Raw genomic sequence first — 72,089 nt, 5'->3', positions numbered from 1 at the left:
CATCGTTGTGTTGCGCCTGTATCCAGTTCTGGGTCGTTGTAGTTGTTGGTCCTGGCTGGAAACTTATCAACTTCAGTCATTTTGAATAAAATATTCTAACTATAAGAAAGAGGAATTTATAGAGAGAACCGTCAAAGAATAGGAAGATAAAGAAGGTGAAAAGCGTCTTTTGTAAATGAGAGAAAAACTAAAAGAACTCATAATAGGCCGGAATGAGATGAGAAAGACAGAATACTGGCCTACTAGCAGTTGCACACTAAGGGGCGGGGCTTAATTGCACCTTCCCGTCAGATTTCACATAGAGATAACTAAGCAAACCGTAATATGTGAAGAGGAATGACCCGGACAATAGACCGAGAGTGACAATCTGAATAGGAGTTGACATGTTCACATGGGACATCTGCTGTTGTTTGTTTGATCTACCGCAGTAGGAATCAATAATGGGGGTTAGGAAAGAAAAAATAGAGAAAGGGGGGAAACGAGCTTCAAACTATGATTATGATTGAAAAGAACTAAGATTATCGATTTGTTTTGAAATTTGATTTGTTCAAAAGTTGAGATCACAAAAGAAAGTTTTCATTTCTGACTGAGATGTGTTTAAAAAAAACGAGAAACAGATAGAAAACGTTTTGGAGAGTTTTTGACATATGTATTGGTTGAATTGATAAAGAAAAACCACCAATAGTTCCATTGGGTAATTATGGACATAATTAAGACGATAATAAGAACAAAAGTTTAAACTAAAAGAAATTTAGGATGCAGCTATAGCATACCTTTTTCAGTAGTTGTACTCTGGATCAACGACCAGATTTTCGGTTCCGGTGGAACCGACTCTTTAGGTACTGTGCTAAAAAATGGAATTGATTATTTGAGGACTACAGGTGATTAAGAAAATGGAGAAAGAAGAGAATTTTTAGGGATTTTTTCTTGAAGAATTCATTAATCACAAATAACTGACAAGGGAAGTCTTTGGAGACGCCACTTTCAAACGACATATAAATTTGGGCATAGGTACATTTGACTACGCATATCCCATTTCTGCAGTCAAAATCTGCTAAATGCCTCTGTGAGCCGAGTTATGAGCTCTCAAACTTTTCATATGGTTAAGGTTTTTCACACGGAACTCCAAATCGGCGAATAGTGAACGCAAACGTGTTCACCTTTTTTCAACGTACGAGTGGTTCAGTGTTAGTGGGTCGGTGCAGTGGGAAGTAAGGCCATGGTTCGGCCCCTACACTCTTTTTTCTTTTTTGCTTCTTTATTTTATCGCTTTTTTCTATTTGTATAAGAGTTTTACGACGAGAGTGATTACATCATTTTCAAAAAGTATAGAAAAACACATTATCAGCAAAAGATGCCAGTTTAATGTGTTTTTCAGGGATGACGAATATTATACGAAAATTCACCATATTATTCACCATACCATACCAAAATTCACCATACCATATTATTAGAAAAATCCTCACAAAGTTAACTGCAGTTATTTATGAAGTGAGAGAACGATAAAATAAAGAAGCAAAAAACGAAAAAAGAGTGTCGGGGCCGAACCATGGCCTTACTTCCCCCTACACTGACCCACTACCACTGACACAGGTCGTTCGCAAACGATCCGTTACGGATGCTTCGGACGATCGCGCACGGTCCATATCGGTACCGAAAAAAAAGACTCGTTATGGATCCATAACCGACCCGTTTGCGAACGTCCGTATATGGTCCGTGCGCGATCCGTTCATTTCTGGTTGCTCTCCCTGCCCTCCCCTTCCCATTTTTCTTGGTTTTCAAAGCAAAAAAGCTTTTTATAATGACTTATTTATTTCAGAAAAGAAATCATTTAAACCATTAAAAATTCAAGAAAGATAGAAAAAGCAATAAAAAACTAATATAGACTTTAGTTGAAATTCCTAATTTTTTGTCGATTTGTGTCGATTTTGTGTCAATATCCATAATTCTGTCTATTTTTGCAGCCAAAATCCTGTTGTAGTTGCCTCCTTCCGTTTCCGCCAAACCAACACTTGATGCTCTGAAAATTTATTTTTCTCATTTTTATCTGGAAATAAATCGCTCACGGAAAAACTGCTTGAAAGTAGATTGTTTCTGCATAATTTATCGAAAAATATTGAACTTCCGGCTCCATATTTCTTGATTTGAAAATCCGACAAGACTCTGAAAAATAGAAGTCATATACTGTATTTATAGGTCGCCGATAGACAAACCTCAACAAAATTGTTGTCCATTTTGTTCGAATTGGTCTCCAATAATTTTATCAGCCTGAAAAACCATGAAAAAGTAAATAAATCAAAGAAATTTGAGAAAAAATAGGAAAAAAATATTCGAAATAAAAATGAAAATTGAGCTGGCCGCGAGAGTAAAAGTTAGTCCAATCATCCATATACGATCCGTTTGCGAAAGCAATCAGAGTCGCTCAGTAGGACGTCGTAAACCATCCTCACGCGACCTCGTATCCGAGCAGTCGATAGAAAAATTGGGCATCCATAAACGGTCCGTGTGCGAATGAGAAATACGAGTCGCGCGCGAACGACCTATCGCGAGAAGCGTCGTTACGGATCCATAAAGACTCCGCACAAGATTCGCATCTGTAACGCGTCTACTCGCGAACGACCTGTGGAACCACTCGTACGTTGAAAAAAGGTGAACACGTTTGCGTTCACTATTCCCCGATTTGGAGTTCCGTGTGAAAAACCTTAACCATATGAAAAGTTTGAGAGCTCATAACTCGGCTCACAGAGGCATTTAGCAGATTTTGACTGCAGAAATGGAATATGCGTAATCGAATGTAAGTATGTCCAAATTTACAGGTCGTTTGAAAGTGGCGTCTCCAAAGACTTCCCTTGTGAGGTATAGAAGAAAATGAGGCCTTATTCCAGTTTAGATGTTCTTTGAAAAGTCGAACGTACCAAAAACTTTTAGACGTCCCTTAAAACACTTCGACGTCCTTTGAGGTTTCAAATATACTCAAAAATGTTTAGACGTCCCTTGAAGTCCCAAAATGCAGTTCTGAAGATTTAGACGTCCCAAAAAACATTGAAACGTTTAGACGTCCCTTTAACACTAAAAATCACTGAAAGTGTTCAAGGAACGTCTAAATATTTTTTGGGAGGTTTGAACGTTTTTGGGACATATAAACATTTTGAAGGACGTTTCAAAAAAAATAGTTTGAAAGGACGTTTAAGTGTTTCAAGGGACGTTCTAGTTTTTAAAGGACATCTAAACTGGAATAGAGTCGAAAATGACCACGTGAGTTGTCCCCGAATACAAATTCCTATAATCATTAATTTTCTGAAACATGAGATATTTTAGATACTTCTAACGGGAAAAAACAATTACTGCTCCAGAAGGTTCACAAGGGCACACAAAATCTAAAAATAGTCAGTTGTAACTTACAGGGTGGCGAATAAGTATACGACGCTCTTAATTCTTAGATATTTGGCGGGAAAACGCTTGAATCAACAAAAGAACATTATTAATAGTTGGAATGTTCAAAATAGATTTAGTATACAAAAGGAATTCAAAGTTGGATACTTTGGCTTTGATACATGCCATCAGACGTAAGACGCCAAAATCGCCTGTGCGCCGCGTATCGGGCGTGATCTGGACTTATGATAAACATTTTATTATTGAGCCTTTTTCCAACCGTCAAAAGCAGAAACGGTGACATCTTACGGTAGAACTTCATTAGTTTTTTTTTTAATGCGAAAATCAACTCGGGGTCTTCCAAAACTTGGTTTTGAAGGATGTTTTGTTCCTCTGTACAGCTCAACACTCTACTGGACTTTTTTTCATCTTTCGACAAGATTGGGCTACGTCCCACAGTTCCAAAACAACAAAATTCATCATCTCTCTCATTTTCCTGGCTGCTGGAACAACGACTTTAGGCCTTCCTCGTCGGCGGATCTCAATCCGATCGATTTTGTCGTATGGGAATATTTGAAGAGCAAGTTCTCAGGAATCTCCTTCAACACGACCGTTGCTCTCAAGACCGTCCTTCAGAAGATATGAGACGAAGTCAACGTCGACTACCTGCGGCGCACAGGCGATTTTGGCGTCTTATGTCTGAAGGCCTGTATCAAAGCCAAAGTATCCAACTTCGAATTCCTTTTGTATACTAAATCTATTTTGAACATTCCAACTATTAATAACGTTATTTTGTTGATTCAAGCGTTTTCCCGCCGAATATCCAAGAATTAAGAGCGTCGTATACTTATTCGCCACCCTGTAGTTCGTAACCCTATCTATTCAGTCAAATGTTTTATTCCAACACTCAGTTTTACAGTACAAATACAACGTCAAGTGGATTTGACCATACGGAGGGAAATTGCATTCTAGTTCATTCCAAAGTGAAGTAGGTTGAATTGATCTGGATTGAGGGGAGAGCGAAATCACGAACAGGAGAGAAAGACATGCTTTGGGAGGTGGGATAAGTCGGTAAATTGAAGAAATGACGGTTTCAAGGTGGAGTGAAAAAGGGAACGTGTTTTTGGAATTCATTCCTGCCCCACAAAAAACTACAGAAAGTAAATTAAACGATAAAAAAAAGGAAAAGTGTGGAAACGAGAAAACTCTAGGGATATACTGTAGAAACAATTCAGTTTTTAAACTATTTTCAGAACTTTTCAGTCTTAAAGTTACCACTGGAACAGTATATTTATGTCACATTTTTGCTTTGCAAACTTATGTTGCGTACTTAGACTAGCATCAGTGAATTATTGAGTGTTTGGTATTTTGAGATCCAGTATGAAATCAGTCCAAAACTAATGTTAATTCGTATAAATCAAGTTAAAGAAACAGCAAAGTTCTTAGTAAATGAATAGAAATCAACAAAGCAAAATGTGTATAATCCAGTGTAGAGAACATAGGAAACTCTAGAAGCTTGAAAACATTGTTATCTTTGACTCCGACTTACTATCAGTTACTTTCGGAAAAGAGATGGTAAATAGTGGGATTCACCCAAACTCCACAACTAGTATATTTAAATTGATTCTGTAGCTGTGGATCAGCAAAAAAAACCCTAATTTGGAAGCTCATGCTTGACGATTGGCAAACGTAACATTTTTCCACCATCGATTTCTAGAATACGAACAAGCTAATGTTGAATGTCTGAAACGATACGTTTTTTTCTAAATGGACACTGAGTTTTTGTTGCATACTAAAAAATGAGAGACTATTATTGGCAAAAAACCAGTGAGCTTGAGAAATCATGTCGAAACAGTGAAAAAATCGCAGAAAACTGAAAAGGAAAAAAGAGCGATTTTCTTTTCAAAAATTTTCAATTGAAATTTTCTAATTCAGGTTCAACTTCTCAGTTATGTTATAATATTAACCGAAAGGAGCATTGTTTTACAAACTAGACTTTTAAAACTTACCTATAAACCTAAACTGCAAAAACATCTTCAATTCAGACGAAAAATATCCAAATCCCGAGATTTTCAACAACAGTGTATTCCTTAGTTTGCTTAATTCTATAATGGTTTCATCACGATCCTCAAAACCGAATTAGGCTCAAAATATCAAAATAGAAGAATACAAAAATTTTGTGTTGGAAATTAAAGGAAATCAATAACGAATTATGCTTTTATTTATTTCACTTTCAATCCGAAAACAAATATCGTGAAATATTTGCTGTAGATAGGAATTAACTATGTAAGTCCAAACAGTTTGTTAAAACACAAAAAAGCATACATGCAAAATCAGAAATGACACCTTTTCTTCTAATTTGGTTCGATGGCAAGAGAAATTTGAATTACTGTGAAAGAAACTTGGGAGCTAGAAACCATGTCGAAACAGTTAAAATTCGGAAAAAGTGAGTTTTGTCCTCCAGAGTTTTCAAATAAAAGTATACAAAGTTTGGTATGGGAAAAGTTTCAACGACTACTCTTAGTAGACTCAAAATGTTTAGCTGGAAACTAAAACTGCGAAAATTCTACACTTTCAGACCGAACATTCCAAGATCCCATTTGTACCCTTTCTACTTAATTTGTAGCTCTTAGCGTCTATCCAATTACATTTAAAAAAATCGACCAAGGTGCAGAGATTCATCGAGAAAAAGAAAAAAGTGATAAAGATAAATAAAAAGAAACTGCCCGAGCGGAAAAAGAAGAGGGTGTTTTTTCTGTGGTTTTTGATGGATGAACCATGGGAGGAACCAATGAAAATAACAATAACAAATCTAAACAAATCTAATGATACCGACAAAAAGTAGAAAGTCACAGTTTCAACGAGTTAATTCCATGTTTTTAGGAAGTTGGTTTATTGGAACTGGAAAACTAGTGAGTCTCGCTGGATACTGAAGGAGCAGTGAATTGGTGAAAATTCTACAAAAAATAATGGTGGCACAAACAGATATTCGCCTACTTTTTCAGTTCAACTAGGTTCTTTCAGTTGGTATTTTAGTGACGTTGTTTGCGGCTCATCATTGTTCACTAATAGTAACATTGTCACATGGTAATTTGATCATGCTTCTCATTTTAGAGGGGGGATCCCTTTTCTCTCTCTCCCTCTCTTTCACACGGGGTTGCCGACATCCGATGGTCAGTAATAGCGGATTTCTTGGTCCCAAAATAGCCAACCGTCTTGCGGTCTAATAATCAATCTCCATGCATCCTTTTTTGAGACGGAACGAAAGATGGTAAACCTATAATTCTTACTCAACTGAAATAAACTTCTACCCGGGTGTCTGAAGAATAATATTCTGAGGTTTTAGGTAACTTACCAATAATGGAAGCATCTCTTGACTGATGGGCAGATTCCGAAGTCTGAAACGCTTCTCATCGTTGCATCTTGTTTGCTGTCCTTGTCACTGAATCCAATCATTGATGATGATTCGATCATCCGTCGTTGCACTGGTCGACTTTATGAAATCAAGCAAAGTTGTTTAGGGGTTAAACAAACGAAACACTACGTTTTCCTGATATTTTTAATTGAAATTTCTGATATTCTCTAGATCGGGAGGATTCAATCCCGCGTCTACCGTGAGTAAGTCCACAGCCCGGATAAGTATAGACCTCACGCAGCATAACTGACCGTGTCTAACCGGAACCGACACAGATAAGAATGGTGGGGGAAGTCAGAAGAATAGAAAGATAGTATACTGTTTTTGATATTTTTGATCCCAATTTTTGTGTTTTCTAGATTGGGAAGATTTCACTCACGTTATTTCCGTCTTCTTTTTTGTGGATCCATCGTTGTGTTGCGGCTGTATCCAATTCTGGGTCGTTGTAGTGGTTTATCCTTTTTCTTCGAATTTGGTACTGAAATTGAGTTTTCCTAGTATATTATTGTGAAAAAAAGTTGGAAGCTTGAAAAATCATGTCGAAACAGTGGAAAATATATCATTTCGTTTTGAATTTCTCTGGCTTAAAGTTACAATCGAAACAGTATGTATCAGTCAAGTGTTTTTCTGATCCTCGAGATTTTAAAAAGTGAGGTTCAATTACGCTTGGAAAAAAACCGTTATTATTGACGAAAAACCTCTGACTTTGAAAAATCATGTCAAAACAAAAAAAAATTTGAAAAAATTGAGTTTTTTCTAAAGAATTCTCAATAAAAGTATACAAATTTCGGACACACTTTCTTACTGAATGTTTCTAGATCACACTCGTACCTTTCCACTTCATACGAACCTAATATAGTTTTTAATAGATGGTCAACGTCTGGGAATGAAGAGAGCAACTGACGAAAATGATGAAATGATGAAATCCTCGTCACTGAATCCAATCATTGATGATTCGTTCATCCGTCGTTGCACTGGTCGATTTTTATGAAATCAAGTAAAGTCGGTTAGGGGCCGAAAACAAAGAAACAATACGTCTTCCTGATATTTTTGATTGAAGTTTTCGCGTATTCTAGATCGGGAGGATTCAAACCCGCGTCTACCGTGAGCAAACCCACAGCCCGGATGAGTATAGACCTCTCGCAGCATAACTGACCGTGTCTAACCGGAACCGACACAGATAAGAATGGTGGGGGAAGTTAGACGAATAGAAAGATAGTATACTGTTTTTGATATTTTTGATCACAATTTTCGTGTATTCTAGATCGGGAAGGTTTCACTCACGTTATTTCCGTCTTCTTCTCTTTTTTGTATCCATCGGTGTGTGGCGGCTTTTTCCAGTTCTGTATCGTTGTAGTGATTGGTCGTGGCTGGAAACTTATCAGCTTTAACCATTTCGAACAAAAAGAGTCGAGGAAAGATGAATTTATAAAGAAAACAGTCAAAAAATAGGAAAATTAAGAGAGGGGAAAATGTATTTTGCAATTGAGAGAAAAACTAAGAGGACCACATAGTAGACCACGACGGGAGGAGAATGACAGAATACTGGCCAACTAGCAGTTGTGCACAAAGGGGCAGGAGCTAATGGCACCTTCCTGTCAGATTTCACATAACTTTGATTTTGATGAGTCCTGACTATGAGTATTATCGTGAAAGAAACTTGGAAGCTTGAGAGAGAAATTTTCGAAGCAGTGAAAAATTGAAAAAAAAATTTCGAACGACTACTCTTAGTAGACCTCAAAATCTTTAGCAAGAAACTAAAACTGCAAAAAAATCTACATTTTCAGACCGAATATTCTAAAATCTCGTACCGTTTTTACTTTGCTTATTGTTTATATTTCCTCTCCAATCATCAAAAACCTTCGAAAGCTCCGCAAGAAAAAGAGAAACAGAAAGAAACTGGCAGATAGGAAAGAAGAGAGTGTTCTTTCTATGGTTTTTAATGAATGGTCAACATCTGGGAATAAAGAGAGCAACTGACGAAAATGGTCATAAGGAAGCTAAAAGAATCTAATAAAACAGACAAAAGTAGGAAATCTAGAAAAATCCACAGTTTCAACTAGGTTATTTGAGTTGATTCACATTTTTAGGAAGTTAAAGTGAATCATTTTTCACTAATAGCAAAATGCTCTCAATGGGTGTGACACTCTTATCAGCACCTGTGCTTCATTGAAACTGGAAAACTAGTGAGACTCTCTGGATAGTGAAGAAGAAGTGAATTGCGGAAGATTTTACAAAAATGAGTCGTGGATGAAACAGATATTTGCCTACATTTTCAGTTTCACCTAGGTAATTTCAGTTGGTTCACACTTTTGGTGCAGTTTGATAAGGAAACAAAAAATATAAAACTTTCCCTATGGTAATTCGAACGTTCTTTCCCAACTGAAATAAACTTCTGACAGGGTGCCTAAAGAAAAGAAACTGTTTTCAAGATAACTTAACAATATTGGAATAATCTGTTGCCTGGGGGACAGATTCCGGTGTCTCTATCGATTCTCATCGTTGCACCTAGTTGGTTGTCGTCGAATCCAATCGTTAATTCTGTCATCCGTCGTTGCATGGGTTAATTTTTATGAAAACAAGTCGAATTGGTTAGAGTTAAAAAGAAAGAAAGAAAATATTTTACTGATCATTCTTATAAAAAATTTCACTTTTTCTAGATCGGGAGGATTCAAACCCGCGTCTACCGTGAATAAACACAGCCCATAGGTAAGACTACTCGCAGCGTAACTGACCGAGTCTTACAGGATCCGACACAAGAAAGAATGGTGGGGGAAGTTAATTGAAATGAAATAATCCTGGTTTTGGATACTTTTTATTGAATTTCTGATATATTCTAGATCGGGAGGATTCAAACCCGCGTCTACCGTAAGGAAACTCACAGCCCGGATGAGTATAGACCTCACGCAGCGTAACTGACCGTGTCTAACCGGAACCGACACAGATAAGAATGGTGGGGGAAGTCAGAAGAATAGAAAGATAGTATACTTTTTTTGATATTTTTGATCACAATTCTAGTTTATTTTAGATCGGGAAGATTTCACTCACGTTATTTCGGTCTTCTTCTCTTTCGTGGATCCATCGTTGTGCTCCGGCTGTGTCCAGTTCAGGGTCGTTGTAGTGCTTGGTCGCGGCTGGAAACTTATAAACTTCAATCATTTCGTATAAAAGAGTCGAGAAAAGAAGAATTTATAAAGAAACCCGTCAAAGAATAGGAAAATAAAGAAGGTGAAATGTGCCTTTCTAAAAAATGAGAGAAATACCAAAAGGTCCTCGTAGTATGCGGGGACGGGAGGAGAATGACAGAATACTGGCCTACTAGCAATTGCACACAAGGGGGCGGGGCTTAATTGCACCTTCTGGTCAGATTTCACATAGAGATAGGTAAGCAGGTGGTAATATGTGAAGAGGAATGACACGGACAATAGACTGAGAGTGACAATGTGAAGAGGAGTTGACATGGGACATCTGCTGTTTGTTTGATCTGCCGCAGTAGAAATCAATAATGGGGGTTAGGAAAAATAAAAAATAGAGAAAAGGGAGCGAACGTGTTTGAAACTATGATTATGATAGTATGATTATGTATGATTATGATAGAAGAGAACTAAGATTATTGATTTGTTTTGAAATTTGATTTGTTTAAAAGTTGAGATCACAAATGATAGGCTCCAGTTGTGATTATCGAAAAATTATCGAGATGTGTTTAAATAGAAACGAGAAGCAGTTGGAAAACTTCGTAGTTAATTGTAGAGTTCAGTGAGTTTCCGTGTAGTTCTGAAGGTTTTTCCCTTGACATTCAGTAACTTCATATCTACAAAAGTAACTACAAAAAGGAAAAGAGTGGTCACCTACCCGATAGGAACGAAAAGGAAAGACTGACAAAATCAGCTGAATGAGGAGGGGCTTTCTCCTGGAACGTAGCATTATTGTCCTCACTTATCCGATTTCCCATGGAAATAAGTGACAGGTAAGGCGAGAAGAACAAAAAGGACACAGGTCGACATCCTCACATTTTCCACTAATGATGACTCGTCTTCCATGTTTGCACCCGACTACATGAGAATTGTTTCTGCTCGATCGAAATAGAGATTTTGTTGATTTCTTAATGAGATAAGTGGATCAAATCAGCAATTCAAGGTAAAACTTCGAAATGTTCAGATTGCACGTGGAACGAAACATTTTCCAATGAAAAATGTTGCTTTGGCAGATTTGAGAAACACTTTTTTGAATAGGAGCTGAGATTGGTGTTGTCGAGTGTGATGGAAGCAAATAAACATTAAGCAAGAAAACGCCATTGTTACATATTTCTGTTGATAATGAAAAATAGTAAGAAAAAATCAAGTGTAAACCTCTGCGTATATAGTTTTGTATTCCGTTTTGCGGTGCTATAACGTGGTCTGATCCAATATTTCTCAGAAACTTTTTTAGTCGAATTCGGATCAAACAAATGAAAGCAAAAACAACATTGATTTATTTCGACCCTATGAAACATTAATTTTTTCAAACATTTTCTGATTCAGTGTGCTCATTTTCTCCAATGTTTTGTTTTTGGTACAATGTACAACGTGAGTGGCACCCCTCATCAGAGACACTGAAATCAGAACTACCAAACTAAGATGTATTGGCCTGAAATGAAGATTTCTATTCTCTCAGTAAGTTCAGATTCGTATAAGTTCGATTTGGGCGGTTCTGATGAAGGAGGATCATACTGGAACGGTTCTCAATAGGACTAGTGCCCAGATTCTAGCAAAAATAAACTATTTGCAGAAATGAAAAAACTTTTTTAAAAACAGAAAAAGTGATGTTTCAGGGGTTTGACATAAACAATGTCTCCATTTTCTTTCGTTTGATCTCGCTTAACGTTTTCGGATCGGTTCTGACTCGGGTTGTTTTCATTAAGGGGGAGAATCAGAATCTGCACAAGATACAGTACCCGATGTGTGATATTGATTTTTTCACACTGTTAAAGCTACAATTTACAATCTTACATATATTGATAACTGTTTATTTCCTGTCATAGTTATCACAACTCTTTGTTTTAGTACTTTCATTTTATAGTGGATTTTGTTATGGCCGATAGTTGTCTTCTTCCTGTGATACTCAACTTCATTCAACACGATTCTATACATTACAAATGGCTAACTTTTATTTAGAAAACAAAAATTGAAAATTACATTTCTGTTTCTCAGAATACAGAAATACTGGTATGGTAACATCAACTGTTTCATAGATCATTGGCATTGGCAAAATCAATGATTCATTGCATAGCCCAGATCGACCCCTCAAAATAGATTTACTGCTCTTCAGAGTGTTCGTAATCCATTTTTTCTTAGATTCCTGAATTCTCGACCTATATTAAGTGAGAGTTTCAAAGAAACTAAAATATAGGAAACATTTTACTTCAAAACTAGAAAAAAGTCATATTTCGTATTTTTCCACTGCTTCATTTTGCTCATTTCTACAATCCGTTAGGTCTGTTCGACAATTACTCACAGATCAGTATCGGCACAGACTTCCGAATATCACAAAATGTCCTTGTCACTGTTTCTGCCTGCTGATTTTACCCCAATTACTCTTACCTTTCTACTGATTGGACAGGACCAGTAGGACTTTCAAGATTGTCAGAAGGAACTTCATCGATTTTACAGTAAAGTGAACTTGCTACATTAATTTGGTTGAAAAAGTCTATCGTTTTGAAAACATGAAAACTCAATTTTTAAAAATTACTGTTGGAAAACATATTTTTCGGAGAATCCTTCAAAGCAAAGGAGGAGTTGCCTCAGACAAGTTTTTACTCAAAATACTCGTTGATCATAAAGAAATATACTTCGAAATCATTACAGCTCAACATCGATTTCTTATTTTTGCATAGATCCATTCAAAAAATTAATAGTAGACCATGAGAAGTACAATCAAGTCCTGAAATATTCTGGGAGCACTTTATACACTTTGTGATCAATTGGAAACAGAATAGTTTTCTCAAATTAAATTTTTCGATAAAAACTGAAAATTTTCTGTTTCGACTATGAAGTTTTTATTTTTCAAGATCATTTGAAATCGATTTGTCCCCTATTTCAAATGTATTCATTTCACAGCTCCTTATCCTTCAAACTCATCCGAATATCATTCAAAAAGTCACGAGACCAACTGTAAGCCGCAATGAATGTGGAGTTGCAGTCTTTGTAGTGTACACACGATCACCCTTCTTCACTACCTCCTGGAAACAAATACAAATAAATATTACATATGTAGGTAGGTTTACCTAGTGCTCACCAGCCGTATAGTAAAAATCAAATTTCGGTTAATAAACTTTTTTAAGAAAGAATGGGAAAAACGATTGACAGGAATAGGAATGCTAACAGAAAACTATTGTAAAAGTTATTTGATCGCGTGTGATATTGAATTTGTAGAAAATCCCATACCTTAACCACTTCCCAAAAACAGTAACTGTTTGTAGATTTGCAGGGATAATCACTTGGTTCAATTGTGCAAGTGTGCAAGAAACCAATAAAAATGTCCCATGAACTAAAGAACGCAGAGGAAAGAAGGCGTTTTTCTAGACAGCTACAGATAAACGCACTCGTAAAAGCAGAACGCACAATCCAAAGTAGTAAAAAATAAGGTCTAACACACCTTATCAAGATTAAAAGGTGTCACAACATATATTTGCCGCATGGAACAGAAAAAAAACATTGGAACCAATAATACCCTTTTTGATAGCTGGGGTTACTGAGCTTATGAAACTTCGTAAACACTGATTAATCGGTCCTCTGATTATCCTTCATAACTATGTTCAACGAATCTTCATGTTTTCTAAAAATATTATCACTAGTCTGAAACTGTATTAAAAAACATGAGTTGTGTTTCTAAAATACGTTGTATTCAATAGAGATCGACTTCGCAGTATAGTTTCCAATCTTCAAAACAATAGAAGGGATATTTCTCCAGGTGTAACTGCTTCGAATGCAGATGACGTGAAAATTTTCGAGAGTTCGTATTGTTTAGAAATACGTGCTCATCTGCTAATGTAGGCTTCGTTAGAGTGAGAATTGAATAAAATAAGCAAAATATCCAACAACGGACTCACAATTAGAGTAAATGTTATTGCATTCAGTCTAACAAACACATCTATCAAGTCCCCGTTTCGTGGATTTTTTGAAACCGTTTATAAACTTTTTTCCAATACTGCATCGATTCTTTTTTGTATGTTATGCTCAATCTACAAGTTTTTTTTTCAATTTTGTCACGAAATTCTAAATATGTTTCGAAAATCTCATAAAGAAACAGGGAGTGATTATAACGGTACTAAGTGCTTTGACTGTCGCCCGATTAAAAAAAAAAGATTTCAGTTTCCAAGTCACAATATGTTTTTCCGTACTCATAGTTTAGTTGATCAAAATTCGCAATTTGCTTTTCTCATCATCTTTTTTTCCACCATTCAAAATAAAATAACTCACTTTCTGCATCTGATGTACCCCATCATCATTCGTAAAGTGTTCGTATTCCTCCTCCGGTGGGTTATCGTAGTGTGATTCGTAGGAGTATGAGTATGATGATCCTCGGGCACTATGATGATCCTCGGGCACTTGTCTAATTAGTTTTAAAATTTGCAATGAACTGAAAATTTTACCGTTCCAGAGACGTGATAGATAAAATGAGATCGTACAGTCACAGTTGATGAATTACTAGGATGGATTTTTTGATTAGTTTTTTTTAGTTTTTTAGATTAGTTTGAGTAGTTTTTTTCAACTGTTACAAATCTATAACTTTCAGAAATTTCAAATAAACTGAGTTATTGATCATCCCGTCTGGTGAAATTTACGAATTCAAAAATCTAAAAAATTGGCTTCGTCTATTCATTGACGGTGTGATTGACTTCAAAAACGTTTTCTATCAAAACTATTGTCGAAATATACTTTCTTGACATTAAGTGTTTGCGCATTCTCATTACTGAAAACGTGGACGACCTAGGAAAAATCTAGAGCTCAAATGGAGAATCTCAAAATTATGAGGTCTATCTTCCAAAATAGCAACTTCTCGTTGGAGTACCGTAAAACTTTTAAAAGACCGTCGTCGAAATGCGGATCATTTCGTTCAGAACTTCTCTGTCTTACACTTACCATTGGGACAGTATATTTATGTCACTGTCAGTCTGTGCTTTGCAAACATATGTTGCGTATTTAGACTAGCATCAGTGAATTGTTGAGTATTTGGTATTTTTAGATACTTCCAGTATGAAATAAGTCCAAAACTGATGTAAATTCAAAAAAATCAAATTAGAGGAGGAACAGCAAAATTCTAGGTAAGAAGATACAAATCAACAAGATCAAAATGTGTATTATTCAGTTGAAAGTATAGAAAACAGAGGAAACTTTAGAAATGCTAGCTTGAAAGTGGTAATCGCTTCGACTTTGACCTACTATCAATTACTTTCGGAAAAGTGTACGGTAAATTGTTGGATATACAGACTGGACAATTCCGAAACTAATTTGATTAAGTGCTTTAAATTGATTCTGAAGTTTTGAATCAGTAAAAAATGAAGGGGGAATCTCCCGCAAAGTTATCATCTCCAGAAACCCTTTATTTGGTAATCTCATGCTTGACAATTGGCAACCGTGACAATTGAGCACATATGCGTTTGTCATTGGTTTCTAGAATACGAACAAGCAAATGTTGAATGTCTGAAACGGTACGTTTTCTTCAAAAGTGTTACTGAATTTTACCTGAGATTACTTTCGGAAAAAAAACTTCTGAGCTTGAGAAATCATGTCGAAGCAGTGAAAACATTGCAGAAAATCCAAAACAAGAGAGAACGCGAGCTATTTTCAAGGATTTTCTATTAAAATATGCTAATTCAGGTTCAAACTCCGAACTTAAATTGTCTTAACAACTCGACCTTTAAAACTTTACCTAAAAGCTGAAACTGCTAAAAAGTTCTACAATTTCAGACTAAGAATATCCAAATCATTCTTGCACCTTTTCTATTTCGGAGAATTTATTTTTCCGTACTAATTACACAAAAATTCCACCTATAGCAGTCTTTCCATTCAATTCCAACCTAATAAAATCAAAAAGCAACTTCAAGTACATAATAAGCCCAATATCAATTACCGACTGCTATCATTTCGTTCTGAACTTTTTTAGCTTAATGTTACAAGTGAAACCGAAGAAAAGAAGAAAGTATCATTCGCATCTTTTTCTGATCCTCGAGATTTTCGAAAGGTACTTGAATTAAATAGCATTAGTGATTTTCTAAATTTTCTTTATTTTGAAGTGATTAACGAAACCAAATTAAACTCAAAATATCAAATTAGAGGAACACAAATGTTTTTTCTAAGAAACTATAAGGAGTCAAGAGCAAATTGAGTACGAATTGTGTATGAGTACTTTCAACTACTCTTCTACTTTTTAATGATTTAAGCTGATACCGTAGTCTTGAACCAGAAGAAAACACTGCGGTAAAAGTAATATTTGAAACGAGTTTTTCTGTTATAAACAATTTCTAAAATACAAAAAAGTACACATGCTAAGAAACTTGGAAGCTTGAAGAACTCACGACAACTTTAACTGAATAATAGACCTAAAACATGTTACCAAGAAACTAAAATGCAAAAAAAAATTGTACGCTTTCAGACAGAGCATTTCGAGATCCCAATCGTTCCCTTTCTACTTCATAAGAACCGTACATGGTATTTGATGAATAGTTAATATGTTAAAATAGCAATAGGACCGCTGAAAATGGTGATAACAAAACTAAACAAACCTAATAAAACAGAAAATTTTTTTTAAGTTAGAAAGTTACAAGATTCCACAGTTTCAACTAGGTACTTTCCGTTGATTCAAATTTTTAGGAAGTTAAAATTGTGCTTTATTTCACTAATGCATAATAAAGCGTTCTCATTGGGTAAAAGGAACTCTTATCAACACCTGTGCTTTATTGAAACTAGAAAAATAGTGAGATTGGTTGGATACTGGAAAAGCAGTGAATTGGGAAAGATTTCTCAAAAATGAATGCTGGATGAAATATATATTTGCCTACTTTTTCAGTTTCAGCTAGGTAATTTCAGTTGGTTCCCACTTTCGGTGCAGTTTAATAAGGAAACAAAAAAATAATATTTTCCCTATGGTACTCCGAACGTTCTCTCATTTGAGAGAGGACATCGCTTTACTTTCTTTCTTTCTCGGATTGTAGACATCTGGATGGTCGGAGACGAAGTGAAAATCTTCAAGAGTTCAGATCGTTTAGAAATGCGTGCTCATCAGCGAGAGTAGCTTTCATTGGAGTGTGAATTGAAGTGACTAGAATATTCAAAAATGGACTTACAATTAGAGTTACTATTAGTTTATTTTTTATTTTTATTGTTTTCCCTCGAATCAGTTACTGAAAAAAATGGCGTAAAACGGAAAAAAAAGTATTTTTTCGGTTAAAGAATCGAGGTAAAATACTTTTGTGTTCCTTATCACTCAAGTTTACAAAACTCCCGTTTCATGGATTTTTTGAAACCGTTCAAAAACAATTTTTAATTTTCTTTCCAGTTTTTTTTCTGTCTATCTATCTACGAGTTTTTCAAAATTTCCTTACGAAATTCAGAATGTGTTTCAAAAATTTCATAAAGAGACAGGGAGTGATAGTAATGGTACTAGAAGCTCAGGAAATGTCGGTTGATTAAAACAAGATTTCAGTTTCTAAGTCACGGTATATTTTATCGTTAAATTTTGCAATTTGCTTTTTTCATCATGTTGTTTGCAACATTCAACATTCAAAATAACTCACTTTCTGCATCTGATGTACCCCATCATCATTCGTAAAGTGTTCGTATTCCTCCTCCGGTGGGTTATCGTAGTGTGATTCGTAGGAGTATGAGTATGATGATCCTCGGGCACTTGTTGGTCCTGTAAAAGACTCCGTCAGGTATGAGGTTGCCATTCTGCAAAAAAATGAAGGATTAAGATAATGCGGGAAGAGAAAGTGAAATAGATTATTATTGGTGTGAAACAGTAAGAACGTTGAATCAGTGAAGCAGCAAATTAGTATCAAAATTTGCAATGAACTAAAAATTTTACCGTTCCAGAGATGTGATAGATAAAATGAGATCGTACAGTGACTGTTAATGAGTAATTTGACTTAAATTTTATTAAATTTTTTAACTGTTACAAATCGATAGCTTTGAGAAATTTCAAATAAACTGAGTTATTGATCATCCCTGGTGATATTTACAGATTCAAAAACCTGTCTTTGTCTAGTGATTGATGGTAACGTCTTTCTAGGCGAAAGAAAGTTTTGGTGTTAAAATGTGTTTTGTTTCCGTATTTTCATTACTGAAAACGTGGACGACCTATGTAGGTATAATCCAGAGTTCAAATGGAGAATCTCAAAATTATGAGGTCTATCTTCCTAAATAATTCCGTTGGAGTATCCACGCCCACTTTCAGTACTACTCGAAACCGTACATTTATATCCATTTATAAGTACGCATTCGTATTATACTCATTGTGTCCCAATTAACATGTACTTTTAATTAGGAAAAAAGTGGACAGAAAAGTCACAATATCCGTCGGGATTGAAGTCGACTCGAAACAAATTGTCGTATTTTTTTCCAACTTAAAATTTTTTTTTCCGTTTCAAATTCAATGTTTTTCGAGCTGAATTGGGACACTTTGCTACGACCTGACTTTCGGCTACTACGGAACCGCCTCTTTTGGTACTGTGCTGAAATAAAATGGAATTTGAAGATTACGGGTGATGAAGAGAATGGAGAGGCGGGAGAATGTTTCGAGGTTTTTATTTTGAAGAGTCCATCAATTACAAATCACAGAGGTTCAAAAGAATGACCACCTATTTTACCCGAATACAAACTCCTGTAGTCATTAATTTTCAGAAACATGAAATATTTTGGATACTTCTAATAGGTTTTCCATCCGGACGGATTTTTTTTTCTGCGGGCAGCCGTCGCCCGCCCGGGCGGCGACATGCCCGCCCTATGGTAGACTGGCGTGACAAAAGTTGTCTTCGTAATTTATTTTTTGCACAGTTTCATATTATCTAATCTAATTTAGTCCACAAAAATCTATCGCACTCTCTTCCCAATTAAAAAAAAGAAAACAAAAAAAAAATTTGCATCAAAAAAGTTCGAACTCGGGAGGAGCAAATTCAAAAAGAAGGACCACTAGGCCAAACCTTCGCTTGATGGAATTATAATATAGTCAGTGGCATATGCGTTTTTGGAAAAAAACTTTACACTGTCTTCGAAACTGTAGTCAAAGCTGTTCAAAACAGGGTCGTCCGTTTAGGTAGGTCGTCAAAAAAATCCAGCATGTCTTCTCAAAAAATGAATTCAGCCGTCTAGAAACCCCCTGGCCAGGCATGTAATTTTGACTCTGCAAATACCCTAAACAAAAACCCGCGGACAGCTGTTGAACACGCTTAAACTGTAGGAAGCATTAAAAATTGTTCCGACACTAGAAAAAAACGTATAAACATTTCGAGAAGCGTAAACTACTTATTTGATATTTCTAAAACCGAGAAAAAATACTGTTTCTTCAGGATGAAATTAATTTGTCAAAAATGTGATATCTTGACCGTTTTCGTTAATCAATATTTTTGCCAATCAAAAAAAATCCTTATATAACCTCAACATCAAGACACTCCCACTAATGTGTGTGTATGTGTTTAATTAGGCACAGTTGAGGAGCGAATTTGGAGGAATCAATCGAGGAGCATTGGAAGATAATTGTTTTGAGAGAAAAATAGTACTTCTGAAACAGAATTTTACGAGGGAGAGGGAACCCACAAACAGCAGAGAAAGGAAAGCTTTGGGAGGTGTGATAAGTAGGTAAATTATAGAAACGACGGTAACTTGGAGGAGGAAGAATGGAAGGGTTTTTGAAATTCCTTCTTTCTACTCCAGAAATTAAAGGCTAAACGGTTCCGCAACTAGAAACTTGGAGCTATACATAAAAAAAGGGATCTGCTGAAAGGGGAAAACTCTAGGGGTATACTGTAGAAACAATTCAGTTTTTAAACTAAATTCTGCCCTAAAGATGTGATTAGTTATCGACTGCATCTGATGTATCTGCATCAAGGTACATATCATTTCGTTCAGAACTTTTCAGTCTTAAAGTTACCATTGGAACAGTATATTTATGTCACATTTTTGCATGGCAAACTTATGTTGCGTATTTCGACTAGCATCAGTGAATTATTGAGTTTTTGGTATTTTAAGATACTTCCAGTATGAAAAAAGTCCAAAACTGATGTAAATACAAAAAAATAAAATTAGAGGAACTGCAAAATTTTAGGTAAGAGAATGGACGACAACAAGAAGGAAAAATGAGGATAATTCAGTGGAGAGTGTTGAGAATAGAGGAATCTCTAAAAAATGCTAGCTTGAAAACAGTAAAAACTTGGACTCTGACTTTCTTTTTTCAGTTACTTTCGGAAAAAGATACAGAAAAATGTTGGATTAACACAAACTCCAAACTAATATATTTAGGTACTTTTAGTTGATACTGTAGTGTTGGATCAGGAAAAAATGAACGGTGAGGGGGGATCTGCCGCAACGTTTTGATATCCAGAAACCCTCGTTTTGTAATCTCATTCTTAACAATTGGCAAACGTACATTAGGATGATGTCATCGGTTTCTAGAATACGAACAAGCAAATGGTTAATGTCTGAAACGGTACGTTTTTTTCTAAATTGGAACGGAAATTTCGTTAGATGATGGAAAAAGCATAGGAATAATTTTTGGCGAAAGTCCTGTGAACTTGAGAAATCATGTCGAAAAAGTGAAAAATCGAAAACTAGAAAAAGGGAGAAAGCTAGAGAATTTCCTATTAAAATATTCTAACTCAAGTTCAAACTTCTAATTTTTGGTAGAAATAACCCGCACACTCCAATTGTCTTAAACTTGAACTGTAAAATCTTACCTATAAACTGAAACTGCTAAAATTTCTCCAACTTCAGACGAAAAAAATTATAATCCCTGTTGCAACTTTTCTACTTCGGAGAATTTATTTTTTCCGTACCAATTACACAAACACAAAAATTCCAGTTATTGTAGTCTTTCCATTCAGTTCCAACGTAATAAAAGCAACTTCCAGTACACAATAAGCTCAACAGATCGCCCTCTACTATCATTTCGTTCTGAACTTTTCTGGCATAAAGTTACAATCGAAACAGTATGTATCAGTCACATGTTATTTATCTGATTCTCGAAATTTTCAAGAGTGAGGTACTTGAATTACACAGCATTAGTCGAATGGTCGATTTATTTTATTCGAAAATGATTTGAACACGAGCATCAAAACCGAATTAATCTCAAAATATAAAATTAAAGGCACGCGAAAGTTTTGGGTAGGAAAGTAAAAGAAATCCATAACAAACTAAGTACGAATTGTGTATGAGCACTTTCAATTAATCTCGGAAAACAATTCTGTGAATTATTTGATGTACATAGGGTTTTATTCAAATACTCTAAGCTTGTACCGTAGTTTTGAACCAGAAGAAAACACTGAGGTGAAAGGAAAGTTTGCAACGAATTTTTTCAGGAAAAAATTATGTACATCTTATTATGTAATTTATATAACTAACGATCTCTAAAATAAAATTTAAATTTGGTAGTGAACTCCTGAAGCTCTACGAATTATTATTATTAAAGAAACTTGGAAGTTTCTGAAATCAATTTGAAGCAGTGAAATAATGGAGCACAAAAAGTTCGACGACTACCTTATCTAGTAGACCTTAAAAATGTTGCCTAGAAACTAGAACTGTAAAACAATTCTACACTTTCAGACCGAACATTTCAAGATCCCACTCGTTCTTTGCTCTTTCTACTTCTGTTAAACTCACTCATCCTAATTAATTACACAAAAAAAACTATCTACCGTAAAAACTGTAATAGAAGCGCATGCGCCTCTATTTTTCAACCCTTGTTCACAGATGCGCCTTTATTACAGGGCGCAAGTTGAAAAATAGAGGGTGCGCCTCTATTTTTCAACTTGTTCGTTCGTCTATTTTTTCAACTTCTAAGTGATCAATTTTCAACCAAACTCACATTTTCTCGGACAAAATTACACGAAAACCTCAAATTTGCACTACTTTGAAATACTGAAACAAATATATTTAAGTACTTTAAGTTGATACTGTAGTGTTGAATCAGAAAAAAAATGGACGGTGAAGGGGAATCTGCCGCAACGTTTTGATATCCAGAAACCCTAACAACACGAATGATGTCATCGGTTTCTAGAATACGAACAAGCAAATGTTTAGTGTCTGAATCGGTACGTTTTCTTCTAAATTGGTACGAAAATTTCGTTGGATGATGGAAAAAGCATAGGAATAATTTTTGGCAAAAAACTTGTGAACTTGAGAAACCATGTCAAAGATGCCAATTGTCTTAAACTTGAACTGTAAAACCTTACCTATAAACTGAAACTGCAAAAATTTCTACAACTTCAGACGAAAAAATTATAGTCCCTGTTGCACCTTTTCTACTTCGGATAATTTATTTTTTCATACCAATGACACGAACGCAAAAATTCCAGTTATTGCAGTCTTTCCATTCAATTCCTACGTAATAAAAGTAACTTCCAGTACACAATAAGCTCAACAAATCGTCCTCTACTATCATTTCGCTCTGAACTTTTCTGGCATAAAGTTACAATCGAAACAGTATGTATCAGTTACATGTTTTTTTATGATTCTCGAAATTTTTCAAAAGTGAGGTAATTGAAGTAGATAGCATTAGCGTATTATTTAATTTGGTTTATTGTAATAATGATTTGAACACAAACTTCAAAACCGAATTAATCTCAAAATATGAAATTCAAGGAACAGACAAGATTTGGGTTGGAAAATGAAAGAAATCGAGAGAAAATTGAATACGAATTGTAACTCTCGGAAACAAACAAAATCGTGAATTATTTGATGTAGAAACAAACACAATACTAACACTAATTTAATCAAACACTTTAAGCTGATAGCGTATTCTTGAACCAGAAGAAAACTAGGGCAAAAGGAAAATTTGCTGCAATTTGTTCTAGGAATCTCACTATGATCGATTTCTAAAATACAAAAACACATATATACAAAGTCTGAAACTGCAACTTTTCTTCAAATTTGGTATTAAACTTTGGTTGCTCTGGGGATTATTGTGGAAGAAACTTGGAAGCTTGAAAAACTATGTCGAAGCAGTGAAAAACTAGGAAAAAGTGAGTTTCCTTCTAAATTTTAAAAAAGTATATTAATTTTGGTTAGGACTTTCAAGTTTTATTCACTAAACGGTCGACTTCGATAATTACCTTAGTTAGCAGACTTTTAAAACCTTACAAATAAACTGAAACTGCAAAAATATTCTACGCTTACAGAACCAAATATTTCAAGATCCCGTTTTTCCACTTCATGTTTATGTCCTACATTCTATTCAATTACACAAACAAATCTACCTATGTGTAGAGGTTCATCAAAATTTTCGAAACCGCCCGCGAGAAAAAGAGAGTATTCTTTCTGTGGTTTTTAATGTATAGTCAATCAGAAAAGAAGGTGGAACCGATGAAAATAATGATATAAGCTAAAAGAACCTAATAAAACCGACAAAAATTAGAAAGTAACAATATTCCAGTTTCAACTAGGCAATTTCAGTTGGAACACTAGGAAATTAATGTTGAGAATGGACGCTGGAGAGTGGAGGAGCAGTGAATTGGGAAACAATTTACAAAAATTAATAGGGGATTGAAACAGATATTTGCCTACTTTTTCAGTTCAACTAGGTTCTTTCAGTTGGCACACAGTTTAAGTGAAATTTAGGTTTTCACCAATAACACAATTTTCACATGGTAATTCGAGAGTTCTCTCATTTGAGGGGCATTCCCTTCACTCTGTGATTCTTTCTCTCACGCGGGGGTTGCCGACATCCGATAATCAGTAGCAGCGGAGTGATAGGTCCCAAGGCACCAAACCGGGTTACGGTCAAATAAATAATCTCCATTTATCCTTTTTATAGTGTTATACGTTTATTCCCCTTTTGTTACTGGATGAAAAATTATAAACCTAAAATTTTTACTCAACTAAAATAAACTTCTGTCCGGGTGTCTGAAGGAATGAAAATATTCTGAGGTTTAAGATAACTTACCAATATTGGAATCATCTGTTGCCTGATGGACAGGATCCGAAGTCTGAAACGCTTCTCATCGTTGCATCTAGTCGGCTGTCCCTTCCAACGAATCCAATCATGGATGATCCGTCGTTGCACTATTTTTATGAAATCAAGTAAAGTTGGTTAGGTGTTGAACAAAAGAAACAATACGTTTTCCTGATATTTGTGATTAAAGTTTTCGCGTATTCTAGATCGGGAGGATTCAAACCCGCGTCTACCGTGAGTAAACCCACAGCCCGGATATGTATAGACCTCACGCAGCGTAACTGACCGTGTCTAACCGGAACCGACACAGATAAGAATGGTGGTGGAAGTCAGAAGAATAGAAAGATAGTATGCTGTTTTTGGTATTTTTGATCGCAATTTTTGTTTATTTTAGATCGGGAAGATTTCACTCACGTTAATTCCGTCTTCTTCTCTTTTGTGGATTCATCGCTGTGTTGCGGCTGTATCCAGTTCTGTGTCGTTGTAGTGGTTGGTCGTGGCTGGAAACTTATCAACTTCAATCATTTCGAATAAAAGAGTCTAAGAAAGAGGAATTTATAAAGAAAACCGTCAAAGAATAAGAAGATAAAGAAGGAAAAAATTTTCAGCAATTGTCTTAACAACTAGGTATTTAAAACCTTACCTATAAACTGAAACTGCGAAAAAATTCCCAAATCGCTCTAGCACCTTCTCTACTTCGGATATTTTGTTTTTTCCTATCCACTTACTGAATAATTCTACTTATTGAAGTCCTTCCATTCAATTTCAACATAATAGAAGCAAATTTCCAGAATAGAAAATATTTCAGCTCGATCTTCAAAACCGCACCGAAAATATCAAATTGAAAGAATACAAGTTTTGAGTAGGAAAATAATAGGAATCAAGAGCAAATTGAGTATGAATTGTGTAAAAACCCTATCAATTATTCTCGGAAAAAACTCGTGAATTAGTTGATGTAGATTAGAACTAAATGCGAATGTTATTTTATTCAAATACTCTTAGCTGATACCGTAGACTTGAACCAGAAGAAAACTGGGGTGAACGTAAAATTCGCTGCAATTTGTTCTAGGAATCTCACTATGATCGATTTCTAAAATAAATTTAAAAAAACATAAATGCAAAATCTGAAACGAATTTGGTACTGAACTTTGGTTAGATGCCGAAAGACCTTTTGCGATTACTATGAACGAAAATTGGAAGCTTGAGAAACTACGCCGAAGAAGTGAAAAATCGGAAAAAGTAAGTTTTACTCTAATGACTTTTTAAAATGCAAAGTATACATACTACCTTGATTAGTTTCCCTTTGAAACCTTACCTATAAACTGAAACTGTAAAAAATTCTACACATTCAAACTGAACATTTCAAAATCCTACTCGTTAAATTTTTAGTTCTGTTGAACTCATTCATCCTATTCAATTACACAAGAAGTCTACTTATATTCAGATAATTATCAACATTTCTGAACCCCCCGCGAGAAAAAAAAGTTCTTGGGTTTTGATGGATGGACAACATATCGCGAACGAGAGGAACATGGTGAAAACAAAACTAAACGAACCTTCTAAAACCGACAAAAATTAGAGAGTTACAAAATTCCACAGAATTTCAATTGATTCACAATTTAGGAAGTTATTGTCAAATCATTTTTTACTAATAACAAAATGTTCACAATAGGTTTGGCACTCTTATCGGCGCATGTGCTTTATTGGAACTGGAAGACTAGTGAGACTCACTGAATAGTGGAGAAGAAGTGAGTTTGGGAAAGATTTAACAAAAATAAATGGGGGATTGAAACAGATATTTCCCTCACTTTTTTAGTTTCAACTGGGTAGTTTCAATAGATAGACATTTTCAGTGAAGTTTTGGAAAATCACAATTGCTAAATAGTAATTCAAACGTTCTCTCATTTGAGGAGCGTTCCCTTTACTCTGTCTCACTCCCTCTCTCTCGCACGTGGAGTTGTAAACCTAGAATTCTCACAAAACTGAAATAATCCTCTGCCCGAGTGTCTGAAGGAATGACAACATTAAGAGGTTTAAGATAACTTACCGCTATTGGAATCATCTGTTGCCTAATGGACAGGTTTCGAAGTCTGAATCGCTTCTTATGGTTGCACCTAGTTGGTTGTCCTTGTCACTGAATCCAATCATTGATGATCCGTCGTTGCACTGGTCGATTTTTATGAAATCAAGTAAAGTTGGTTACGGGTTTAAAAAAATAAAGAAACAATACGTTTTCCTGTTATTTTTTATTGAAATTCTGATATATTCTAGATCGGGAGGATTCAAACCCGCGTCTACCGTGAGCAAACCCACAGCCCGGATAAGTATAGACCTCACGCAGCGTAACTGACCGTGTCTAACCGGAACCGACACAGATAAGAATGGTTGGGGAAGTCAGAAGAATAGAAAGATAGTATACTGTTTTTGATATTTTCGATAGCAATTTTAGTGTATTCTAGATCGGGAACATTTCACTCACGTTAATTCCGTCTTCTTCTCTTTTGTGGATCCATCGTTGTGTTGCGGCTGTATCCAGTTCTGGGTCGTTGTAGTGGTTGGTCGTGGCTGGAAACTTATTAACTTCAGTCATTTCGAATAAAAGGAATTTATAAAGAAACCCGTTAAAGAATAGGAAAATAAAGAAGGGTGTCTTTTGCAAATGAGAGAAAAACTAAAAGGACTTCATAGTAGGCCGGGACAGGAGGAGAATGACAGAATACTGGCCTACTAGCAATTGAACACAAGGGGGCGGGGCTTAATCGCACCTTCCGGTCAGATTTCACATAGAGATAGGTAAACAGGAGGTGATATGTGAAGAGGAATGAGACGGACAATAGACCGATACAATGTGGTGAGGAATTGACATGGGACATCTGCTGTTTTTTTGATCTGCCGAAGTAGGAATCAATATATGTTCGGGTAGGGAAGAAAAATAAAGAAAAGGGGGGACGAGTGTTTGAAACTGTGATTCTGACAGTAAGATAACAAAAAACATCTATTTTTTAAAGTATAATTTTGTTCGAAAATTGAGATCATATGGTTTAGTTTTTTCAATGAAAAAACGGAGTATTCAGTTCTCAGTATCTAAAGAAAAACGAAATGTGTTTTAAAAGAAAAGAAATGAAAAAGTTGGAAAACTTCGTAGTTAATTTGAGAGTGTTTTACCTATTGGCTGGATTTGGCATACAGAAACTTTATATCTATGGAAACTACAAAGTAAAAAAGAGAGGTCACCTACACGATAGGAATGAAAATGGAAGACTGGCAAAATCAACTGAACGAAACTGTAATTGAGGACGGGACCTAATTGTCCTCACTTATCCGATTTCCCATGGAGATAAGTGACAGGTAGGGCGAGAAGAACAAAAAGGACACAGGTTGGCATTTTCACATTTTCCACAAATGATGACTCGTCTTCCGTTTTTGCACCTGACTGCATGAGAATTGCTTTTGCTCGATCGACCTAGGGAACTTGTTGATTTCTTACTGAGATAAATGGAGAAATCAGCGAATCAAAGTATTGAAAATCTCGTAACATTTAAGTGTCATGAGTGAATAGTTAGAAAGTTTTACAGTAACTTAGCTCCTAAAGTAAGTTTACAAAAAAATATATAAACGGCTGATGTGAGCTCTACTTCATTTTGATTCAATATAATCTTTTGAATTCCTGACCTGAACTTTTTTCCTAAAGTAAGGTTATTCAGTGGAACGAAACACCTTCTAATAAAAACATACTGCTTTGGCAGATTTGGGAAACACTTTTTTTAATAGGAGCTGAGATTGTTGTTTTCCAGTGTGATAGATACGAATGATATGCTCAGTTGTCGGATTAAAACATGTTCTGACATTTTTCAACGACCCGTAACAGTCGCACCTATGATCTACGGGAACCTCCACTTGTTCTTTTTTTGCAACCTTAGGGCACAGTTTCAGTTGTAATTACACTGACTTCGCGGGTAATGTTTTTGAAAAATACCATTTTTTCTATCAAATTTGAGTTATTTTTCTTGACCCACTGCCCTTTTTGCGGTCCTCAAGTGGTCTGACCCAATATTTCAGAGAAACTTATTTAGTTGAATTTCGACACGAAATAAAACGAATGAAAGGAAATACAACATTGAATCATTTCGAACGCATGAAACATTAAACTTTTTCAAACATTTTCTGATTCAGTGTGCTTATTTTCTCCAGCATTTTGTTTTTGGTACAATTTGTGCTTGACCTTAACTATTTGTAGGAATCTGAAAAATGAATAAAAACACAAAATGTAATGTTTCGTGGGTTTGACTTGAACAACGTCTCTATTATATTTTACTTTTTTTTTTACTTTATAATACGATTAAATTTTATTTTATTGATTTCATGTGACGCTTTTCGAACCGGTTCTGACTCGGGTAGTTTTCATTAGGGGGTAGTATCTGAATACTACAGACGACGTGTTATCTTGATTTTTTTCACACTGTCTGAAAGAACTGCTCACAATACTACATAGATTGATAATTGGTTATTTCCTATTCTTGTTATCACTTCGCAGTCAAAGTATTCAAGTAACCCGACCTTAACTCACTGTGCGTTACTGCATAGTATGCAGAGTTTTCAACAAAAACAATCTGTTTTGAATGGTTATGTTTTGCAGTCTACTTTTTCAAAGTCAATAAAACAGTAAACATGATGCCGTAACACTAGTAATCCAAAATTTAACTAGTCTGCAGATTAATGATATTATTGATGATTTTTTAGTTGTTTCTTCAACTTTAACTAAATGGTAGCTGACATTGAAGGTATTGGTAATTCAGTGAATGAAGCCAGTGTCAGTGAAATTAGCATAGTCATAGTGGCGGCCCAGACTCCCAAATAATTACAAATGTCTTTTTGATTTATCACTGTTTCTGCCAGCTGATTTTACTCCAATTATTGAAGCCTTTTAACTCATGTAATCTACCATCACTGGTTGGAATCTCAATATTGTAGGAATGAACTTCATCGATTTTACAGTAAAGCGAACGTGTTTCATTTATTGAATTCAAACATGCAAAACATCCCAAGAACATAAAACCGAAATAAAATAATCAAAAATTTTTGAGTTGAAGCAGAGGAAAACATGAGTTTTCATCACTATGCAACATCACTGATTACTGTTAGAATTGTATTTCAAATGAATTGAACTTGAAACTGGTTATATCCGTATTTGAGTTTAAAGCTTATGGGATTGAGTAAAACGTGGAGGACCTTTTGCAATAGTGTCGGGCATAGAGTACAAAAACTGGGAAGCGATTTTTTTGGAACTGCAATTTGACAATTAAAAAAAAATAATTAAACAATTCCAATATTTACGCGATCAGTTTGTGCAACTAACTGAAAGTTGAGCTAAATGTGAAACAGAATCTATACGCATGTCTGAAAATAATTATTTGTGTTTTGAGTAACATCGATCTTTTTTGAGTAACATCGATCTTAATTCGAGCGAGGAATATTTTAGCTGAGAAGCTATAGAAATCACTGAATTGGCATTCTTTATTCAATTTTTAAGTTTAGAATGGAAAAAGAGACTTCTAGGAGCAAAACAAAAAAAATAGAAAAGGATGAAAAATGTATTCTGTATGAAACATGAGAACGGTGAGACTTTCAAATTTTTCTTAACTCAAAAAAAGTAGAATTTAGGTTTAGTGGCTAAAGTACATTCTAGATACAAATCTATGTAGGACTCAATTGAAAGAGTTTAATTCAAAAATAAATGCCTTTTCTGAAGAAACTAGTTTTCCTTTTCAAATATTTAGTGTTTCAAGCAGTTTAGGAATTTCTTACTCAGAGAGAATTTCGATTCTTACTCAGTTGAGCATTTATTTAACAATTGGATGACTAAAAAGACAATATTAAATTGCCACTTTGAAACAGGAATTGTTTTCAAAAAATTTCATTTTAATGGTGAGTCTTTTTAGAACTTTCCGATTTTCAGTGGTCTAAAAAGCAACAGTTTAGTGAATTTTCTTCAGAAATTGAAAAAGAAAGATACAAACACGAGATAAATCATTTTAATTCTAACAAACTTGAATTTTATAGAGGTATTGAAACAAGTAGTTGAAAATATATTCAGATCGGGACAGACTGAATTTAGAAACAAGACATGGAGAAAATGTCCTCTGAAACAGCAAATTTCAGAAAAATCTTGAGCTCGTTCTCGTGGTTAGCAACCGTACGCTGTGAAGTTTAATTTGAAAAGAATATATTTTTACTAAAAATCATCTAGTTGTCAGAGACTGTGAGTTTCTGGTAACCTTGTAACTGTAGCTCGCGTTTGTTAGTTTTAAAAGAACCCTTTGAAGGAAGATACCTAGCCTCAGACAAGTTTTTGCTCAAAGGGAAGTTGTGGAATTATTCTAGACGTATGTTAAACATCTTGTGATCAAGTGGAAACAGAAAGATTTTTCTAAAAATGTCTCAAATTTATTCATTTCAAAAAATGTAAGTGGAAAAAAAAAATGTAGTTGGTAAAAAAGTTGATTTTTGAAATGAATAAATTTGTAGTTGTTTGTTTTGAGAATCGGTATGATTTTATCAGCAGTTTCAATTATAATATTGAAGTCAAAACAATATTTATCGATCAATTTCAAACTGGCTTGGAAGTGGGCTTCTTCTCATGCGATATTAAAAATCTCCTAAAAATTTTGACAAATATACTTTGTTTTCCTATTTTTCTAATTCAACTTACCTTCTCCAGCTCTTGATACAGCCTTCTAAATACTATTACTCTAGAGAACTATTTTTCGAGGGTACAAAAACTGTAAAAGTCTACATATCTAGGGTACAATGTTTCTGTAATTCTAAGGTACAACTCGAATCAATTTGAGGAGTGCAAGAGAAAACAGATCAAAGATCGTAATCAAAGCAACCAAGGCCAGACTTCGGACAGATTTTGAAGAATACTTGCAACTGGATTAAAGGTGGAAGACAGTTGTGAGAAATACAAAAGAGGGACGGAAGACGGAAGGCTTCCATGCATTTCTGGTGTTGATATTAATCTCTGAATTTTATTTATTCACGAACTTCACATTGTTAAATAAAATATTTTCAGTTCCCAGAAATCCTAAAAATTCATAATGCTATCTGAAAATAATGATTCATCGAAAATCAGTGTAAGCTATGATTGTTGATCAAAAACATGCTTGATTTTTGTAGTTGACTAATTTCTTGAAGGTGTACTAAAGTCAACTCTGATATTTTCATAGAATAATGAATGAGTACATGTGAGTTCATTTTCATATCGAAAAAATTTTAAAATTCGGTCTGAAACCCACTGAAAGCGATTGCCGGTGAGTTTGGGCATTTCGGTGGCTGGTGAAATTGGCGTTATAGTTAGAGACCGCAACATTTTTTTCAAACTCGATTTTCAATAAAAATTTCCATCCTGGCCTGTTCTTCAGGTAAATGGAAGTACATTCCCAAATTTTTTTCCGAAAATATTCACACTCTCCGAAGTTACAGGACCTTTTGGTCAGCCATGGTTTCTACTGAATTCTCTTGGGGAATTCTTTCGTTTTCCTGACCACGCAAAAATATTTTCAGTTTTCACGTTCAATCCGTCAAATTTTGGCAAAAATTGGGAAAGTCCGAACCAGAAACCCATAGATTAAAAACCCCGCGTGTTATCCACTGAACTAAATGAGCACAAATGTGACGGGGATAATAGGAGAATATATTATTGACGTGATTTTTTTAAATTCAAGAGAATTTTTCGAAGGATTTTCAGCATATTTCGAGATAAAACATCAAATATCTAAAGTTCTACAATACGGATTTTTTAATTTCTAAATGGGTCTAGATCGAAATTTCGCGTAGAATCTGATTCCGTCAAGAAACGATGCGAGTCTGACTTGCATTAACCTGAACTGTCGGAAAAACTACTTTTCTTTTTGAATCTGTTGTCTTCCGACACCGAAAAAACCAGATTTTACGAATCAACGGCTTTCCAAATTTTGTCCCCAGGACCTGAAGAGATTTCCAAAAACAATATGTCAGAAAATATATAGGTAATCACTGTAAATTTTTTCATGTGACGCCTCGAAGTTCAGCTGGCTCCCAAAAAAATTCTACAACACGAAAATTGAATTTTCTTTCAAAACCTATTAGAGTACGTCAAGAACTACTAGAAACAGTAAAAAAACGATGCGAGTCTGACCTACATCGATCTCAACGTGACATTTTTCTGTTCGAAGCAAAACGTTTTTTCACTTTTCTGAGAAAACTAAAAATTTGGGTGAAACGAAAGTGTGTTCATTGAATTCTACGTACTCGATTACATAGGGTAAAGAAGTGTTCATTCTGTTTTAGCGTTCTGGGCTTTCAGGGCAGACCGTCAAACATTTCAATATCCTCCCCATGACGTCCCAAGAGAAGAAAATGAAAAACTCCGCCCACGTTCATTGCGGTCCCTAGTTATAGTCCAGAAATTTGACTTAGGCCGTATGTTAATTTCTTCATTTCCCTGAGTTCATTCTCATACCGAAAGAATTTTTAAATTAAGTCCAATCCCCGCTGAGAACGAGCGGCGAAACAGTTTGGAGCATTTGTGTGGCCGTGGAACATTCTAGAAATTTCCCTTCGAAAATGTTGATTTTTCAGGTTTTCGTCGTTTTTTCTACCATTTTTGTAGTGTTCCTATCAATATGGTCGAAAAAAAAGTTCAGTTTCACGTGTTAAATCTGAAGTTTAAAAAAAATCTTCGGAATTAATCAATTTTTTCTGCATCCAGCATAATTTTTTCTAGAGATAAAATCTCTAACAAGGAAACTTCAAGGGGGCGTAAGTTTGGAATCGTTCCAAATTGCTACAAGGTATTAAAGACAGCTTGAATAGGCATATCCCAAATTTTTGTTTTGTGCTTGTCACTTGCCGCTGAGAAAACCCGTCTCAAAGTTTCACCCCTTTATTCTTTGGTTAAGCACTGTCCTCAGTAAGAAAAAGCCTGCGTTAAAAAATTTTCCGTAGGTTCAGTTTCTTTTTCAGAAAAATGGACTTCAATCATCGACTTCTTGTAAAAGACAGATTGGTCTCGGTTCAACAGTGCAATTCAACATCAACTGCAAGTTTCTAGGTCCCATTGAGCATAATTGTGTTTTTTTAAATAAAAATAAAATAAATTTATAGCCTTCGAATTATTAGAATTCAAATAAAAGCAATACATACAGATGAACAATAATCTCAAAGTGTTAACATTCAGTGCTAATAATTTCTTCGAGTTTAGTGCTTTCCAGCTTTTCCTCGCTTGACGTTATCGATGAAATTGTCCTTTGCACGCTGACGATGGGTGACGCTCTCTGGTTCTGAAAATTCATAATGTTTTTCTTCTAAAAAACAATAAAGCTGTTTTTTACCTTCTGATTCAAATTCCGCGGACGTCCAACAATCAGAAGATGGAATCTGAAAAAAAGTATCATTAACCGGGGGGATTAATTTTCGGAACAATTTTACCGGGAATTCAGCAGCTTGGAGTTGTTGTCATGTTTCCTCGACGTCGGGGATGATTCATTTAACTGAAAGTACATAGTACGAATAACCCGATGGAAAGAATTTTTGGAACTCGGAATTTTTGCTTTTTTTAAGTCTCAAAAAAAGCTTGCGAAAAAACGAAAAACAACTACGGTTACAAAACTCCATTATGGGACATTCCGGAAAATCCACATCCAGTTTAATGATTTTTCTTGACAAGTGAACTGAATGAGATGATGGCAATGAAAAAAGTTTCCCTACACATTTCTAACTGACGATTCACCTCATCTTGTTTTTTTCTGCCGCTATATCAACTTTTTCAAACCGAAATTTTACAAATAATGGATTTCACTGTTGCAGGAAGGTTATTTTTTGTTTATCTTTTGAGCTGATAGTCTATCAGAAGGCTTTCAAGAAACTACAAATTTTGTATCATGCCTATGAATTCTTGGTAAAAGAGACGAAATTGAATTCTGAAAAAAGTGGTCCTGTTATAAAAACTTAATGAAACCGACTTGTTTCTTCCTTTTTGTATCTAATTCAAACTGAATCGAAGCACGATTCCCCATTAAAATAATCCCACCAAACAGAATAATTGCAGAATATATGTAAGTAGAAAAATTATTTCACGATCCTACAAAGTTCCGAGATATACAACTTACTAATAAGATCTTGATGAAACGGGATAAATTTTTTTTAAAGAATACAATTTTATTGATTCTAATCAAACCGATATCAGATCACCTTTTTGAGCAGTTTTCAGCTTACTGGTGAAAGTAGCTAAGCAGGTTGTGGTTTGGTGATTTGAAACATTTTTTTACAGTTTCTACTTGGGCAAATATCTTGAAAAAATGCAAATTCGATAGTGGTGACAGAGAACGTTTTCGTACACATTTCTATTAAACCACATATCAGAATTACAAAAATCGAATTCCAGCACTTTAGATGATATCAATAACTTCTAAGAAATTTAGCTCATTAATAAGATCTTGAAAGAACAGCACTGTTTTCTTTTACAAAATTCATGTTAATTATCAAAACCTAACCAATAGCAAATCCGCTTTTTGAACTGTTTTTTGCTGTGTGAGTTAGCATGTACAAAGCGATACAACTAACGAAATTTGATAAATGCTAGTTAACACTGTTCAGGAACAGGAACATAACAAGATTTTTAAAAAACGGTGAGATTTCAAGTTGCCTCAACTTTCTAATTATTTTGAAACTTGATATTCCAAAAGTTAGATTTAAAGTTGTTCTGTTTTATGAAAAATGTAAAAATAGGAAAATTTGTTTAACTGCGATTAATCGTAAGATTAGAATGTGCACATCTTAAATTTTCCTTTTCTTTTTATTGTTTGAGCGGAACAAAAGAAAATTCTGGAAACTGAATAAGTTTAAAAAAAACTTCACTGTTCCAGAACATAAATATTAAGTGCAAAATATTAAAATCACACTGTTATCGCTCTTTCAACTACATTAAACTAAAAAAGTCCTTCAAACGGAAAAGATCTCTTGCCATTTTAGGTAAGAACACAAGTAGTAAAGTGACCGAAAAAGGAGGAGAAAAGGATGTTCTTGATTTCTCACAGCGGGAGTTCCGATTGAAAACATTAGGCAGGTGGGCATGAGGAGGGAACAAAATAAATGAATGGGAGGAAAGAGAAGGTCAAACTTTAGACAAGAAAGTGTGAGAGAATCGGATTTACTTCTTATGTAATACATAGGAGGTAATTTTGGTATCTATTCTTAGTTGTAGGTTTTCATACTCTAATTGCTGCGACAGCATCATATTTTATCAGCTTAGGTTCCAAATGAAGAGGTGGTAAAACGGTGTCCTTTTTAAAAAAAATAGTGCAGATTTGATTTAGGGCATTTAATGACCATTACATTGTTTATAGAGCTTAAAAGTTTGTTGGAACGTATATATTTGATATTAATGTTATACAGGCGGCTTTATAATCATTATTCGGTGAAACCGAAACTATTGATAAGAAAACATCGTGCCTAAGGTGGATAAAAATTTAAAATTCATTGGAACAACGAAAGTAAGATTCTAGTATGATAATGTATGAAGAATCGTTTGCGGAGAGGCATTTTTTAAAGACGACAGGAAAATTATTCACTAGCTGAATCACTATTAAAGCATTGCACTGGCTTCATAATCACTACTCGCTGAAACTGAAACTCTTCATAAGAAAACAGTGGTATCTAATCAGTGTGTGTCTTCGAGAGCATCTCGAGAGATCTCTCGAGAAATCTCTCAAAAGATCTCTCGAAAATATCTCGAGAAATTTTCGAAAGATTTCTCTCGAGATTTTCTCGAGAGATTCTCGAAAGATCTTTCGAGAGATTTCTCGAGAGATTTCTCTCGAGAGATCTCTCGAGAATCTGTCGAGAGATCTCTCGAGAAAATCTCGAGAGAAATAAATCTTTTGACAGACTATTTCCTAGTTTTCGAAACCTGACATTTCGAAACCGGTGAAAAATGAATAAACTTTTTATTTTCCGCAGTGGGGATCAAACTATGGTCTTCAGATTGGTACCAAAAAGCTGAAAACGAAAAAAATTTTTTTACCATTGGCGGTCGAACCCGTTGGTTGTCAGATTTGTACCAAAAAGCCAAAAACAGAATGCAAAAATGTTATACTATGGCCGGTGTCGAATCCCGGACCCTTGGAACCACATTAATACAGTTTTTTTCAAAAATAAAAGGTATTCATGTTTCACCGGTTTCGAAATGTCCGGTTTCGAACTGTCTGGTTTCGAAATGTCCATTTGCAATCTCAGACTTGTCACGGGCCGGGCCGGGCCGGGCCGGGCCGGGCCGGGCCAAAATCAGGAAAAATCTCGGCCCGGCCCGGCCCGGCCCGGCCCGGCCCGGCCCGGCCCGGCCCGCTCGGCCCGTTTTGAAACATTTTTTCAAAATTTTTTTTGTTTTTGAACTTTTTTTTGGAAATTTTTGGAAATTTTTTGAACTTTTTTTTAACTTTTTTGAAAAAGTATAGTTTTCGATAGGCTTTCCATCCGGGCGGCAAAATGCCCGCCCGACCCGCCCTAGGGCGGGCGGCGACCCGCCCTAAGGCGGCCCTGCCGCCCCATCATTCTTTGCGTGACACCCTCGTTTCTTCACGCTCTTCCCCCTCGCTTTCATCAAGCGAAGGTTTGGCCTAGTGGTTAATCAAAAAGTGAATATGTATGATAATTTAAGCATTTTTACTCTTTTTTTCGAAAAATTTCAACACAAAAATTGTTAAAAATGGGTACCCATTTTTGAATCCGGGCCGACCGGGCCGGGCCGGGCCAAGAGAAATTTCGGCCCGGCCCGGCCCGGTCAAGAAAAATCTCGGCCCGGGCCGGCCTGATTTTTGACAAGTCTGTGCAATCTCCCAGAGTCGAAATTCGCACTGTGCTTTTTTTTGGAGCAGTCTTTGAGTTATCTCTCGAAATCTCTCGAAATCTCTCGAAAATCTCTCGAGAGATCTCTCGAGAAATCTCTCGAGAGATCTCTCGAAATCCTGATCTCTCGAGAAAAAAATATCGAGAGCACACACTGTATCTAATTGATACATCTCAAGAAAAAATCCAGAGAATTCTACTAAATTATCTGTTCCGGACTACTTAGAATTGAGTGGAAAATGAGTTTTCGTTGGTGCGTCTGCAAATGAGAGGAAGATATTTCTTTTGAGGAGTGTATCAGTTTTTTGATCTTTTTTTTTCATTTTCGCAAACTCGAAATTATTTTGGAGAAAATCCGTTCTCGGAAAATTATCGGTTGAGTTTGAATTTGAATGCAGAATTAGATCAAGTATCATTAAAATCGTACATGCTTTATAACCACGACCCACTGAAACCGAAACTCTTCATGAGAACTCATTCCAAGATAATACATATCAAGAAGAAATCCCAAAAATTTTGCTATATTTTCTGTTTACTTTTAATTGTAATTGGGCAATTTAATTGGGCTAGAAAGGATTTTTTGAAAATAAATATAGGGAACAACAAAAAAACTAAATTTTACTTATTAGCTTTATTGACGAATTTGTTATTAATTTTCTATCGTTATTTCAGCTTCAGCCCAAAATGAGGAAATGATAAAACGATGTGTTTTCAAAAAATATTTCTAAACGGTAGTTAGTATTATAGCGTGAGTGGAAATTTAATATGTTTTGATCTAGTGAAAATGAGATTCAAGTCAAATTTCAGAGAAGAATTTTCAACGGAAAGTATTGTACTGGGCTCATAATCACGGCTAACTGAAACTGAAACTTTTGAAAAGAAAACAATGATATCTTGATCGTGCATTTCAGAAAAAAATCTCAAAAATTCTGCTAAAACTTTCTGTTCCAGATTGCTTAGAATCGGCTACAGAATTAGTCTTCCAATATTCATAAAGGGTCAACAAAGGAAAACACTAAATTTTAGTTATTAGATGTTTTGACGAATATATTTTGATCATATAAGAAAGGCAGAATTTGGAAAGTTTTAATTTTGATTAACAAAATACGAAAAAGCTAAAAATTTCTGTGGCTGCTCACAGGATAATTTCTTTTTTGCAAAAAATTGCATTTTTCCTGAAAATTCAATGTTTTTTCACAGAAAAAGTTGCGATCAGAGCAAATTAAGATAATTCTGTTGGGTAGTTCCAGTAAAATAACCACTATGGGTTGTTTCCAGTTCCACCTCATATAAAGCCTACGTTTTCCGAAACTTCACATCATTGATAAATACGTGAACTTTATTCGAATATCAGAAACAGAATCGGCAACGTCGCCAACTCTGTGAAATACAATTAAACTGGAGGAAAAATATAAAAACACGTGAACTACACAGGTAAAAAAAGAATTTCCAGAATCGGCAAAGTTGCCGATCCTGTTAATAAAAGATATTCCAAAACATTTAGAAACGTGAACTTGGTGGCAGTAGAGAGAGCACTTCGTGGATAGAATCGTTCTTCGAAATCGTGAAAACTGTCGATAAAATAAAGTATATGCCGACGATATATATTAGATGGGTGTCATACAAGTCTAAGTTGTCTGAAATAATAATGGTTTATAGAAAACTTTGTTTTCTGTTACTAACCTTTGTGAAGTTTTATTCCAATTGTATCAAAATTAAGTGAGTGATAAACCAACACTTCTAGTTATCTTTACTATTAACAAACACCAGATTCTGTATGTTTGTCTGTGGTTCGCCGATCCTACCGCCCTTCCTACTGAACCGATTTTCTTCAAATTTGGACCAAAAGATCAGAAATTTTCACCACTCGATGCCCGTATTTTTCTTTTTTCAAAATTCTCAAAATGACGCCTTCTGAGCCAAAAACACTGATAAAGCATAGGGGAATGAGAAACAGAAAAAGTGGCGTGAAACTGTCGGCCTAAGCGTCGTCATTTCTTTCCTTTCTTCGGCTTGCATTTTCCGTGGCCGCATGGTTTGCGTTGACGTGTCGGCGCGTCCGATCTGGCAAGTTATGCGGCGTTGACTACAGTTAGCTTTTAGTTCGATCCCGGGAGCGAAGAAAGATTTTTTAAACTTTTTTGTTGATAGATTCGGAAAAAAGAGGTTTCCGAACGTGTTTTTTTCCAGATTGATCAATATCATACAAATACGGGTAGTTTTCTGGAGACAGCTAAAAGGGGATTGTGGATATGAGTCCACATTTTTAAAAGTATTAATAGCAAATCTGGCTAGCATTTACCTTCTTCTTCTTACCACGGTTTTAGCTCCGCCTACTTTACCGTGTTAGAATACAGTGAAAAGCGGAAGTTGCGTGAAGTCCAGACATGGGGCCACGTAAATCACATTCTTCTGAACTGCTGATAACTATCATTTTCCTATTCCCTTCATGGAGTCACTGTCTCCAACAACTAATAATACTGTTCCTGCTGACAATTTAGTGGATGATTATGGTGCTGTTTCTCCTGTTTCCGGTGAAAGCGTGCTCCATCGCTCAGAATCAGATGGGAGATTGAAGCTCGAAGGAGTTGAAGGGATACAGGACATTCAACTCACGACACAGGAGTGGGTGAAGAAAAACGACAAAAAGAAGACGTCGGGCTGAATTTTTGCATATCGACTAATCTTTTGGCCCTCTACAAGGCCGCCTGAAGAAGCGAAATGGACGGGATTGAGGACGAGATGATGACACAGGAGTCAGTGTGGAAACGAGATAAGAAAAACGCATAACCTCGCTTTAGATAGAAAGAGAGATCAACTTTTACTGACTTCAGAAAAATAAAGCTGCTGATTCAAATTTCATGGTAGCCAAACGAAAAGCTGAGAGTCAGGATGAAACAAAATTGGGGTTGAAAATCATGGCAACTGATATAGCAGTCCGACGATCTTTACAGTCTGACACAGAGAAGCCGAACAGCAACAGAACCAACAGTAAAAATTGAAAACATTTCCCCGTTTTTTTTTCATTCATGGGAGGTCGGACGAACATTTGTTAGGAAGACGTAAGGAATCGAACGGGCAATTGACATGGTATTTGATGACGCGAGCTGGGACACGTTGATCAACGACTCTATCGATAAATTTGTGCAAGGGTTTGAGAAGGAATTTCGGGAGAACGCTGAGTACCGTAAGGAAGTTTTGCGATATGAAAGGTGGAGAGTGGCGAAGAAAAGAGAACAAATCAAAAGGAATGTAAGTGAGCAGAAGCAAGAATGGGATGAAAAGCAGGCTTACGCCATACTTCAAAGAAAGCGGGAGCTGAAAAAACTCAAGAAACGCAGGAAAGATCAGAAGAGGAAGAAGGTGATGAAAATCAGACGCCGAACATGGATAGCTTTTCGAATCTTCGTTATGATCTTTCGTAGTGACATCGTGACTTTGGACACACTGGGGATCGAGTTTAAGAACTATAAGCATGCTAATCCATCTCCAATCTCCCTCGAAAAAACGTTCGTTCCAAGAAATAAGAAAAAGAAAAAGTTGCATTTGTGCTACGAATACAGGAAATTGGAATACGGCTAAATTGAACTGATACATATTTTTGTCTATCACGTACCCTTGCGGACGTAAATAAAATAAATAAATAAATAAATAAAACATCAGTGAACAAGAGTCCGAAGATAATCTAGACGGGCTTCTGTAGCTTCCCGGGCAGCTGTCATACGATCAGAAAAGCCCGATGATGTAACGGCGAGAAGAAAGGAGCTCTCACTATATCAGAAAGATGGATCAAATTTGTTCATATTGCGAGGGGCTATACTTCAAAGCTAAGTTCGACTTTCAAATGGCGAAGGTCGGTCCGTTCAAGAACCCGATCTGTCAAGTTCGGCAACGTTGACTGTAGTCATATGGATCAAACCCATGTTGGGACGTGAAATATTTTTTCTTATATTCAGATATAGAAAAAAGAGGATTCTAAACGTGTCGTCCGATTCCGGATTGATCCACAGAGGCGTTATGAATGATTTTTTGTCATCGACAGAGTCCGATAAACAGGGGATTCCGAACGTGTCGTCCGCTTTCGGATTAATTACGATCCACTGTAACACCTAGAAGGGTGGTGTTAAGAAGGAGGTTTAGTCGCCGTTAGGCGACGTGAACCGACTGGTTGATTCAAAAATAGACTGACAAACTGATAATTTGGGTCCTGCAATATGAATTTGTATAATGTTGTATACGACTTACCTGTCCGCGAGAAAAACGCTTTCAAATAGTTTTGCATTAGTGCGAGAATGAAAAACATTGCTCTAGAACCGTGTTTCTACAAATCTAGGGCACGTTGATATTTTTTAAACGGTTTTTATTCCATGATATTTATTTGAATGCGAAGAAAATTCATTTCTCATTCTGCGGTAGTGTTAGGAGATATTTTTCGTTTTCTTTTGCGGCATAAAAGTAAGTCGTATACAACATTATACAAATTCATATTGCAGGACCCAAATTATCAGTTTGTCAGTCTATTTTTGAATCAATAACTAGAAGTGTTGGTTTATCACTCACTTAATTTTGATACAATTGGAATAAAACTTCACAAAGGTTAGTAACAGAAAACAAAGTTTTCTATAAACCATTATTATTTCAGACAACTTAAACTTGTATGACACTCATCTAATATATATCGTCGGCATCTACTTTATTTTATCGACAGTTTTCACGATTTCGAAGAACGATTCTATCCACGAAGTACTCTCACTACTGTCACCAAGTTCACGTTTCTAAATGTTTTGGAATATCTTTTATTAACAGGATCGGCAACTTTGCCGATTCTGTAAATTCTTTTTTTACCTGTGTAGTTCACGTGTTTTTATATTTTTCCTCCAGTTTAATTGTATTTCACAGAGTTGGCGACGTTGCCGATTCTGTTTCTGATATTCGAATAAAGTTCACGTGTTTATTTTGTCAATGGTGATAGGCTATAATTCCGTATGCATAATACTGTACTTCAAAACTGAGAGAGCATCTCATGATTGGCGCATTTTTCTCGTTTTCTAGTTATTTCCTGATTTTTAACGCTTTCATACGAGAATTTTCTCAGTTTTGTTTAAAATTTTCATTTTGAGGAATTTTCTGGGCTTCAACATAAAAATTACAAAACTTCAAAGAAGTTAAAACGAAAAAAAAAATTTCCAAATTCTGCCTTTCTTATATCAAGTTATTTTTGGTACAATTCAAAATGAAGAAATGATGAGCTTGAAAAAAATAGTTAAGCTGGTAATGATTACTAAAGTGTCGGTAAAAAATTCAACACTTGCTGAAACAGTGAAAATCAGTTTCAAATTTTAAAGATGTGCATTTTTGGGAAATCAGGATAATCAATACTGCAAATTTTGAACACTGGTATAAACATTGCACTGGGTGCATAATTACGGCAAACTCAAACGGAAAATCTTGATATGGAAATAATCACTAAAACTCCGCTAAAACTTTCTGTTCCAGAATACTTGGATTTGGGTGAAAATGAGTTTGCTAAAGTTCGATGTTCAGCAGAAAAGAAATGCGACAAAAAAAAACAGTCAAAACTACAGTTTTCCGCCGTTCCCCTTCTGTTTTTTGTTTCATAAGTGAGTCAAAAAACACAAAAAGAAACAAATGTCATACAAGGTGAGTCATTTGGTAGCCGGTGACTAAACGCAAATTGGAATGGGAAAATTGAAAAGCGGAGGATCGACTTATTGAAGTTTTCAACTGGAAAAGGTTAGATGTTGAAGCTATGAAATGTTAATTTTTTTTCTCCGGTTTCAACTACTTCATAACAGGAATTTTTTAAACTTCGGGTTCGTTGTATATCAGTTTTTAAATCGTTCCTCACCTCTACAACTGGTATCCTTAATCAACTGATCCACACCCATATCTTCCCATTCTCCATCTGGTAACTCTCTCATCTGGAGTTGATATCCTCGAATCTCTCCTCCATTCTTCTGAAGTGGTGCACTCCAAACTACAGTAACCTCTCCGATACCAGCGTCGACGACATCCGGTACACCAGGGGCAGATGGGATTCCGCTGTCTGGAATAGTGAGATTTAGGAACAATAAATCGACTATAAGATTGTTCTATAGCGATTTCATTGCAGTAAGAAATGCAGGTGAAACAGTGGGAAAATGGTACTTGTCAAAAATCGGGCCGGCCCGAAATTTCTCTCTCTCGGCCCGGATTTAAAAATGTGTACTCATTTTGTAACACAATTTTCTGAAATTTTTCGATAATTTAGAGTAAAAATGCTTAAATTGTCATGCATATTTACCTTTTTATTGAATTTTGAAGTTTTATTCGAAAGCTTTTTTTTCAAAAAATTTCCAAAAGAAACATCAAAATTTCAAAAATGTTTCAAAAACTGTTTCAAAACGAGCCGAGCGGGCCGGGCCGGGCCGGGCCGAGATTTTTCTTGATTTTGGCCCGGCCCGGCCCGTGACAAGTATGGTCTTGACAAGTAAGATTTTTCTGTTTCAGATCACAAATATTATCTATCCTAGAGTAAGTAGATACGATACAGTTAAATTTGCCATCGGATTGTTATGTACCCCTGGAGAATAGGAAACAACACATTTTTAGAACAAAAACCGTTTAGATCAAATTTTTTTCCAGTTTCCCAATCATCTGAAGTGATGATAGAAACTTGGGTTTTTAATATTCCACTTTGCTAAATTCTCCCTTCCCACAAACCCCCCTCACCTTCATGCGAAAACCTTCCATGAGGCGCCGGTGGTGGAGCTGCTCGATCCTCTGAATCATGTCCTCCGGATGTTCCATTTCCCATTCTAGCCATCATTTCTAAACTCGGATCTCTATCAATAACTGGGGACGGAGTGGGAAGTCCAGAGGAATCGAAGTCGATGTTCGAGTAGGGGGATTGCACAGGAACTTGACGTACAGATCGGGTTGTTGTGACTTTTGTGACTCGGGTGACCTGGAAAAATGAGAAATTGAGATTATTCGAAGGTACGCATCAATTTGAAACAAGATTGTAGTATTTCTGGTGAAGTTGAGACTGTAAGACATTTTATTTGAGTTAATTGTTTTCAGCGTGTTTTTTCCAGTGATCATTTGTCTTTTTAGATAATAAATTGTTTAAGAAGTCAAAAATCATTATTTCTGGTTTTTATAAACGAGAAATTTTGTTCAAAAAACCTAAATTTCATGTTTTTTTTTGTTGAAATAGATGAAATCTCTTTTTCTCATAAAACAAGCCGTATAACAAAAGTTTTAACGTTCAGAAAATGTCAAAAACCGCCAATACTACGCGAAAAACAGTTTTCAGCTATTTTCGAAAAAAAATTTTGGTTTTTTGGACAAATTTTTTGTGCATCAGCTGAAACATACATTTTTGAAATTCTGATAACAATTACTGTTTCAAAATTAAAAAAAAAAGATTATATGTGGCTGGTGTAATGCCAATGGAGCTCGGCGATGGGAAACAGTAAAATGGGACTCATGGGACTCATCCTCAGCCTCTCGCCCCATATATTGATAATTTTTTATAAGAATAAAATACAAGATTGGATAGTGGTAGTGTAGTCTTTTGGTTTATGTGCATTGTGAATTCGCAAGGATGAATAGAGTACTACTCTTCGGTTGACCTTTATTTTTCATGTATGGCACAAATTAGAAGTGGCTTATCCGACGTTTCGGTCCTTAGACCATCATCAGGGAAGGTTAAATTACCTACAATAAAATACAAAATACAAAATACAAATACAAAAATAAAAAATAAAGCAAAAATTCAGACATCTGGATGTTCCAACAAACAGACAGGATCATTTATGATAATCACAAAAAGTTATTCCTTTGACTTTTCAAAAAATTAATTATCTGAAACAGTCTCGTTGCGGATTGCCCAGAGCCGAATTTGATGCTACCACATATGAGAACTCGCAAAGTCAAGTTTTTTATTCAACATGTCTATTTTAGAAAGTGACTGATCAAATGGACTCGAAACATAAAATATAATATGGTATGGACACGATCAAAAAATTTAATGATTGATGAAAAACAGGAGAGCTCGAATAACTGTTTTGAAGCAGGTTTAGTTTGTACTATAGCGCATTTTGATAGTTGTCTGGCCTCAGCGGACATTTTTTAATCGATTTCATTCATTTCTTTAATTATTTCAATAAATATGACGGTTTTAGATTCACTTCTTTTAAGTCTCTCTAGGTTTTTTCTTAATCCGCATCTCACATATCCACTTTTCTTAGAAATTTTACACAAACGAAGTCATAGAATCGAAAAAGAGAAAAAAAATGGAAGAATCGGGACGAAAACGATTGACAGGAAGAAGAATGATAACACAAAACTATTGTGTTGATAGAGGAGAAATGGATTGGGTCAAATCTTCTTTCTACAAGTTTTCCTTTCTCCTTTTCTCCCCTCTCTTCCTCTTTTTTCTGTTTATATGTACGATATGATTTTGTGATTTGAAAGAAAAATTGAAAAATAAAAGATGTGGAGAGACTGAGAATAGAAGAGATAGGGGGAGAAGACATCAGGGTCATCTGATATCAGTTTTTTGCAGGAGATATGGTTTTTGATAAGACTCACATACTCGTATAGGAATGGAAAAAAAGCGAACTTCTAGAAAATAATCTTATAGCTAAATCACAAAATTGAAATAGTAAGTTAATTAGTGTAGTTTCCACACCTGTTTTAGTGTAAGAAAATGCGTAGAAAACGTAGACGCAGAGAAAAGTAGTGCAGTTCAAAATCATTGCTAAAAATCCAAAACTTGTAGAAAATAGTGTAGGATTATCGATACTTACATCATCAAAATTAAAAGACAACAGGAAATTTCTTCACAAGACGAAACAGGAAAAAAGTAATAACCACTATATTTTGATTGCTGACTATAATTGCTAAGTGCTTCTGAGCGTATGAATACTAGGGTCTTGCTGGAGATTACAAGAATCTCGCGAGGCGAACGGGATTTTTTTCTGTGAGAAAAATAGAAATGTTTATATAAAAGTATTATCTCCGTGACCTTTCACTGTGAATTAAGTACAGTGGCAGAATCTTCAATTTTACAATATTAGTTATATCAAAAATATTATCCCTTCGTCTAAAATACAATTTTTGAACTGAAAAATAAATTATGCTGTTCTAATTATGACTCATGTGATTTCGAAAAAAAAACGATATTGTTTCGTTGCTGTTGTTCATATTCTAAATCTCTAACTGAAATACAATGTTCGATCTTTCTTCGAAATCATAATTCAACTTTCTAATAACCTTTGAAAAGACAGAAACTGTTGTTAAAGTTACGGTTTCAGATTCGGATAAACTGAATATTTATGCGGATCATAGTTGGTAAATTTACTGATCCCAATATTAACTGTGACGAAAATGGAAAAAAGCGACCAGCATTCCAAAAAACGGTCACATTGATAAATTCTGTCTAACAAACGTTACCCTATGAACAAAATGCCTGATAATACTGTGTTCTGGATTCCTTAAGAACGTTTCTAAATTTTCTCCGTCAGTAAGTGTTCCATTTGCAAACATTGTTAGCATAATTACTGTTCTAATGATGGCTCATAGTAAATTGAGAAAATTGCGAAGCTAGTAATTATGTTCTTGTTCTACATCTCTCATTGAATAGGAAAGCTGAAGTTGCCTTTTTTTGAACATCCGTTACGTACAGTTAAAAGCGCTTCCTAAAGTTACTGTTTCAACTTCGAATTAAATAAAAATCTTTGAATCTTATTATTCGTTTCTTTAACGAAAAGAGTAAATTTATCATGACAATTTTAGACTCTTACATCGAAGCGGAAATTGAACATTTTTTATAAAAGTGACCGAAATACAAGAAAAAACAAGACTTTTGTTACTGTTAATGTATCCAGTCTATCAGAAAATGTACAAATCGCTTATTTAATTTCTACCACTCACTCCCGTTTCATGAATTTCTTGAAACCGTTTCAAAACTTTCTTTCCGGTGCAACATCGATACATTTTTGTCTGCCCTACTCTATCTAAAAGTTAATTTTTTGTTTGAAATTGACTAGAAAACTTAGAATGTGTTTGCAAAATTTCATAAAGAGACAAAGAGTGACTTGTAGTAAAAACATACTTCAGTTTCCAAGTCAAGATACATTTTCCGTATTCGGTTAGCTGGTCACTTTCGATTTTCTTTTGCATTTTTGCAATTTATTTTTTAAATAAAACAACTCACTTTCTGCATCTGATGTACTCCATCATCATTCGTAAAGTGTTCGTATTCCTCCTCCGGTGGGTTATCGTAGTGTGATTCGTAGGAGTAAGAGTATGATGATCCTCGGGCACTTGTTGGTCCTGCCAGTGACTCCGTCAGGTATGAGGTTGCCATTCTGCAAAAAATTATACAGATAATGCGGGAAGAAAAAGTGAAATAGGTTATTTTTGAAGTGAAACAGTGAAATCGGTATATTACCCCCCGGACCGGTGATGAGGTGTGGGTCTTGTTGCGATTCCCGTAGTATTAAAACTTTTTAAGGGTAAAGTACGGTAGAACTGCCGTGAATCAAAATTCCGCAACGCGACCCACACCTCGTCCCAGAGACGGCGAATGGGTAATAGGAAATTGAGTAAGAAAATTTACTCTGACCTAAAAGTTTTACCGTTACATAGAAGTGACCAATAAAATAAGAACGTATAGTCACGGTTAAGACAATTGAAATCAGATTTTTCAAATTTTACAAATCAATGATTTTGAGAGGTTTCAAATGAATCTAATCAGTCCGCTGATACATTGTACTGTTACAGAAATCTTAGAACTTGTCTAGTCATTGATGTTAAAATTGTTTTATGAGGTGAAATCATATTCGTGGTTTTAATTTTTTCTGTTAAAACAATTGTCGAAATAATTGTTTTTGACATTTTGTGTTTGGGGACTTCAAAATAAGCATGCTCTCTCATCTATGTATTTGGAGTAGGACTGGGAACTCGTGCTATGTAGTATCGGCAGCTGAAAGGGGCGTGGCTTTATTGAAGCGCGGAAACTTTAGTCCGCAAACATTTTCATGCCTAAATCAAAAAAAGGGAAAAGCGATTTCAAAATTTTCATGATGATTACTGTGGTTTTAGTGGTTTTTATGAAACTGTAGCTCTATAATTGTAACTAAAATTCTCTCATCTATTTTCAGTACTACTCGAAACCGTAAATTCTCACTGCTGTTTCAAAATATCCATTCCTAGCAGAAATTTGCTACATTCTTCAATTAGTCTTTCCGAGATAGAGAGTGAAACAACGAGTTGGTTGAGAAAAAAAGTAAGAAAAAAGACACATTGTCACAGCTGGACGCCAGCAGGCAAGTGACACTATCGAACATCTGTTTTGAGGTCAACTCGAAACAAATTGTCGTATTTTTTGCAACTTTTTGAAATTTCGTTTTCCGTTTCAAATTCAATGTTTTTTGTACTGATTTGGAGTAACTTCAATTATTTCCTAAGCTAACGTCGCCAGAACGACTTCAAAAAAAGGGAAGGAGATATATGCCATGGCTATAACAGCTTATTTTCTCTATTTTTTGAGAAGGAAATGGAGATTTGAAGAAAAAAACAACTCACTCTGGATCAACGACCTGATTCTCGACGAGCCACTCCTGCGGAACCGCCTCTTTTGGTACTGTGCTGAAAAAAATATGGAATTTATTATTTGAGGAGTGCAGAAAATAGAGAGGGGAGAAAAAATTCAGAGATGTATGAAATACGCCACATCAATCTGAAAAAAACTTTGTTACAGGGAATAAACTTATTACGGTATCCTGATTGTCCCCGATTACGAGTTTCAATTGTTATGAATTTTGAGAAACATGAAAAATTTCGGATACTTCTAACGAAAAAAAAACGAGATTTGCTGTTTCAGAAGATTAAGAAGGGTACACAGAAATCATTTTAGTCAGTTGTTTAAGTCCACTACTACAACACTAAACTGATAACCCATTGGACATAAAAATCACACGTCCGAAAATGGAGACAAATTTCTAAAAAAAATTTGTAACAAAATAGACGAAATTATCGTTTCTAACTCCAAAAATGTTAACTTCATCTTGAGTTCGAAACAGAACAAAACATTGAAAATTGTTGCAGAAGAAGTAACCATTTCTACTTTCATTGATGTCGTCTAGTCAAAACTTTTTGATTTTTTTCTAATTCAAATCGGCCCGGCCCGGCCCGGCCCGTTGCAAGTATGCTCAAAATATTACATCTGTTTCAAAACCTTCAAAAAAGCAAAACACCATCTTTGTTCGACAACATTTCTGTCTTTGACTCAAAAAATCATTCTACAAACTCAAAATCAAAGTGTATACACATTGATTCTATCAAAAATCGATGTATATTTTGTGTAAAAATGAAATGAAAACGAGGTCACGGAACAAGTGTTTTCATCACATTTCTCCTCTTTTCCGGAAAACTTGAGAGAGAGGAAATTGAAAAAAATCGAAAGAAAAGAGAAAAGGAAGGGTCAAGCTCCGTGAAATTGTCTGTGTGTGTGCTCGGCGAGCACACACACATAGAATCTGGGATGATGATGATAGGGGGTGTAGGGGGAAATTGACACGGAAATTTAATTAGGCACAGATTTTTAGGGAGGAAAAGTGAGCTTTTTAGAGAAATCAAAGTCCATAATAGAAAAAGGATGTCTTGAAAAGAAAAAGGTATTTCTGAAACCGAACTTTTCCTACTTTTTCCTCAGTTAGCACCCCTATCTACACAGTCAAATCTTTTATTCCAACACTCAGTTTTACAGGACAAATACAATTCGTCAAGTGGTATTGGGTATTCGGGGGGAAATTGTATTTTTAGTTCATTTCCAAAGTGAAGTAGGTTGAATTGAACTGAATTGAGGGGAGACACGAACAGGAGAGATAGGAACGCTTTGGGGGTGTGATAAGTAGGTAAATTATAGAAATGACGGTTTCAAGGTGGAAGGGTTCGCCAGAATCTTTATGAGAGTATTTAAACAAATAATTTAGTCGAAGATCAAGAACTGTGTATTGAAGTGAGAGTGGTGCAACAGAAAAATTTAAGGTCCAAAAAATTACAGTAGTTCTCCCACTCTATTCCAACTTGACAGATTCAACTTTTAGTTCAGAATAAGCATTACATGCAGCTATTCACTATCGATGATTTCGTTATGAACTTTTCTATCTAAAAGTTACAACTGAAACAGTATGTGTCAATCACAATTTTTCTGATTTTCTGATCAAGTTGAAAATAAGTATATTCGTGGTCTCTTGGACTAGCTTTGATGCGTGCTCGATATTGTCAGCTACAGTTCTGAATAAGTCACTTTCTTACGTATCTACTAAATTCAAAACCAAATCGAGTTCAAAGTGTCCGGCTCCTACCGGTTTTATCTCTAAAAAGTCCATAAAGTCATCTCAAGTTTCAGACTTGCCTTCACAACTCGCGGGCTCGATGCAGTTGCGCTCTAGCGCACTGTATCTATTCTCCGGCGCGAACACGCTAAAGTGAAGAGAAAGAGAGATTTTTATTCATTCTTGAGCTTGGGGTCACCTAGTGTAAGGTGAGTTTTACCCCGTTCTGTCAAGTTTCACCCGTCTTTAGTTTCTGGGTGTTTTTTATCACCATTTTCATTCGTTTTATTATCTTTTGTGTGTCTTTCTAGCTTAGGTGTAGCTGTTAGACTTATTAGTGCTTTTCGCTCTTGTGTGATCAAATTATATCAAATTAGAGGAACAGAAAAAATTTGAATAAGAAAATAGAAGTTATCACAAGCGAATCGTCAACCGAATTCCAGAGTGTAGAAAACAGAGAAATCTCTAGAAATGATATCTCGAAAACAGTAAAAACTTGGACTTTGACTTATTATCAGTCGCTTTCGGAGAAAAACGCAGTGAACTGTTTGATGTAAAGACACTTTTGAATCCACCCACTAGTCTTTTCAAATACATAAAGCTGATACCGTGGTTTTGAAACCGGGAGAAAACGCAATTTCGGTCTTTAGAAGCTTTTATTTTGTAATCGCATGAACGAAAATTGAGAACCGAAAATAGTGAGTACGTATTAACATAATGATCTCTTTCACGGCGAAGAAACGGTTTTGAAATACAAGCACTCAAATGTGCAAAGTTTGAAACGGCACCATTTCTCCGAATTTATTACTGATGTATAGAAAGGATGCGTAATTATTGCGAAAAAGCTTGGTAGCTTATAAAACCAAGCAGAACCAGTGAAAAATAGCACCAAATCTACAAAATTATGAGAACTTTTAAATTTTGTTTCTAAAACACCAATCCAGAGCAAGTGTAGCAATAGCCTGAACTGCTAGACCTCAAGAAACTCATCTAGAAACTGAAACTGCAAAAATCTACATTTTCAAACGAAGCATTTTAAAATCCCGCCTACTTTAGTCATAATTGTTTATTGATTATTTGAAGATTCCCTATCATTCCGTTCTGAACATTTCTATCTAAAAGTCACAACTGAAACAGTATGAGTCGGTCACTTTTCTTCTGGTACTCAAGTAAAACATATATATTTGTGATCAGGCTCGGACTAGCATTGATACGTGCTCGATTTTGGTTGCGTTAGTTGATTTTCGTACTAAATTCCAAACCGAATCTAGTTCAAAATATCAAAGTAGAGGAACAGAACAAAATTTGAGTAAGAATATACAGACTTGCAAAATATCGGCCCGGCCCGGCTCGGGCCGGGCCGGTAGAGAAAGTTGCCGGCCCGGCCCGGCCCGGTCGGCCCGGAGTCAAAAAATGAGCACAACTTTTTTACAAAATTTTTCGAAATTTTTTGAAATTTTCGTCAAAAATAGTCAAAAATCCTATGTAAACTTGAGTTTTATCGATATGTAAAAACATAGTCGAAAATTCGACTTTTTTGCGAAAAAATCAAAAAATTTTCAAAAAAATTCAAATTTTCAAATTTTTGTACTGTGACCCGGGCCGACCGGGCCGGGCCGGGCCGGGCCAGGCCGGGCCGGGCCAGGCCGGGCCGGGCCGGGCCGGGCCGGGCCGGGCCGGGCCGGTGAAAATTCTCAAATCGGCCCGGCCCGGCCCGGCCCGGCCCGTTGCAAGTATGAGAATATAGAAGTTATCACGAGCGGCTCGTCAATGGAATCACGGAGTATAGAAAACAGAGGAAGCTCTAGAAATGCTGGTTTGAAAACAGTGAAAATTTGGACTTTCACTTACTATAAGTCACTTTTAGAGAAAAAAACGCGATGAACCGTTTGATTTTTTAGAAGAAAGTTTAGTTAGAAGACAGTTTACTGCTACCATTATTATATTCAAATACTTTACGCTGATACAGTAGTCTTGAATCCGGAAAAATTGCAAGAAGCTTTTATTTTTTGTTGTAATGTGCAAAATTTGCCGCCCGAACATATCTACTGTGGACGTATTAACATGATGTCTATAAAACAGACTAGCGTCCCCCGCCTCCCGGCGGGCTCCGCAGTACTCGGCTGCGCCTCGTGCGCGGTGCTTAGCAAGTTTTATATTCAAAAATTAGCTTGCTCGTTTTGAAGGAAAATGGAAGAACGTCCAGCTTTTCATACTTGCAACCGGGCCGAGTCCGGGCCGTGAGCGGGCCTTAGAATAACTCGCTTCAAAATGAAAATTAGTAGTCGAGGAACCTGTCAAATTGTAGATTTCGGTGAGCTCTACTCAAATCTATTTTCATTTTTACTGTAAGTTTAGTGAGAGCCGCAGTACAATCGATTTAGTGTCCGGGCCGTGAACAGCCGGGCCTTGAATCACGGCCCGGCCACTTAATGGATTGTACTGCGGCTCTCACTAAACTTACAGTAAAAATAAAAATAGATTTGAGTAGAGCTCACCGAAATCTACAATTTGACAGGTTGATCGACTCCTAATTTTCATTTTGAAGAGAGTTATTCAAAGGCCCGCTCACGGCCCGGACTCGGCCCGGTTGCAAGTAAGCAGCTTTTAAATTCAAAACAGACACACCGACTGATCCTATTTTCCCCGTATTCGATCAGAACATTCGAAATTTTTACAATATTTCCTTTCATATTCATTTAGAAAGTTCATACAAAAACAAAAAAAAAACAAAAACGAATAAGAACGTTTCGAACCGCCACCACACCGATTATCACCCCGCCCTCTTCCACTGCGCCACTTGTGCACAGAAAAACGCGGTTATGGAGAGAATAGAAAAGAGGGGAGCTCCTCGCAGCTGTACAATGACACATACAATGACAAAATGGTCAGTGTATTCGAAAAAAATGTCAGTGGAGATTCAGGTTTCTCCACAGAATCGTCCGGTGTCAATATTTTTTGATCGGACTTTTTGGTTCCATTAGATCTCCAAAAGTTTAGATCGGTGTCAAAAATTCAGAGCGATTCAGTGGATCCAGTGCCCAGGACAGCGAATATAAAAAATCCCAACCAGACCGAAAAACCACGAAAATCACAAAATTCGGTTTTCCGAAAATTTTTTCAGCTAAAAGTATATTGAATTTTACATGGATCGATAGATATTTTTTTTCTACACATTTCCTTTTTTTCGGATCCTGAAATTTCTCAAAACTGACCGAGTTACAGCCGGTCAAATTTTTGGGCGGAAAAAGGAGGATCGATCGATAATTGCTCATTTTTGACTGTTTTTTGAGTATAACTCAAATGCATCATTTCCGATTTAAAATCTGTTTTTTTAGCCATCTTTCCCATGCCCAGTTACATAACTGTACCAAATTTCAAATCTCTCGGTTCAATAAAACCCGAGATATCAAGGGAAAAGTAAAAAATTCGAGAAAAAAAGTTGTCCCTCTTTTTTTATGGCCATAAATCATAATTTCACAGATTTCCAGATAATTTTTACATGTCTCGATAGCCAGATTTTCAGAGATCTTAAGTCCAAAATATCCCCCGGTAATGTTCAAAACTGGCGCCGTACGAAGCAGGAAACGGTGAAAATAGTGAATTTCTCAAGCCATTTTTTTTAACGAAAAAAGTTGCTCTTACTTTTGTGCTCATAACTCTCTCCCATGTACTCCAAATACACCCCCTGGCGGTCGCCACCGGCGCCCCAAGTTTTTGTATCACCACAAAAAAGAATTTTTTGAAAAAGTCGAGAACAAAGAAAGTTATTAAGAGAAATAAAAGCGGTCAAAATTGTCGACATTTTTTTTACCACAAGCTCCGCCCACTCCAAATCGGCACGCTCATACTTACGCGATTTAAGAAGAGGGGCCGAGTTGGCTCGGGTTTCAGTACAAAAATTTGATTTTTTTTTTGAATTTTGCAAAAAAGTCGCGTTTTTGACTATGTTTTCAAATATCAATAAAACCTCGAGCGTACAAGAGATTTTGACTATTTCTAAAAATAAATTTTTAGAAATTTTGAAAAAATTGCGTACATTTTTTGAACCCGGGCCGAGATTTTGCAAGTTTGCTAGAAAACGTCTACCAACGGTTTTTAAATACTAGCACTCCTATATGCAAAATCTGAAACGGCATATTTTCTTCGAATTTATTATTAATTGACCAACGCCTGAAACATTACTGCGAAGAAGCTTGCCAGCTTGAAAAACCAAGTTGAAACAGTGAAAAAATATCAGAAAATCGAAAAGAAAACATGAGAATTTTTGAATTTTCTAAAACACTAATCAGTCGCGAGTAACCTTAACTACTACTAGATCTCTAAAAAGTCACCTAGAAACTCAACCTGCAAAAAACATCTACGAAAATTCTACCTATGTCCAGAAACTCATAATACAGATATTCTTGGTCAGGCTCGGACAAGTTTTGATACGTGCTCGAGTTTGTCAGCGATAGTTCTACATTAGAGGCATACACAAAGTTCAAAACCCAAGCGAGTTAAAATATCAAATTAGAGGAACAGAAAAGAGTTTAGTAAGAAAATAAAAGTCACCAAGAGCAGTCGGATTCCTGAGTATCGAAAACGAAGGAATCTCATGAAAGGCTTGCTTGAAAACAGTAAAACTTTATACTTTGATTAAAAACAGTAAAAACTTAGACTTTGACTTACTTTCGAAAAAAAAACGCGTTGAGTTGTTTGATGTAAAGACAGATTCATAAGACTACTATTTTTTACTTTACGTTGATACTGCAGTCTTGAATGCGGAAAAAAGAGAAATTTCGGTCTCTAGAAGCTTTTATTTTGTAATCGCATGAGCACTTTTTTGCAAATTTTTTTGAATCCGGGCCAAGATTTTGCAAGTTTGCTACAAAACGTCTACGAACGGTTTTTTAATAGAAGCACTCGTATGTTCAAAGTCTGAAACGGCGCATTTTCTGCGAATATAGTACTGATTGACTGTTAAATGACGGATGTTGTCAAGGATTATAGCGAAAAAGCTTGGAAACATGAAAAACCAAATTGAAACAGGGAAAAATAGCTGAAAATCGAAATAATTCTGAGAAATTTTGAGTTTTGTTTCTAAAAAACAGTTCCGATACTGTTTTTCCTTAACTACTAGACCGCTAAAAACTCACCTTGGAACGGAAACTGCAAAAATGTACATTTTCAAACAAGGCATTTTAAAACCACGCTTGCATCTCTTCTATTTTTTGCATATCTTCTAATAACACCCAAAAATTCCATCTACATTCAGAAGCTCATCAAAATCAACGAAATCTTCGAAAACCCCCGGCGAGAAAAAGAGAGCAGTGAGAAAGAGAAACAAAAAGAAACTGTGTGATCGGAAGAGAGAGAAAGAGGAAGAGAGTGTTCTTTTTGTGCCGTTGTCCGGGGCGGAAAGGAGGTGAGCGTGGAGGTATGAGAAGGGGGAAAGGTAAGCAAACAGAGAGAAAAAGAGAGAGAGAGTGCGAAAAGAATCATTTGAATATGGTTTTTGATGGATGGTCAACATGTAGAGATGGTGGACGAACCAACGAGAATTGTGATAACGAACCTAAACAAACCTAATGAAACCGACGAAAATTAGAAAGTTCCACAGTGTTTCAACTAGGTGATTTCAGTTGGTACTCATTTTTGTGAAGTTATTTGTCATTATTTTTTACCAACAACGAAATTTTCTCAAAGGGTGTGGCACTCTTATCAGAACCTATACTCTATTGAAACTGGAAAACTAGGGAGAACGACCGGATAATGGCGTAGCAGTAAATCGGGAAAGATTTAACAAAAATTAAAAAGTAGATGAAACAGTTATGTATTTGTCTATTTTCTTCAGTTTCGACTAGGTGATTTCAGCAGATACCTATTTTGGCTCCAATTCGTGCATTTTACAAACTCGAAAAATCAAGAGGCTCACTGGAAATGGTTATGAAATCAACAGTGAATCAGAGATATTCTACAAAATTGAATAGTGAAACAGTAACTTGTGCAACTATAACCATTGCTTTCAATGGGGGAAAAGTTTGCACTCAAAAAATGGTTTTGGAATATTAATGGCACTTTTCGGTCGAAATTACGATTTTTAGAAAACAGAATACTTTCCTGGATCAAAGAATGTCAGCTATTTAACAGTTATAACATTCATGTGAAACATTGAAAAAAAGTTTTGAAACATTGTGAAAAACACTGTAATTTTTGACTGTTTCAGATAGTCAGTTTCAGTTTTTTGATTAGATCTCGCAAGTGTTTCGATCTGGGTAATCTTCTGAAATTTAGTCTCCGATTTTGAAAATGGTCTCCATGAAAATTCCAAAATTTCCGACTTCTTTCGGAACTTTTTTCCGCCGGAAAATTTAGGAAAACTACCGAATTCCGAAATTTTAAGTTCCGAATTTATCCCTGGTCCCCCATGATATAGCGTGGTAATCACAGACGCCCTTTTTATCAAAACTATAGGAAACTGTAACTATTTCTAAAATACCTAGACTGTTTCAACAACTACATTTACAAAACTCAGAATACTTTTACTCAATTTTAATTCGCATTACATTAACCCAATTCCCACTGTCCCTCACGAGAACATATTGAAAAAGACGAATCAAAAACATTCGTCGTTCTGTTTCCCAATTCATCGAAGGACACACACATTTCTTCGCACCTTCTCCCCCCTCTCTCTCTCTCTCTATTTCTCTTCTCTCCCCACTTATCTCTCCCACATTAAAACGTTCGGTGATTGTATTCAGTATTTATTATAGTAGTCCGTAAGATTGAAATAATACGCAATGAAGCAAATACACAATGAAGACTTAAGAATCCAAGAGATTCTTCGTGAATGAGAATACGTTATGACAGACGGGTATTTATACTGGTTTCTTCGGCTCCTTGCCTCGCTGGGTCTCTCAATCCGATATGCTCTCTATCACTGCGGAGGTGGGACGGTTGTTGTACACTTCTGCTCCTCCTTGGGTTCCTTCACTATCTCTTCGTTGACCTCTAACTGCTGTTGGCTCAACAGTTGTGGTGTCAGTTGTCCTTGCGGCACCTCTTTGTATCATCGGCTCGTATGCTCCTCTCTTTCCTTCTCCATGATTGATTTATAGCACTGATCTGATGGTCGGTCACGACATTCCCGGGGCCTCGATGATTGTGGGACCACCCAAGCTGGTTGCTTATCCTGAGAGCTGATGTTGGTCGCACCTGACTGCTGCTATTCTTGTTGCACCTGACTGCGGCTATTCTTGTTGCACCTGACTGCGGCTATTCTTGCTGCACTGTTGCACCTGACTGCTGCTAGTGTGTGAACGCCGGAACTGGTTTAACTGCTGCTCATTGACTGGACACTGGATTCTGCATACTGGATACTTGACTTGACTGCTTTTCAGGTCGTAGGTGTCAACTTACAATTTAAAAGGGGCCTCTGAGATGGGATTACAGATTATTTCTTGTTTTAACAATTATACTATAATTATTCTTAGGGTCCCAAATTACATACTACCTGTAATAAAAGGGGGGAGTTCTCTAATATAAATTTCGGGTTCTTACGATATGGTAATACTATGGGGTTTGGCTTACGGAAAATATAATACTAATGGGTTTTCTTAAGAAATTTCTAAATGTTCTTATGCTGGCATCCTCCGGGGCGACAATTTAATTTTTCTAAATGTATTTTTGTTGTCTAATACACGTAATGGGGTTTTGTGGGGGTGTGGGCCGTGGATGTTATGGTTAGTGTCTCTCTCTCCCACTCTCGCTCTATATAAACTTACGGTCGGTTTGTTTCGTATCATTCTGTGACCATGCGAGCTTTCTATCTGGTTCTCGTTATTCTGACTATCGGCTTACACGCCTCTTCGCTGAAACCTATTCCCCGATGGGTGATTATGTCCGGATGTCCGGATTGTGACTACTGTCTTATCTTGAACGGGTATGTTCCTATCCTCTTACCTCTTCTTACCTTATGTTTGTTATTCTAGCACTGTTTCTCCTTATTGGTGTGTGGAAGACCTGGCTGCATTGCCCGATTTCGTACGTTTATCTCTTGGGCTTCCTCTGGATACTACTACGATGGCCCCTATTTCTGCGTCTTCATCTATCCTGGGATTTCTGCTGGTGATGATTGTTGTTCTTAATGTTATCTATTAATTGACAGGTTATTCTTATACTGTTTTATTTTGGATGAATATCAAGGATATACTTGTTAAAATAATTAATGGGTGTCATAAACAAACATATACTGATAATTAATCGGGGTTACAAACATATTCTGGTTAAAATTTAATAAGGGTATGGGTTATACTAAGACATATTTCTAAAAATTGAGATTGGGCAATGATTGGTGCCTGATTATTCTTGGTTTATCCTTGTCCTCCTTATCTTCGTATTCTGCATCCTCAGATTCTTCCTCATTTTCAGCTTCCTCTTCATTCTCAGATTCATCCTCTTGCTCCTCTTCTTCTGCATGTCTTTGGACGTCCTCAATTATTCTACGGTGTTCCTCGGTTACTACTCTATTCTGGGCCGGGTGAGGGCTTACACATAAGTTTCTACTATGCGGTCCCGCGTTTTCTGGACACCTTTTGCATAAATATCTATTTCCCTCGTTCCAAAATTTACATGCTTGTATACTATGATTCTTTCTATTTAAACAGATTACGCATCTGTTTTGGGATTTAATTATTCTTAATCTATCTTGTGCCTCGTACTCGTAACAGTCCCTTGCTATGTGATTGCCTCTACAGATATTACATCCTCTATCTCTATAGCGTGGTGATGGTGGGGATGGGGTTGGGTTTCGAGCTGGCGGGGGTGGAGTTGGAGTACGTGGTCGTGGTGCTGGGGGTGGGGTTGGGGTTCTATGTCTAGGTGGTGGGGTTCTATACTGGTGACTATGCTGGGGGGGGTATGCTATTGGGTAATATTGGTGACTATACTGTGGTGGGTATACTATTGGATACTGTGTATTCTGATGCTGGTGACATCCGCAATAGTGGCATTGGCTGCAGTGGTGATGATTCATATTCTGTAATAATTTAGTTTGATTAAATGGGTAAACAACACCGAGTTATTCTGGGTATTATGCAAAAGTATATTATCCCTGCTGTTGTTAGGAATCCCAATATGACTAAAATTATGGTTATTATTCCTTTAGTGATTATGTCTCCTATGTTTCCTATGTCTGGTAAGTGGAACGAAGGGATATCTGTTATCTTTGCTTCACTACCTAATACTTTGTTAATGTGGTTGATTAGTTCTTCCTCATGCACAAAGATTAGTTTACCTTCTACTTTAAAAACGTTATTCTTTCTTCCACATTTGACTATACAAGTGTCTACTGGGTTAGTAACTGAGAACTTCCTATGAATCTCATTTATTACGCCTTCTTTGCTGCAGGTTATTACATCAATAAAATCTGTGTTATTACAACTAAGTTTGGCGTGTGTATCTTCCTTAGATTTGCATTTTATAGTCTGAGTAGCACCTTGGTTACAATTATAACATCCTATGTATTCTGAATATTCTGGGATTTCACAGTCTATATCTGATTTAGTTAGTGCAACATCATATTTTTGGTTAAAGTATACTTTAAGATGCACTTGGTTATGTCGCATTCTTAACACTGGGGTTTTATCTTTTGTTACTGCTAATTGGTATTTTCCTGTTATTATTGGTAGTTTATGATCTACATGCTCTAGTATTTTATACAAATCAACTTCTTCACATTGACAGTTAGCTTCATCTCCGCCTGGAGTACATACACACGTTTCCTTATAATTACACATCAATTCTTCATTACATTCGAGGGTTAGGTCTTCTGCTTCTCTAGATGTTATAGCTATTTTTTCTTCTTTTTGCAGAAACGTTTTCCCCATTATTGCTAAACCTGACTCATCGCTAATCGATGTTTTTTGGCACTCTGCCAACACGAGCGAGAGGTCAGGAGACGCAGAACGAGAGGACACATTGTTTTATGTTTTGTTTACAAGAAGCAATGGAGAGAAGAGAAGGGTGAATGAATCAGTGTGTGCGCATACTCTTACTCACACATACCATTCTGTTGGAGGAGGAGAGGGATCATAGGGAATAGGGGAATGATGACACGTTTATAAAGAGAGAGAAAGAGCCATCAAAGAGGGGTCAGATGGTCTTTGAACGGGGGTTTAGTGAGAAAAGTACAATTGGAGAGAATTTGGTGGAATATGTTTAGATATAATTAGATTTAATAGAAAAGAAAGCCTAAATATCAATTCACTGAAAATGAAAATGTATGTTTCATGAATTTTGGAAAGTAGGTGAAAATATCGAATGATTATTCGTCCCACCAATAATATGGCAATTCCCCAGAATAAACATATTGGAACCGAAATTTCTGAATTATGGTATTTCTGGAACAGTTGATTTGGTGAAACGCGTTGACCAACTATTTCAGAAAAGTTACTGATAGAAAAGTGTGTGAAAAAATTATCTAATCAAAATAGAGATCTCAAAAAAATTATCGAACCGCCAACATGACTGAACTGCTTCATTCTTTCGGTATTATCATAATTCTCAAAATTTTAGATGTGAATATTAAGAATTTTTTGGAACAGTAACATTTGAAAAAAGATCAATCACATTGTCTAAGAGAAAGCCACTGGAATTGTTCAATGAACAAATTCTAAGAACTTTATCAGAGAAATACAAAAGCCCGTAAATGGATCGATCAAATTGACTATTGATAACGTTTGTAAACAAACATTATGTAACTGAAAGTGTTTGTAAATTTCAGAAACGCCGAAAATCTTGACTCCAAGCTACATTTGAAACTATTTCTGAATTTAATGAAAACCTGAAACAGTGGAATTCGGGGACAATTTTTTCTTCCGATTCTTGAAACAAAAGTTTATAATTCCGAAAATTCTGATGAACCACAACGGGTGATGCCTAATTGGCACATTTATGAAGAGGAGAAAGAGCCATCAAAAGGAAGTCAGATAGTCTTTGAACGGGGATTAGTGGGGGTTTACTGTTGTTTGATAAAAACAATGAAAGAATGAGGAAAACTTCATAACAGTTTAATGACACTGAAATCACTATTATTGCGAACCAAAAAACTCAGATTTATGGTATTTCCGGTGCAGAGAAATATTTATATTCGAAATATATTTGAAAACTGAAATTGAGAAACTAAGAAACTCAGAAGAAAATCCCAAAATAACGTGTTGGAACCAAAAATTCTGATTTATGGTATTTCTGGAAGAGAACAGTTTTTTTACACAGTAACCAACTACTGCAAAAAGTTAACAAAAAGAAAAATGTGTGAAACTGATATCTCTATTAGACCGACACCCTGATGTCATGACTTTGACAAATGACATAGGCATATCAAAAGCTACTTCCAAATCCGGGAAAAGTTGAGTTCCAGCTGCAAGAGCTGCATTTAAACTCGCTGGTGGGGTGCCGGTCTATTAAAAAGAATAAGGTAATTGCACACTCGACAAACTGAAAAATTAAGACTACACCTGAATTTATGAATGTTCTGGAACAAAAAACTTTTTGAAAAAACGGTAAATACAGAAAGCAATGGAATGAGCGGAAAAATAACGATGGTGTTTCTAAACAAAAGTTACGGAACAGAAAATTCTAGCATTACAGAAGCGGGTACGTTTGAATTATTCACTATAAAAATATGTTTTGAAGTTAGCAAGAATCCGAATTAATATTTTCGGCTGAAAAGTCCACGTGGAAGCCCGATAAAATCAATTTTTCAACTATATCAGAACAGTCTCCTCGTCTACACCAAAAACAATAATTCATCCTTCTATAGACGAGTCGGTCGAATATTAATGACAACAATAAACATTTTGTAGATCACAAGGAAATAGTGTAAGGAATCAGGTAGACGCAGACAGATTGGTACCTTCCTTTAATCCGATGCAAAAACGGAAATAGGGGGTGATGCAGGTGGTTGTTTGTATTAGGATTTGGCGGTCTTTTTGTCTTTTTTTTGGGGTTGAGGTATGTACCTTTAAATCAAAGAGAAAAAAAACTAACCTAACAAGTGTATTAATCTGCTCGGAGGTGTACACCTCCTTCTTCCGCATCGTCCTCTTCCCGGTGCCTCCGTCTGACGTGGCACCCCACTCGGAGCCATCTGCCTCGGTGCCTTCTTCGGGTATCGGCTCCATTTCTTGCATCCAACCCGAGGAGATCATCTGGAAATTGATGAGGATATTGGAATAAGGCCCACAGTAAGAAGAAAAAAGAGGAAAAGTATATTGAAACTTTGAGAAACGGGATGAAAATTGGGAAATATGTTGAGATTTCAAATGAAGGACCTAAAATGTTAAAATAAGACAAAACTATAAAAATGAGATCCAAAAATCTTATTGCAATGATTTTTTAATACACGCCAGTCCACCAATTAAAGTTAATCCCCATGATTAAATTTACGAACTTTTCAAAACCGAAATAATTTTGACACCCCGTCTGGTAGAATCTGTGATTGACAATTGGTGGTAGGAGAGGATATGAAGGAGTGCAAAAGAAATATTAGTGAGGGAGATTGATGTGCCACTAGTTTTTTCTCTTTGACTCCTGGAGCCAAGGGATCCCAAGTGAAAAGCGTAAGAGAACGGATGGAATCGAAGGGGGGAGATGAGTTGTGGTGGTGGTGGTTGATTGAGAGATTAGAGGAGTAATCGGAAAATCAAAAAAAGATAAAAACTGAGAACATATACTCAGTGAAATATTCGGTTAAACAAAATACAATTGTACTGTTTCAATTAATTGTGAACAGTTGGAACGGAAAAAAATAGTGATATTGGTATTGAGTACAAAAAAAGCGCTGTTTCCTATTTTCAATTTGGACCAAGGTGATTTTCGATTTTTCGATTGGTTCCGAAATAATACATCCAACAACAGCTTTTTTCGGTTCCAGGACAAAAGTGAATGGTAGTAGAAAATGGGTATGGTAGTAGGCTTATGGAAGAAATCATTATCACTAATCATAATGCTGGAAAGATACATTGTACAGTGCGCACAAAAAGGATGGAACACCCCTCGATTTCGGGCCTGCTGAATAAACGAAAAAATTATGAAAAAACCGACACTGCAATTCCATTGGGTCCTCATTTTCTCACCACTTTTCATATGGCCGCCAGTCATAGGAAAATAGTTTCCTGTCCGGAGATATTAAACTAGATAAAATTGTACTGTTTCAATTAATTGTGATGTGCTGGAACGGAAAAAAGTTAGTGATATTTTAAGCGAAGCGGTTTTCAATTCTTCGTTATGCTGGGGCTCGTACCATCCTCTTATTCCACCAATAGTATTAGAAACACATCCAAAAATAAGTCATGTGTGATCACTGTGTTAGCACTACACCATGAGTGATTTCTCTGAAAAATTCCGTATCATGAACCAAATTCCTACGGTTGCACATATATTTAAAAAAACGGATGGAATTAAATGAAACATTAATAGGTAGGAAAATAAGTAGTTCGTAAAACAGAAAATAAGTGGTTCGTAAAACGGTTTTTGAAATGGAGGAAGGCGGAAGGCGGAATAAAAAATATTTAGCGGAAAGCGGAAGGTGGAAGGAAAAAAAAGAAAAGCTAGAACAAAAAAGTCGTCAACTATAAAAAAGAAGCTCATTTATCGTAACGATCAATTAGACCGTGGCACAGTTTTGAAACTTGCGAAGTTCATAAAACACAAAAAGTGTCTACTGTTTCGGATGCAAAGTTTCTACTGGCGAATAATAAGTCATTCAATACCCACAATATTTCAATCGAAATGACCCTTTTTTTCTAAATCTTACTGTTTCCTATCCCCCAGATAAATAGATTTTGATTGCAGTTCTTGATATCGCTTCGAAAACTCCATTAATTTTCAATCACGACTCCCAAAAAAGGTGAGCCCAATCGGAGATTGTCAATAGGAATAGTCCACCTACCCTATAATTTCCTCGTCCTCCTCTCACTGCACGCCAATGATTTTTCATACTAGTTAGGAATAAACCAAATGTGACAATTTCAATTGAAATCAAAATTCCGCGCTTATTGTGAAAAGGGGGGGGGGCAATATTGGAGAGAGAGATTTAGAGAAAGAGATTTCGGAAAAAAAGTGTTCGAACGAGAGGTGCACCTGTTGTGCTGCCTGCAGGTGGTGTTGCAATTGTTGTTCGAATGGAAAAAAGTAGAGAGGAAATGTCGAAAAAAGAGCGAGAAATTGAGAGAAAGGACACTTTTTTGGGGATGGGAAAGGGGAAATGGGTTGGGAAAAGAGGGAGAGGGGATATGGATGGGGTGACGTTGGCGTGTTTTCAATGGGAGAGCCATGGGAGTGGAAACTTGGAAAAGAGCAAGACAAGGGAAAAGTGAACGGTGTTGATATTCAAAAATGTATGTTTCAGAAGGTTTTTTTATCGGAGTGGCATTGTTTCAAAACGTTGAGAATTCTAGTTGCATAATGTTTAAGAATCAATTATGGTAGATTTGGTAGATCAAACCTAGAGCTTTACTTTTGTAGTGGACAGCTTCTTGTTTAAGCACTCACTAGAGAGTTGTAGAATTCTTTGTTGAGAATAACTCATTTCGAGCATTTAGGGGTAACCGGACGAAAATTATCAACACAATTAACCGCATTTTAATATGTATGGGACAATCAAGTACACTGTGAAATACATACAAAAATTAACTTTTTCAGCTAAAAATTAAGAACGCAACTTCTTCCCTGACCAGTACTTGGATTCCCTACTTAGTGATTGGAACTTTGCCGTATCTCATTTTTGTCAATTTTTTCACATGTTGCTCCTAAGTAAATGAAAAATCGAAATTTTTGAAGCTTCCCTAACAAGATAATGCGTGTAACAGTGTCTGGAACAACAAAAGGTACGGTCACTAGATGGTATTAGTACCCTTACTGCCAGATTTGAAAAAAGAGAATCATGAAACAGAATAGCAAATGTGAAAGAGATGATTAAAGTTCTAAAATACAAGATTGGTTGAATATGACTAGACTAGACTTTTATGGTGCCTGTTACAAGAATTGTTAGACTGCAAGGATAAGTTTTGCGTTTGCTCAAATCATTGAAAAAATCTGAATAGTGACACAATCAAACACACTGTGTGAAACACGTTAAAAATTGTTTTTTTTTCAATTGACTTTTAAAAAAGTTCTGATTGGTAACAAAATTGTTCTATTCAAGTTCTTCGTTTCATCAATGAGTAAAAACATTCAAAATGTTCTGAGACTAAGAAATGATCTTGTAACAGTGTCTGGAAAAACGAAATGCACATGTATTATTAAAGTTACTGAGAAAAATGAAATAAGAAGGTCATTAAACAGGATAATAAGTGAAAACTAGGAGACTCAAGTTGGAATGCATTGTTCTCAAAACTATTCAGGCGATATCTGATATTCTCAAAACAGTGGAAATTTCAAAAAATTACATTACTGATGGGACGTACTGCGGAACATTAATATCTTTGAAAAAAGCTCTTTATGAGTCAAATGTGAAACTGTTTAAAAAATCTGCCATCGCATTTTCATATTTTCCGATTCTGTTTCAACAAGAAGGGATTTTCGATGAAGGACCATAAAAAACATTGAAATGTTCATGGAACAAATTTTTGATAACCAGTCGGTTAACGCAGCCTAACGGCTGCTCAACCTCCTTTTCTAACCACCCGTGTTGAAAATTTGAAGAAATGAATTTAATTGAAGAATGAAAATGTTCTATAATTATCTCCCCCGTGAACTCCTATTTCCCTATTTCGGAAACAAAAGTCACTGAAAGGCTTGAAAACCACGTTTTTTTCACCTAGTGACCTAGTCGAGACCTATTCTAACTAAAAAAAAATAGACGGGCATCATTAAGAGAAAATTTCTGATCTTTTGGTCCAAATTTGAAGAAAATCGGTTCAGTAGGAAGGGCGGTAGGATCGGCGACAGACACACAAACATACAGCCGTTTGCGTTTGTTAATAGTAAAGATGCTGAAGGTGATGAGACTAAATACTGATCCTTTCATCCAAACAATGAACTGCATTTGAAACAAGAAAAAATCGTTGCGAATGAGATTTCAAAAAGTTCGAACATATTTCTTATTCCTCCTATCTCTCTTTCTCCTCCTCTTCAAAAACTTCAAAGCACTGACCAGCGAGTCTCTAGAGGCTCTCGAATGCCGAAAAGCAGGCATAAATTCAATAAAAAGTGTCCTCCCCTTTCTTTTTCCTCCTTCAAGGCGTCGGTGTCGCCTGAGGCGACACTTTTCTTCGGCAGGACGGACGAGACGAATGGCTCGTAAAATAATTTAGTGAAAATGAAGAATGAGAAGTGGTTCGGGAAGATAGAGAGGAAATTAGGAAGGGTAATGAAGAGGGAAGTGCAAGATAGGAGGTATTTAGTACTGCTTATCTAGGTCTGCGAATCAGAACTAACATGCTACTGTATCTTTACTTTAAGTCCGAAGCAGTAAAGCGACTAATATGCGATTGCAAGCTAAAATAAGAATCATACATAATTAAAACAATAATCTGAAACAGAAATGAACTGTTTTGAATCTGAAATAACTCTACCGAGATAATTTTATCGAATGAATTGGAAATCTTTACCGTTTTTGAAATACCATTCAGAAACACATCATTTGTTCAGAATATTGGAAACATTGTAATCGTATTGAAACGGTTTACATTTTAGAAATATCAAAACACTGGCGAAAAAAACTGAATCAATGAAAGTTGCAAAAATTTCAAAAATAATCGGAATCAGTCACATATAAATTCATTGGTTCAGACTGTTTGGTTCAGAAAATTGGAAGAAAGTTAATCAAAAATATTTCGTTCTCATAAGTAAAACCTTTAAAAAACCTTACTTCCTCAGCCACTGCGAGCTATATTAAACAGAAAACTCTTTAGTTCTTCAGAAAACAGTCATGAAACAGAAATTTTGGACATGTGAACTGAGTAATAGCCCGACTGTTAGACGAAGCATTTTTTAGTGTTATGTTAAGACTGCGAACTAGAAATTGACATTTTATCACATAATATCTTTAAAATCCCGACTTGAAACTGAAAATTTTTAGTAAAGTTCTATTATTCTAGCCTGTCTATCATATCATGGATAGTGTGAATGATCCAGATGCCGCACAAGCAACTGTACAAATCAATGAAAGAGTTTTTAGGAAGAAATTCTAATTTGTCACGCCAAATTCATGGTTTTCATTAATGATGTCGCAACTAGACGTGATAAACTATTTTCTGCAGTCAATTAGGAATTGACAGAATATTGAGGTTTGACAGTATTCAAGGTATCTATCATTCTGGTGAATCAGAATTATTTGTTTCACCATGTAATACTAGAAAAACAATGTTTAAAATCTATCACAAAATTTGATATGGTCTTCACATAACATCAGTGCAAAAAAAACTTCGCCCATTCAGCTCGATTTTCGAATAAGAAAACTCTGGAATTTGCTGATGAGCCATCGAGCATTGAGAATGTGAGTAGACTTCTTGTGAAAACTTTAAAAAATGAGTTGCAGTTATGAAAAGAAAGAAACGAGAAATATGAAAAAAAGCAATCATTTCATGAAAAAAATAGCAAGTGAAATTGAAAAAGATCAGTAAAAGTGGAACATTATGAAAAATATAAAAGAAAACACGGTTTTGAAACTGTGATTATCGAAAATCCTTGACATTGTTACAAAAACCGTTATTAGCATGGCACGCTTCTTACAACCGCGCTCTACCGAAACCGAAGAAAATTAAGTGCGATATTGAAAGACGCAGAGAACAAGAATCATTTTTAAAAAAGCATTTCGATGGAGCGCAGTTGTAAGGAATGACCCGAACTAATATGTGTGTGAAACAAATTTTTAAAACACTAGCTGTTTATTTTCTGTTTTATCAAAAGCAGTTTGTTCTTCTTTTCGAAAACGACTGAAAATCACGAGTCATAAATCAGACCTAAGATATAAAAAATATAATATGCAAATAAAATTGAACTATTTCACATTTTTATGACTCTTTAGAAGAGTGACACTAACCATTCGAATTGTCGTTAAATTTAACATTTCCCTTTTTGTGGTGAGCAAACAGTGAAGGTCGAATAGTTTTCGATTATTGGTTACAAAAAAAAAAGGAACGATTGCATCTTTGATTTGGCTGAAATGGATTTGATAAAGTAGAAAACTAAATTCAAAAATCAAAAAATGGAAAATTATGCAATTTTCATACTACTCTAATGTTTTCTTTTTTTAATAAGTTGAAGAACAAACAGTAAAATTGTTTGATATGGGAGGTCACCGTATTCGTAAAAAAAATAAGGCCCCGGGAAATTTTGAAAACAGAGAAATGGAAACATTTCGTAATTAAACGTGAAGAAAAATACTGTAAAATCTCTCTTTTTTCACTACATTTTTTTTAAGTTTAGCGTCGAAACGGTCTGGTTTCGAAACGTCCAGTTACAAAATGTCCCGGGTTCAAAAAATTACTAAAGAGTGGATTTACATATACAACGAAGAAATATCAAATAAAAACAAGGCTACTAGAAGCCAGCTGAAATATTATGACGGATTCTTGATAGAATAGCATACGTTATTTTAAAATCCGAAACAAATTGAAACGGACTTATCAAACTTTTACATTTTAGACTTTTCGAACTGTTTCGAAATTTCATTAAAAATGTAAAACTTTCATTTCCGACTTTCCTCGTCTTGATTTCTGGAGCTCGCAAGAAAAAAGAACTAGTAAAAACTAGTTTTCAGTTGAAAAATAAAAATAAAAGGGAGAAAAGAAGAGACAATGAAACCTGAGAAGACCTCCAGTGGTCCCTTCAAAAAGTAGAGAGAGAAACAGAAGTGAATTGACGCTTTCGGAGAAATAGAGGGTTGAGGGATTAATTTTAGGGCTTCCTTTGGATTTATAGATTTTGGGGCGTATGGAAACCGGAAATATGTATTCATTTTCAGTATTCAGCTTGTAGTCTAACTAGTGACGATAGGTACACTTTCCAACAATATACCTCGTTATGAAAACAGTGAAAAAATGCTTTGCAATTGGTAAGCTGGAGAAAAAAAATAGCATTTCATTATGACAGTTTCAAGAACACAATATTAAAGTAAGCGATTTTTGATAAAACGCTATACAAAATCCAATTCTTCTGGTTTTAAGTAAATAACTGTGCGAAACGGATTGTGGTTTAGAGCTTTCCGGTTTTTCACTATTTCAGACTAGTCATATATTTTATGCGAGATTTATTTCAAAACTTAATGTCATCAGAAAAGATCTCACTAGGGAAGGCCCTCGACTCGGTCTGGAGTTATGGGTCATGACCTATATCATTGGAAAACTGAGAAAACGCTGATTCCAAATATATATTCAGTTTTTGCCCTCGAGACCTGGTATTCGACTAAAACCAGGTCAAAGTTAGAAAAAATGACAAATTATTGCGTTCTTAACACGGGAAAAATGTTTTGAAATATTTTTGCGATTTTCGCGTGTTAAAAAAACAATAATTTGTCATTTTTTCTAACTTTGACCTCATTTTTCTCGAATACCAGGCCTCGAGGGCAAAAACTGAATACATATTTGGAATCAGAGTGATTTCAGCTTTCCAATGATATAGGTCACGTCCCCAACTCCAGACCGAGTCGAGGACCTTCCCTAGTCAGATCAATCAAAACCAAATCAAAATCTATTTTTTGTTTAAATCAGCAATTTTCGAATTTATGACATAATAGAATTCCCGTTTTACTAAATTTTATTTCGTTAAATGCCAAAAAATATTAGTGAGAATATAAAAAATAACAGAAATTGTCCCCACACAATTATAATGTTTCTTTTCGTAATTTGAAAAACAGCACAAAGTATGATAAGCAATAGAACAGAAACCAAAAAACTCATCCGGGAAACATCTAGTACTTACTGAGGTTTCTAACAGATATACTCAGCAATTGTGACTCCATGAGGAAATCAATGAGAAATGAATCAATTTTGCGGAGAAATCTGATCATTAGTTATATTATTTGGTTTTAAAAATTGACAAGTTCCTATTGACGGGTGTTCGCATATAGAATGTTTTCTACAATATATCGATTGATAATGTCAAAGTCTCGAAACAGTATGAATAGAGTCAGGCACAATAGGAAGTTTGATACGTTCATGAATTCAAAAAGAAAACAAAGCTGAAAATAATTTCAAGAAGAGCCACTTCAAGCAACTTTGAATAATTGAAAAAATTTTTACCGTTCTCTTGAAACCTTAAAATAATAAAATTTTATAACGTTGCAGCTTTATTCGTATAATAGTTCATATTACAGTCTCATTCTGTAACATTCTGAACACTTTTCAAAAAATGTGAAGTCATTAGAACCTGGCATAGTCTCGTTAGAAACCTTACCTGACCTCCAGTCATTTTTCATGCATGCATATCTAAACGATTCAATAAACTAACTCAATAGAACATAACTAATTGAAATTATTCATATTTCTTAATGTTTTGAAACAAAAAAAATTGTATCAGTTTCAAAAAGTTCCCAACAGTGAGGTTGTGATTAGAACTTCAGTTCAACTTCAGTGTCTTTTTCGAGTCAAGGGAAATGAAAAAAGTGAAAAAGAGCAGTACCCTCGTACCCAACTAATCCACCCGTCCCTCCTCTATAACTAACCCATCAAAAACATGTACCGAAAAGAAACAAAACAAAAATGAGACAAACTTCTTGAATAATGGCAAAAGGCATGCCTTTGCTCACCCTCAAGTACATGTATACATGTGCTGTGTGTCTATCTTATGGAAGCAGGGGGCAGAGGGATGTTTGTGTGTCACACATAGCAAATTTTAATTAAACAAACAATTTCGGAAGAGGCTCGACCTCCCAGAGAAGGGGGAATTTCCGAAAGTATTAGAGGACAGATTTTTTGGGGAAAGAAGGAGAAGAAGGGTGGGAAAATGAGAGGGGTAATACTTAGAACAATACGGATTATTACAAAAATAGAATGAACACAACGCTTAAGAACTTACTGTAACATTCTTCAAAAAATTATTCAATTACCGTAAACATGTTCCACTTGCTTAACCAACCAACGTGAAACCGAGAAAAATAAGATTAGTTAATTCGAGCTATTGAGAAATTCCAGTGAACTGCCATAAGATTATTGTTAGAAGTCAATTGAAAAATGTGATGCCACAGATACGTGATAAAACGCAGAATCTTAATTTTACCGAGAAATTTTTTAAGATTGAAGTAAAACTATCAGAAAAATTAATCAAACTTTTTTTGAAGCATAGATGAAACAGAGATTGTTATTGGACATCTCGAACTCCGACTCCAATCAAAAATAACATTCTCGGTTTCAAATGAGACATAGAGGAAACAGAACGTTTTTTTTTTGAGTCCGCTGCTTGGCTAACATGGCAATTCTAAAATTCACCTCAATAGTGCTGGGAATCTGTAGAAATGTCACTAATACCAAGGATAAAACGCAACCTCATAAAATCACATTTAGATTAGTCAAGGTAGAATCTAAATTTGGTAAATTGGCCACAGCTATAGATCGACAAAGTTATTTTCTTATTTTTGCAAAATGTTTGAGGCGTTTTCAGAAATTTCGAGAGCAACGTCAGTTTTGAACACAATATTAAGGAATTAGAATTTGCTTTTTTTAAATGTTTCTTTTTCAGACAGAAATCTAAATCCTCAGAAAAACCACATGTAACTAATTTACTAGAACAATACGTAAAAAACCGGACCAATTCTTCAATACGACACTTTTCAGGTTGTGCGTGTGCTGAAGTGGATTTTGAACGTACAAGTGAATATTTTCAGTTTCAGATATAAGATAGATAAACTGGTTGTGTTGATGTTTGGATTATAATATAAAAGGAAGAAGAATACTAGCGACATGAATATATCGTAAATCGTTTGTAACAATCGAATGAAACAGAAC

The 72,089-nt window shown here is 35.7% G+C and overlaps 2 protein-coding genes across 2 annotated transcripts; one reads left to right on the top strand and one right to left on the bottom strand.

Annotated features, from left to right (window-relative positions):
* Nucleotides 1-42,654: 42,654 nt before the first annotated feature.
* GCK72_012568 (uncharacterized protein) lies at nt 42,655-47,186 on the bottom strand (the record flags this gene model as incomplete). The annotated part of the gene is made up of 3 exons (XM_053729213.1): nt 42,655-42,875; nt 43,541-43,775; nt 47,034-47,186. 3 exons carry the CDS (start codon nt 47,184-47,186, stop codon nt 42,655-42,657), a joined length of 609 nt encoding a protein of 202 aa, XP_053583985.1.
* Nucleotides 47,187-57,956: 10,770 nt separating this feature from the next.
* On the top strand, nt 57,957-58,302 carry GCK72_012567 (uncharacterized protein; the record flags this gene model as incomplete). Its single annotated transcript, XM_053729212.1, has 2 exons — nt 57,957-58,084; nt 58,134-58,302. The coding sequence occupies 2 exons, from the start codon at nt 57,957-57,959 to the stop codon at nt 58,300-58,302; spliced, it is 297 nt and encodes a 98-aa protein (XP_053583984.1).
* Between the last annotated feature and the right edge of the window lie 13,787 nt (nt 58,303-72,089).

The sequence above is a fragment of the Caenorhabditis remanei genome, chromosome IV (genome assembly GCF_010183535.1).
Source record: "Caenorhabditis remanei strain PX506 chromosome IV, whole genome shotgun sequence".
NCBI lineage: Eukaryota > Metazoa > Nematoda > Chromadorea > Rhabditida > Rhabditidae > Caenorhabditis > Caenorhabditis remanei.
This window is presented reverse-complemented; position numbering and strand designations above follow the sequence as displayed.